This window comes from Haemaphysalis longicornis, unplaced genomic scaffold (genome assembly GCF_048455015.1).
Source record: "Haemaphysalis longicornis isolate Haplotype H1 unplaced genomic scaffold, Haemaphysalis longicornis Haplotype H1 scaffold_435, whole genome shotgun sequence".
In the NCBI taxonomy this organism is placed as follows: domain Eukaryota; kingdom Metazoa; phylum Arthropoda; class Arachnida; order Ixodida; family Ixodidae; genus Haemaphysalis; species Haemaphysalis longicornis.
This window is the reverse complement of record NW_027526374.1, coordinates 3209-74338: the sequence shown is the minus strand read 5'-3', so window position 1 is coordinate 74338 and position 71130 is coordinate 3209. Positions and strand designations below refer to the sequence as shown.

The following is a 71130-nucleotide window of genomic DNA, read 5'->3' as shown; positions in this document are numbered from 1 at the left end:
CCTGATGGCGAGGTGACGTTGAGAGAGTAGTTTAGCTATTTTCTCAAGCTTGCTTATTAAAACAATATCAGTACAAAACATCTAATCGCAATGTAAGTTCAAGCCTAATGGCGTCACGTGTTGTTGTTTGGCTTGGTTTCAGAATGCGAGCTCTGGGGAAAACTGGACGCAGACTTTTATGGAAGAAAGACCGTTTTAAGAGAAAACAAAATGAAATGCTACAGTGTATTTTCTGACAAGTGTCAACGACGTGGATATAGCAGTTACGAAAGCCAATGTCAATAAAAATAACGAAAAATTATTAGCCCGTTTCTGCTATTTTTTTCAGACCGTTGTATATCAGCCTGCTCAGGTCCACTGCAGGACGGAGGTAACGGAGGCCTCCGACCTCAGCTGCTCCTGTCCTGCACTGCTCGATTATGCAATTTACCCCCGAATTTCTATATTTCATCTCTCCATCGGCTTAATGGCCTTCCCCATCTTCTGCACCCATCTCTTGGTATCCACTCTGCTACCTTAATTGCCCACCGGTTGTCGGTTCGCCTCACTACATGGTCAGCCCAAGTCTATTTCTTTTTTATTTTTGTAGTAAGATATCTTCTTTTCTGGTTCGTTCTCTGGTCCAGGTATACCTTGTTTCTTGTCCCTGAGTGTTATTTCAAACATTATCCGTTCCATGGCCCGTTGAGCCAACCAAAGTTTGCTTTCAAGTTGTTTAGTAAGGCGCCAAGTTTCAGCTCCGTATGTTATCACCGGCAGTATGCAGTGGTTGTAGATTTTTCTTTTGAATGACAAAGGTAGCTTACTTTTCATTATTTGGGAGTGCTTGCTGAGTGCTCACTAACCCATAACCTATACTGCGCCGGATTTCTCTCTCGTGGTTGGGGTCAGCCCTAACCATCTGTCCGAGGTAGTTGTATCCTTTTACTTCTTCAGCGTTTCGTTTCCTGAGCTGAAGCGGACGTTTTTGGCATGCTTATTTCTCACTACTTTAGATTTACTCATATTTATTTTTAGACCGACGGCCGTGCTTTCGGATTGTACACAGTTACTCAAGCATTGTTTGCATGTGTTCTGCACTCTCACTCAGGAAAACTATGTCGTCCGCAAACCTCAGATGTATGTTTTCTCAGTCGAGCTTTCTAAATACCCCCTACAGACATGTGAATAGTTTTGGCGATATGGTATCTCACATGTCTTACTCCCTTTCGGATCGGGAATTTATCGCTTTGCCTGTGGAGGGTTATCCTCTCCGTGCATTTATTTCTTCTAGAATTCTTATGAAGGTTTTCTTTATTCCTTGGTCTTTTAGCGCTTCTATCACACCTGCGGTGAGTACGGAGTCAAACGCCTTCTCATAGTCTAAAACTGCCACGGAAAGGGGTTAAGTGTATTCTGCGGATTTCTATGTCACTTGATTCACAACATGGATCTGATCCATGGTTGAGAACCCTTTCCGAAACCCAGCCTGCTCTCTGGGCTGTTGGAAATGGAGGCTGTCACCAATGCGGCAAACTAAAATTTCAGTAAAAAGCCTGTGCACAACCGAGAGTCGGCTGATGGGTCTGTAATTCTTGAGGTCCTTGGGGTCTCCCTTCTTATGAATCAAAACAATGTTGGTGTTTTCCCAGGCTATGGGCACTTTTGAGTCTTCAAGAATTCCGAAAATAGTACAGCAAGCTTTTCCAGTACATTACATCCTCCCTCCTTTAAAAGATCCACGGTTATGCCATCGTCACCTACAGCTTTTTTTCCATTTTCATGCCTTTGAGAGCCTTTCAACTTCTCTTCAGTTGCTAATGGGACATCGCAAGTTGAGCTTGTACTCTCAGTAGTTTCCTTTGATCTAACGTCGCTGACATACAACCTGTTGTAAAATCGTTCTGCTACCTTTACTATCGCGTCCATGTTGTGCGTTATGTTACCCTGCTTGTCTTGGAGCGCGTACAGCCTGTCTTTTTCGATGACTAGCTTTCTCTATAGTTGCTTTCAAGCCTCCCATTGCAGCGTTTCCTCGATCACTGCCGTGTTATATATATATGCACGAATGTCGTTTGTTTCACTTCTGTTAACTAGTTTCGACCGCTCGGCTAATTCAATCTGATCCCTCTCATCTAGAAACGTGAATTTGTTTTGAAGGGTTATTTTAAACTCCTTCGATCTGGCTCTGACTGACTCCATGCGAAGTTTCTTAGTTTTTACGAGTTTCCTCCTCTCTAATGAGATTCAGCCTTAGCTTGCATCTAACCATCCTGTGATAGCTGCTGCGAATCTTACTTAGCCCTTCTACGTCCTGCACAATACCTGGGTTGTCACTTAAAGGGGCCCTGAAAGGCGTTTTGAGCACACTAAATGAAGTAGCGCAATCGTTAGATTGGGTCGTCGAGGTCATCTGGGCCAAGTATTACTCTTTTACGCGCAGCGGAAAGCTCACACTTTTGTTGCAAAGTTTGTCGCTTTTTTCTCACCCTTTCCTTCGTGTTTTTGGACGCCGCCATCTTCACATGTCTACATCATCGATTCCCAGATGTTCGTCATGAGCTAGACATCCTGCCATTGGGCGGCTTTTTCACGCACTTCCGGCAAAGAGATGAGTCGTCTGCTCAGCGTCGGCTCGCCGGCTGATCTGCCAGCGGAGTGTCGGAGTGCTTGGACATTTTACGACAAACGAAACAAGTGTAAACAAACGCTATCCCGTTAGTATTGAATGCAACACGGCCATAACACGACATGGATATTATCTTACCTGAGTACGTTCCATAAAGAAAGCGTTGAAGCCCCGTGGCACTTCTTTCCTGCAATCGCAGAGAACGCCCTGGGCCGAATGCCCGGGTTTGACGGACACATTTTATTCCACTTCAAAACAATCCAGAGATGCGTTTCGAACGAACACAACGTCACAACAGGCGTTGCAAGTCTGAACCGCGATTGACAGACGATAGGTTGCCTCCTCCTGCCCGTCGTAAATTCGGCACTCACCTCGCGCGCGGTTTGCGGGGACGAACAGCAAGTCACTTAACTCTGGCGCGCAAGCCGAGATGGCTTTTAGCCACGCACACTGCACATACCCCATGCGAGGTTGAGTCGTACGGCGCTCGATAAGCGACATGCAGCGCCCCTAGCGGCCAACGCCTCTGGGTAGTACAAAAGCAGACGACCCTCGCCGCCCTCCATGTGTTTTCAATTACAAGCCAGAGTGAAAGTTGGTTGTGGCGCTTTGTGGCGAGTTTAAATGACTGCATATTGTATGAAATAGCCCTTAAAGTAGTTGCAGAGGCTAAACAAAATAATATCCGCTAAAAGAAGCCGATTTGTCGGCTTTCTTTTAGCGAGCTTTCGCGATGGTCGCAACGTGGGACAGTATCGCCAGGTCGGGTGGTTTAACTGTTTCACGACAGTTACAGTTTTTTCTTCTTGCGTGCGGTCGACAAAGGAAAGTTCACGAGTAGCATAAACACGGACTCGCTGCTCATCCTATATCCTGAGGTAACTGCAAAAGGTTGCTTCAGCGGGAGCATGCAAGCGAACGTAAGAATTGCGCAGCCGACTCAGCTGACACTGCTGGCCTGGCACCGCCTTTGAAACGAGTGGAAATTTTGTTTCGTATTTTCGCAAACTAAATGATTCTTGCGTAACGTTTTACGCCGCATGATTTACGAACGGGAGGGTACATGTATACTAGCGAGTAGGTGGGGCAATAGCGCCAAATAAACAAATTAAGCGCTATTAAAGGACGCAAAACATGCACCAAATCACACGCCCGCTGCCTGAAGAGATGTGTACTTCTATAACACCACATAACACAGCATAACATAACACAGCCGCATACACGGCGCGGGGCCCCGAATATTTACGTACGACCATCACTGACTGTGTTGGTTTTCTAGTGCAGGGGTCGTCGAATCTGAACGCCGACACGCCAGTTTTGACTTCAAATGGAGTTAGACAGCGAGGCAAGAACAGAGAATTGGCGTCCTCCAGTTGAATTGCACCCCCATATTCACACTTCGCCAGATTATTGTCGAATATTATTAGAAATTCGCTGAATTTTTTCTCTTTGCATTCAAAGCCCCCCTCCTCTCCCCCCCCCCCTTCCGATTTGCCGTCCAGCCCTCCACCGTGTGTCGGCTGCATGGAACTCGGCCGTTGCTGACCCTCATTCTAGGCGATTAAGTGCGAACTGGGAATGTATACTGCAAGAGCGTAATTAAGTAAAGCGAGAGCAAACAAGGAAAGCGAGCGGCCTCTTAGTTCGCCCGACCACTTTGTTTTACGGCCACTAATTTCGGAATCGCAAAACAGATTTCACGCTTCTGACGGTCGCGGCAATTTGTCACTGAGACACGCAACAAAACGGCAAGCTAACGCTGCACCGTGTATTCGTAACGGCGACGCAAACGAGCACTGTTTAATGAAAGTGCACGCATAGTGTGCAGGTACGCAAAAGAGCGGCGCACCGCAGCAGGCGAGCCTGCGGTCCGCCGGACTCGCTGGCTTTTTAAAGCGCGATCATCACCGATTGCGTCACTCTTCTTGGCTGTTTTTGAGAAGTCTCTGTCACCTAGACGATTAGTTTAAACTAGAAATTTCACTTAAAATTTCACTTCGTACGACCATCGATCGGTGAACCTGCGAGTAGCAGACGCCGTCACGGTCCCGGCCCTTTCGTCGGCGCTGTAAACGTGTTAAGCGCTGCAACGCTTTTTCCCCTGATGCCAAGTTGATCGCTGAAATAGATCGGACGCGTCGGGGATGAACTGGTGACCACGTCGCAAAATAATCGGGAGCGTCGAGCTCATTTTGCTTCTGTCAACACGGGGTCCTATGGGACCCGCGCAGCTTTGTACTACCCGGAAGTACTGCCCGGAAGCCGCTTGCGCAGCGCCCCCTGGGCAGCGCAGGAGGCCTATCCACCCGCAGAAGCACAACGTCGCATTTCATCGCGAAACAAAGGCGTCCACAACACACACACCATCGCCTCCTGTAATGCCAAACGCATCTCACACTTCCCAATGGGAGTGAGTGGTACGCCTGCAGTGCCCACATGTCGCGAGGTGGGGCCCCGAGCTGGACCGGGATCACGCAACCGTAACTGACTTTTGGGGCGGTTTGCGCCTTGTTGCCAAGGCAACCGATGTTTGAGATTGTCAAAGAAATGGCGCTCGCTCCATCACTAGAAAGCTCAGAGCCGCGCCGGAGCATGTTTTGCCAACGTTGCCGCTCTCCACCACGCGTCGCCCCAAGCTTAACTGGTCACATGATTGAACCGTTTTGTGCACGGGTTCTGTATCGGTTTAAAATGTCTTTTTCACATGCCGCCGGCAGGAATTACCACCACCGCAAAATAAGACCCGGCACCAGCGGGGCCACATCTGATACGGCGCTTTTTGGATAAACAGTGCGCGGTGCATGAAAGAGAACGAGCACACGATCCTCCCCGTGCGGCTGCGAGTTCCCCGCCGATAAAAAGTCACGTGCTGCCCTGCAGCAACGCACACCGCGAAAGGGCAAGGCCAGGCCGCCGCACAAATGCGGCCAGATTTTAAGTGTGAATACACTTTATAAGCGACCCCAAACCATCCACCGCCGGCGGCGGCGTCGGCGTCCGCAGTGCTCCTCTATAAAGAAACAGCATCCGGCGCCAGGTTTCGATCCGCGGACTTTGCGGCCGCAGCGCGACGCTCTACCGATCAAGCCACGGACGCGACGGTGATATCAGTGTTGACGCGCCTTATATCTTTAACGCATTCAAACTACGTCGTCAGCGGCGTGCGTTGGCGACTCAGCGGCGTTATAGCGGCTTGATAACTGCGTGGTGTACACGTGATACTACAAACCCGATGGAAGAGATGGAAGAGAAGGCGGCGAGGCGGTGGGCTGCGGGGGCCGAGCGCAAGCGCCGCAAGCGGGCCGACAACCGTGCATTCGCACTTTCACATTCTCCCCCTCGGGGAAATGCGGGGGAATTTTTTCGTTCGCTTTTCCAGCCTTGAGCGGAGTGCGGGATTCATGGTGTCAACAAAGCTTGCCCGTGGGCCCTATTCTCGACTGCACAAATTGCCGGCATTTCGCCCATGTTTTTTTGCGTAAGAACGACGTAAGCAATCAGTGACGTGCTGCACCTATAGCTATGACGACATGCAGTGTAATTTGACGAGTCACTCATAAAGATCGCTACCAAGGTATCAAATATTGTGCAAGAAAGATATAAAAACACTTGGCATGTACTATAAAAATTAAGACGGTAGCTGAGGCTGACAAGAAAAACACATTTCTGGAGGTCAAATTTGGCGCCAACACCACAAGGCGATCGAGTAACGTTGATCCAAAAGCGAGCGAAAGGCGGATGTCGAGCTAAAGAACATCACACAATTTTTTTACCGTATCTATTTATTTCTTTCAATCGCTTTTATTAACATAGCTGGGCTCTCTGCTTCAATGCAAGCTTTGTTGCGTTATCACCTTCCCTGCCGCCACCGCCGCCACGCCATCGTCTGCTGCTATGTTACAAGTTTATGGCGTGATCACAGAAAAAGACGGCCGCGACCATCGCTTCTATGACACATAAGAGCAGCGAAGCGCTACGCCTGATAACCGCGGAGCGCACCGATGTCACCGATTAACTCATTCGTCAAGCACGACTGCAAGCAGCGCTGTAATGAACTAAATAGTCACTTTTCATTGTTATTTTTCTCTTGAGCTCGATCATGTGACCCAACAGCTTACTAGGACGAGTATGGACAAATGCCATGCATTGGGTTCTCTTTGTCATGGAGAAGCTTGTACTGCCCTCTTATGTTGCGGTTGCTCCGAACAAATAATTTTTATTTCATTGCCAAACATAAAAGCAAAATACTGCATGTTATTTGTATGTTCCATGATCTCTGACTTAGAAGCAGTTGAAACTATAATTTGTTTCGGTAGGAAACATGCTTTAAACAGCGCGCATGCGAAACTGCGCCTGCTGCAAATTGCCGCACCTTTCGCGGCGCCGTAAGCCGTGGCAAACTCTATGGCCGGGGCAATATTTTGCCCTATTTTGCTTGTATTTTGCGACAAAAACAGCCGCCATTTTCAAGCTGTTACGTAGCATTACGTCACTTTTACGCAGCCTGAAGTTGCCAATGCATGACGTGATCGTTCCGCCAACTGTTTAAATTACGTCACACCTTCTCAGCCAATCACAGAGGGGGTGTGTATTACAAGCAGTATTGTTGTTGAATAGCAAAGACAGGCTTACGTTGTCATGTCCGCTGCATTTAGTCTGGTTTTTCATTGCCGGCCAAGAATTATGCGCCTTTAGTAACGAGAAATAAGGCAAACTTTAGAACTGGTGTCCGTAAACGACATGAAACGTCAAAATGACGACAGCACACATAACCGCGTTGTCAACCGGAAGCACGTGACCAAAATTGAAAGCCAATCAGAAAAGACTTCCGGAAAATTGCCTGTATTGCCGGCAATTTGTGCAGTCGAGAATAGGGCCCCGTAGCAGACGGCAGTATGCGGAGCGCCATAGCGGAAGTACGTCACCGCTGAAGCGCGCAGCATCATGGGAGAGAAGGCTCTCGCGCCGTCAACAGCGAAAGGAGGATGAAACGCGGCGCGACGATAATGCGCGGTTTTTTATTTACGATTTCTCAGCTAATACTCATCGCTTTAACAAAGTTCTTGCGGGAGGAGATTGCTAATACATTGTCTTATTTGGTTACATGTACATCCATGCATCGGCGAAAGGTATTTCAGGACCCCTTTAGTCCAGCGACAGTGGCCTCCCTGAGGAAAGCAAGGGCCCGGGGGCGTATTCCCAAACCATATCCCATAGGGGCCCAGGCCGACCACACCCCCCCAAGCAGCGACGCAGCACCGTGACGTCACTTCCCCTATGTACGCGACTTCATGCGACGTGCATTTTCTCCCCCTTCCGTTTCGGCTGCTTTGCGGGCGGCCGATGGTTTCGCTCCGTGCGCGGGGCTGGCCTGCGGCGCTGGGGAAGCAGACGCACATGTGGTAGAAGTTAACCTTTTGTACCTGAGCCCCTGAGCTCTCCGCGCTCTTCTTGCGCGCCTGCAAGTTGACGCTGACCTCCCATCATGTTCTTAGATAAGCGCTCGGCTCGGTGCTCTCAGTGCGCGCACTCGGATGGAGGCTTTCACGTACATGTGGCTATTATATACGTTTCTGAAAGCAAACACTCTCAATAAACTGAAAACAAAAATTTGTTTTGTTCATTTGTGATCGCGCTGCTTCGCGGCGGCCGATGGTTTCGCTCCGACCGCGAGCCTGGCGTACGCGCTGAGAAGCTGAAGCTCGCTCTCCGCGCTCCCTCGCGCGCCTACAGTCGCTCGTCTCCCATGCTGTTCGCTCGGCGCGTCGCTCAAAGTGCGTGCGCGGGTGGATGCTTTTGCACGTACATGTAGTTATTGTTTACGTTCCGGAAAGCAAGCACTCCCATTAAAGTGAAGACAAAAATGTTCTTTTTTTGTTGTTTTGGGTGGTCCTTTGGACTTCGTACCGAAGCGCAAAACGTTTGCTCTCATTCGGTCGAAAGCACACGTGTACGTCGGTCCCTCGTCCGCTGAAAACATCAGCGAGCGTGTTATTCGCCATACTCGTCTGTGCCTCGAACTCGCGCAGAACTACCCATCACAAGGTCCGTTCTCATAATTGTGTGCGCCACGCGCGTCCCCTACGCATTCACGCGATTGTCGCGCAGCTAATAACTTCTGCTTCATGGATGAGCACGAGTAGCCGCTCGAGGTCGTCAGAGATAACCTCGCACCAACAAATAATGAGTCTGTGTTCCGCGCGAACCTGCCTGACGAAGCAGCAGTCAACGCCTTCATGGACACGTAGAGCGGGTGCACCAACACTACCTGGATTGTCCAAAAGGTCCAGAAACGGGGCGTAAAGTATGTTTTTCGATATGGAGCGTTGTAGTACGTGAAGCGGCGTTTTGCAACTTGTGTTGTACTATTTATATTTTTGTGCTTGCTAATTCTTGTGTACACATTTGTAAACTTTTTTTGCGTGCGTGTCGCTTACACTTGAGGCGCGAACTGTGACGCAATGCACTCGCATTAAATGGCCAGACACCACAGAAATCCATATGTGGTAGCTAAAAAATGTGTCGCAGGAAACGGACACAAACTGCTCATCTATCCCCATAAGTAGATCTCGAAAACTGACATTTTTTTGCCGCTATTTGAACTCTTACATTACTACCTCAAAAATAGTGCACCCAGGAGATTACTGTTTTTTTTCTCTTATTTTATCTCTGCTGCGGCTACCGTGACCTCAAGCTAACGCGAAGCTGATCATTAGTCTCATCGAAAAGAATATACGTATCTGAGTGAGTGAAACACTTTACTAAACGAGAGGCCATGGGGCCTGGGGGGAGTAAGGATGAGGGGAAAAGGGGAAGGTCAAAGCTCGCGCAATGAACACAGTTGCAGTCTTGGGGTCCTAATCGCAAAATGACCGCATTAAATTCAGTCAGTGGCACCAAAATGCACAGTTCACACTGAAATGTACACTTCACACTGTAGACAATGCGGCTCACACTGAAAACAGTGCACGCTGCGGACAGTTCACATTGCAGACAGAACGGGGAAGTCGACCAGTCCGTTACACCAATTTGTAGAGTCCGTTTTCAAGGGCGTACCGTACTTACCCGATTCTAGCGCGCACCTTTTTTCCGCAAAAATAGGTCGAAAAATCGCATGCGCGTTAGAATCGGATACGAAACCGAAACTGCCGAAACAGCTGAAATATCGGTCCACCCATCACTATCGCCATCTCAAGATGGCGCCAAAGCTTTGACTTTGAGCAACAATTTTTCGGATGTAGGCGCCTAGGCTTTTCTTTCGGCGTCCACACAAATAGTCAAATTATTTCAATTGCGTGCTTGATAACAGCAATGGCGCGCAGCGGCAACGAAGGTGCGCCGCTTCCGCGGCTTACGAGCGGCTCCCACGCGTTCACAACGAGCGGTTGGCTGAAGCGTATGCCTCTGGAGAAGCTCGCGGGATGGGCATGCGAGGCGTGGGCCATGATCCCATCGAACATGGTTGAACGTTCGTTCAGAAGTGTGGCATCGCGAACGCGCTTGACGGCACCAATGACGAGATGTTGCGGTCAGCGGAAGGCGTCAAGGAGCTCTCGGAGAGCGACGAGGAGTGAGATGAGTGAGATTACTTCGGGGAATAAATTGCCCGTTTCTCTCGCATTCGTTTTTCTTGCTCACAAGGTTCCTTGCGCGTTACGAACGGAGGTGCAAGTTTTTTCGGTTTTTTGCCTGGAAAATCGGGTGCGCGTTAGAATCGGGAGCGTGTTAGAATCGGGTAATTACGGTACTCGGTGATTGCTACTAGTGTGGTGGGATCGTCACGGACCCGACTAACATGTTCCTGTTCAGTCGCAGGGGCGGGATCCTAGAGTTAAAAGCTGGTGAGGATTACGGCCGAATAATGGACAAAGCCAAATTAAGTGGTAAAGATTTGGTGTGCCTTCACGACTACAGGGGAGGGCATCGGCGCAATTCGGATCCTGCTGGAGCTGTCCATTTATAAATAACGGATCTTATACAGCAAAATCTGTGTGTGCATGAAGCACAAATTGTTAAAAATAACTAATCGACATTGGCAACAGTGTGAGTGGTAGCACGCATGATTACTGATATCAAACTGCGCCCTGATAGCTTCAGTGCAGGAACTGTGGTCAATAGCCCTGTACAGAAGACATATATCAAATTCTTCGAGTACTTCAGAAGCTGTACAATCCAACTATTACTTAGACTTTGGTTTGTCTAAATTTTCGGTATTGTTTCCCTAAATTGTTATGACCAGCAGTGCAAATTATGCAGCATTCATGACCGATTGTAAAACGTGTACGTTTATGCTAGTGTCTTTCTTATCAACGTATCACCCTTGCAAGAACGATTCACATCTTCCATTGCTGTTAACAAAATGTCAATGTTTTCCTTAGTGGCACTGTTCCTGATAAAGAATTAATGCAATGAAGTTAATGTTAACGAAATTTAATGTAATAGTGCTTATGAAAGTGCCAAAATGTAGCAATTCGGGTGTAGGAAAAAATGGTTCCGGAAAAAATGGTCGCGGAAAATATAGTTCCGGAAAAAATGGTTCCAAAGCCAAGGTAGGAAAAAATGGTCCCGGAAAAATTGGTCCCGGAAAAAATGGTCCCAAAGCCAAGGTAGAGAGAGAGAGAGAGAGAGAGAGAGAGAGAGAGAAACATTTATTGCACTAATGAGCAGGATGTTCTTAGGGCCTACACCCAGTATCCTTAATCCAAGATGCCTTGGAGCTGGCCGGCCGTCCGGGCGCGTTCCACCAGTCGGCGCTGGTCCGAGAGCTCGGAGCTGGTCAGCTGCTCCACCCACTGGTCATAGGCTCATAGGTAGGGTTGGGAGTTGGGGTTACAGTGGGGCCCGTTGGCACTCCCTACCGCATGGTATAGTGTGCCAGCAACAAGGCAGGAGTTACAGGTGGCAGAGTATTGGGTGGGGTACATTAGGTTTAGTAGGGTATTATGGGCATGCGAATTGGTTTGTAGGCGCCGGAAAGTGGTTTCTTCGTCTCGTGTTAATTGTGAATGGTCCCAGAAAAATCGGTCCCGATGCCAACGCAGGAAAATGTAGTCTTGTTCGAGTAACGCCGGCTCTTGGAATAATGACCGTTTGTTTTACCAAACTTCAGGTTGTGTTCTTTTCATTGCCTCTCTCACATTTATTTTCTAATTTGCCGTTACACTAGCTTAACCGACAGATATTTACATTGACGTCTCAACCACATGCGGCATGCATAAATCTCAGCACATCTGTATATTTCAAATTCGCACGTTGTGAGGCAAAGAAAAATGATGCTAAAAAAAGTTGATCGTGCACGAGCTGGGAAGTTTAAGACGGAACCGCGCGCCAGGACATGGCGCAAGCCGAGGAGCGTGAGCCCGAGATAGCGCGCCATGAAAGGAAAACAGCTGTACGGGAGAAGTGTTGGAGGAGGGCTCTAATAGGTGACCGGTAAAAAGCGCAAAGGCTCATGGGTGCATTGTTTTCTCCCGCGGAGAGCCGCCACTTCCGGTTCGGGAGCTCTCCTGGCCTCCCGTACGCCGTCGGCTTTCACGCGCGTGTGTGCTTGTTTATCTGTTTCCGCCGAAAAAAAAAAAACCGCTCATACATTGGGAATTCCATAAACAACGATTGACCCTACTAGAGGTTTATCTGACAGGTAAGCACCCTGTGACAAGTAAACAACACGCACACACGCGCCTGACAGCCGCCGGCACACGCAGGCGTACGGGAGGGCAGGATAGATCTCGAACCGGAAGTGGCGGTAGCAGCGCGCGCCGGGAAAGTGAAAGACAGTGCCAAAAGAGGGTAAACCGGTGCCGCGCGGCCTCGACAGGTGAAGGTACCGAAAGGGAAAATAGGGTGCTCCTGGTGATGTTTAGTTAAAACGAGCGTTGGAGGGGGCCGCCCAGGGGGCTGGTCAAATGTGGACGGGCGCGGCCGTAAATTTCAACATAAAATTCGAGACATATCAACAAAAAATACGATGCTTTCGCCTTCACATTTTAACTTTTTTCTCACGCTCTTTGTTGCTGTTTGTTGCTTTTGAAAGTATTTTTTTGTTCATGCTTTGGCTTTCAATATTGCATATCTTAAATTTATTTACATTACTACAACCATTCACGCTATACATCCTGGGCACAGTTTCTGATACATACTTTTATATGAATTTTTGGCAGCCTTGGGAAAGTCAGAGGGAAAGGTCAAGAAACACGAGGCAGTTATCTCTGAAAAAAAAGTACAATGTATTTACAGTAGGAAGTCATTTACAATTTGAAGTAATGTAGGAAATTACTTTATTATGCTCGGCACTTAAAAGCGAATGGTGTGGCTCACACCGCGAAGGAATTGTTCCATCGTTTTCGTTCCTTGGGTGTACCCGGCGCACAAAGCCTGCAGTCGGCGCTGCATCTGAACCTGGGATGACGCTGTGCGCGTCTTCGGCGGGGCTCCCACGGCCTCTTGTGCAATTTTCGCAGCTACTGATGACAACTCGCTGCGCAGAACTTCTATGGCCTTCCAGACACTGGGATGACTGTGTCCAACTAAACTACTAAATCGGCGGTTCAACGCCTCCCAGTCGTCGTTTGTGCGGTGGCTGTCCTCCACTGTTGCTTCGTGAACGTTCCACTCATCACAGGGAAACCTCGGAGGCAACCGCCGCAGGTGGAGTCCTCAGTCAGGTCTTGTAAGGCGCCGAAAGCTCCCGCTGACGTAAGTGGAATCAAAGTACTCGGTGAGATCACCGGCAACGCTTGGCATCAAAGCACTAAGAAGTGGCATGCCATCTTCGACATCATCCACCGGCAAGAACGCAAGTGCATTCAACAGGCCGACAAAGGTCCGGGACGAATCATATTCCATGTAGGAGCTCACCAAGCCGAGTTCTTGAACCTTGCGCCACGTGCTTTGGCAGAGGTGAAAAAAGCATGCCTTCGTCTGCGCGTCCTCACCAAGTACTGTCCTTACGGCGTCCATTGCACCTTTCTCAAAATCGGTTATGACCACATCAGGTGCAGGGTGCAATCCCAGGGATGCACACTCCGAAATAATGGCAGTGAGGAGCTCCTCGTAAGCCTCTTGAGTATTTCGTGTCTTGAACGCGTACGCCACAGACACGATTCCTTCCCCCAGAGGAACGAGAATTATACGTATAGCTGCAGAAATCCTTTGGGGGCCTGATCAAAGTTCCCATCCATGAACCAGATGGCACTTTCACTCAGCAGCCTTAGGCAAGGCACGGTTGCAAAAATTAACAACCTCGGGTCGCTGTCAGGTCCGTTGTCGTGGATAAGGAACTTTTCTGGAGCAATGCCCCCCGTCAAGGTCCATGGACCTACCATCTGAAGGTCGCGGAGGGAGCTTGGCGTTGGCGGGTGGGAAATGCACCGCTGCTGCCGAATCGCTTTCTTCATGCTGTCCTCACTCTTGAGCATCACCTTCTCCTCCGCAGTCAACTGCTGCGTTGCCTGGGACACGACTTTTGCAGGGTTTTCGCTGGAAATGAGAGCAGTTGTCTTCATACGTAAACTTGCTTTCGCAACGTTAATGGAGGAAGTACTAGGTGGGTGATCATGATCTGAGCTCATTGTGACGTCTTCTATGTGCGTTCAACGGTGATCACTGACCCTTTGCAGCCTTTAGCACGCTTCACGCAGCGCCACCGGAACCCAGCTGCTACTTCCCTGTGCCGGGTATACACATAAATCCTTCGAAGAATAGCTTGCGCTGGTCCTTGTTCGAAGTGATGACCTCCATCCTGAAACATAGAGCAGAACCAAATCTATAATAATTTGTTAGGCGAGTTGTTGTGTCTAGCGGGTAATTGAAAAGTGGCATCGTGTCTGCTTGCTACACCGCAAATGTATCCTATAGACGGTCGTCATCTGCCGTCCCTGCCGCGTAGCACCCTCTCATCTCTCTTCCTCCGATTCCTCATGCTCTTCCCTCTTTTTTCGCGGATGCTGCCAAATGGGCAGGGTAGGAATCGCGCAAAAACTGCGGGATTAGAAAAATTGGGCGAAGACAAGACTCTGGATTACGTGACCACGAACGCTAGGGCAGTGTACATGTAAATATGTACAAGTTGCATAGTTTTGATTTCGTCGGATCATAACTGTAAAATTTTCTATTTGTTCTATTTTTTTCTATTTCTATATTTTTCTATTTCTCTCGTGTCGTTGTTATTTCAAATTCTTTTCGACCAATTCGTTACTCCCGCCAATTCCACATTTTTGCTAGAAAGCAGGGCGTGCCATGGTCCTCGCTTTAAGGGGTACTCGGAAATGAATGCTATACATATTTATAAAACATGTTTTAATGCTATCATTGAACACAAGAACAATTCCCAATGAAGAAAGAAAACAACACAACGACAAAAAAGGTAGGTCAAAATGTATAGGGGTCGTTTTGCATGTGCGATTAGTTTAGTGAAGTGGCCAGTTACATAATGTAAATGACGTGATAATGAAAGCACCAATACCACTATTTCGATAAAACGGACGCAGGTGGTTCGATAAGACGGCATTCTTTAAAGGTATCCAGGAACCGGGCCGTGAAGACGGGTACCCGTGAAGACGAAATGCAATTTAGTTTAAATTTAACAGAGCTACCCTTTGGTAACTCATTCAGCTCCACTCCAGTCCCGAAAGTAGTTTTCTATGCCAAAAAAAAAAAAAAAAACGCAAGGAATATAGACAAGCTTTCCAACTTCACGCTACACTTCAGCATTGCCGGGAAAATGAACACTAAAAACAAGGTATCAGTGTTTATTTTACGTTAGCACTCCGATCAAGGGAAACTCGAAGCCCCGCTACAGTCGCCTGGTCATGCTAATTGGTGACGGCCACCAATCCCACAAACATTTTGTGGCATTATAAAGAGCCGGCGAGAAAGTTCCCAGTTAGTCAGCGCTGCTTCATCTATTTAATTCTTCAAAAATACGTAGCATTCTTCGTTCAGCACCCCCACACCCTCAACCACGTAACGCCTTGCGTTTGCCCAAAATTGCATACTTGGCAGAGTTAACAAATGCCGTGGTCATACTAGCGAAAATGGGGCGATATAAACAGTTGGCTGAATCTGAAAAAAAAAAAAAAAAAAAACTACGATTGAACAAACACAAAGGGAATATTGGGCTGTCAGAAGCCCTAGGATTTAAAGGTATCACAGAGGAAGTTAACTTCAAGGCTGTCGAGGGGACGAAAAGAAGATTAGAATGCTGGTGGACGAAAAGCAGAGAGGGGAATATTGCCTAGGACAGTTACCACTTGTAACAGAAAAAAAAAAGTATTTTGTGCCTAATAAGCTTTTTGTGCCTGCCCTAAGCAGCGCTAGCATTGAACCAAAAGTGTAAAACATAGGTATATTAGTCTTTTTTGGTAAGATGACATGTCATCACCCCGATACAAAGGGGAAACCAATAGAAATCATCATCATCATCAATAAAATACTGATATCATAATATGAATCATATATCTTCCCAATAAATAATCCCGAAAAATAATGGAAAAATAAAAAATAAGATCTTCCGGAAAAAATTCAGAACTGAAGGACTGGAAGATGAATGAAAGGATCGTGAAAATAGGCCAACGTAGTAACACCGTGCATTTGTACAGAAATACATAAACGGCGAAGTCAACGTATTTAATTGATCTAGTAGTGTAAGTTTAGTACGTCGTTTTTAAGATGAAAGAAAAGGGATCTTTAAAGCAGTAAAATTACGCGGGGTAGTTAGCTGCTTTTTAGGCAGTTTTGGCATAGCCAAATCTGATTAAAAACATAATGAAAACATGCGGCGTAAGAATGCTGTGCATTAGTAGACGCTTCTCTGAATTTCTACATTATTTTTTTTTTCAGTTGCATTAAAATTGGTGTCATTTTTATCGGGACAAGACAGTCTGGTTCAAACTTGTGTTTTGTCTGCCTTATTCTTTTGAATTTGACATTATCTTGCAATAGCTACACATGGCTTTGAGGCGCACCGCGGTGGACGGCTGCAACATAACTTAGGCGAAGTCGTGGGTTTTGAAATATGCGACAAATGTCGTGCGCAGTCTCGCTTCCCATTCCGTGGTAAAAATACAGCCCCTTAAGTAGGAATCCCAACTATGACCTCGAGTCGATGAGTATCTAGACAAAGAAGTCAATCCGAAATTAGATACATTTGTGATCGGCATCAGACAAAATTATGAATTCTCCTAAAGTCCAGTAATGATTTTTCTGGGGTCTTATGGACATTGTCGTCCTGACTAATTATTAACGAATGAAGTGAAAAAGGCCCTGAAGCCAACTCTTCGTCTTTAAAATAATTTGCGGAAACATATATTTTATCAGCTTTCATGTAAGTCTAAAGACAGTTCAGAAAGCTTTTCATAAAATTGGCATAAAAGGAAAGCAATGATAACGTAATTACTTACCGTTTGAAAGCTGCTGATCCGAAGTAGAGCCTCGTTTCGCTGGTCAAAAAGGGCAAAGGAAAGCGCTCCGCCACCGGCACCTTCAAATAACCGCTACTAAGAATAATAGCCCCAATTAAAGCAGATATTAACAAATAAAACGTTTATACGTAGTTGAAAGACTGCAAAGGCACGCGCGCAGAGCTTCAAAATGAAGGTTGCGAATGGTCAGGGATTTACGACTGCTTTATTTATATTGTTGCATGCGGGGGTCTTGCAAACCTCTACGGCCGTTGAAGGGCAGGGGAGAGGGGGGGGAGGGGTGCCCGTTTTAACGTCCGTTCACGCGCAGAGTTGCCCCTGCTTTGAAATTACCCACTTTCGAAAGCACCGCATGGGCTGCACCCTTTCCTCTTTTCCCGCAAAAGTCAGCTTCTTACAGGCTAGGGACTGGGGGCCCCGCCACTTCGTGGCGAATGGCCCTGCGCTGGCAAATAAGTAGAAGAAATGGGTTTTTGGGTGGGGGGACTTGTTTTGGTGCCGCGCGAAAAAAAAAAAAGCAATAAACAAGCTATACATTTTCTGGCTATTGTCGCGCAAGGCCACGGGGGGAAGGCGAGGGGACGGCCTGAGGGGGAACGCACCCGCTCGCGCCGTAGCAGAGTGCGCGCAGTCAGTGACAAGCTGACGCACGGGCACACTTGAAAATAGGAGAGCACGGCTTTCCGACTGGACTGAAGCAAGGTCTCGAAGCGTCTATCCGTGCATTGTCCATCTCCCCGAGGAGTCGATGGCGGCGTCGGCGAGGGAAAGGTTAGGCCCCTCCGCGGGGAAGACTAATTGGCGCGCTGTCGGGAGGCACCGTCACACACGAACACAACATTCCTTCCCCCCTTAGAAGAGCGCCTGGTAGCGGTCAGGGGGGGGGGGTCGCTGCCGTGTGGATTTGCGTAGGTCGACGGCCTGGGGGTGCGACGAAGACGGGAGCTGGCCGTCTACACATGTGGTTGTCGGCGTCGCAGCGGCCCTTTCCATAGTGAGATGCCAGGCCCTGTTGACGGGTGGTGACGCATAACTTCCTTCAGAAGGGGCTTGTTTGCTTGAAGACGGCCTCAGCTGGCGGAGCCGATTGAGGTGCCGCCGAGTTGTCGGAGACCTCGACGAGCCACGACCGCAGGCCAATCCGTTTTTTCACGGTCGCTGGTACCCATCCGGCTTGTGTTGAAACTGGCGGGCGAGCACGCGTTCTCCCTTTTGTATCCCCCAGCTGCGCGGTGGGTCAGGGGCATCCTGTGCCGCCTTTGAAGATGGCTGTGGTCGAACGGCCTTGAGAGGATTTCTCATTTCCCGCGAAAACATTAGCCTCGCAGGGGTCTGGCCTGTGGTATTTTGCACTGTTGTGTGCTGCTTCAAAAGGAAGCGGGCCAAGCGTCGCTGTAGTGACCCTGTCTCGTCCTTGCGAAGTCCCCTCTTCCACGTAGCGTAGCGTTCGGCTTGGCCGTTTGTTGCTGGGTGGTACGGGGCGGATGTCACAGCTGTGATGCTTTTTTCTTGGTAGAATTGCCTGATCTCTGCCGAAACAAATGCCGTGCCGTTGTCTGATACGTTGCAAACAACGCACGCAGGGTGTCGATGACTGCCGTGCTGCGTCGGCTCAATCACCTCCTGCTGCTCGAGCTTGCGAAGCTCTTCGTCGTACGCCGACTGCATGGCAAAGGGTACTGGCCTGGCTTTGAGAAATTTGGGGCTGGCGTCCTGGTGGAGCTCTAGGTTGATGAGAGGTCCGTTGTGACCGGGAATATCCTTAGCGAAGACCGTTTCGTACTTCTTTTGAAGTCGCTCCAACAAATCCTGTCGCTAGGGGGATCCGGACAGTTTATCGAACGCCGTTTTATCGAACGCCGTTTTATCGCAGTCGTTTTATCGAACGCCGTTTTATCGAACGCCGTTTTATCGACGGACGTTTTATCGAAGCCGTTTTATCGAAAGTGTTTTTCTCGGCCTTTTCGAGTAACAGAATTTACAGTACGTTTTTTTAATTTCCTCCTCGCTATGTAATTTGCAAATCTTGTCTCCACAGCAGGCCTATTTAAAAACATTTACAGTCTGTCGTCTAGTTGACTTTTATTTCCTGCGTGTTTTTTTTTGTTTGTTTTTGTGATGCGCGAAATATGTCACCAGAATTTTTTGCTGTGTTCATTGCGCAACTGGTACTGCGATAACGAATCTCCTTGTGTCTCTATCCCCTCTGATCCGAAGCATATCACGGCATTGTGGCGTATTGATTAAAATGCCTCGATATGCTTCGTACGTTTTTGTATAAACCGCTTTTGTGTGGACACATAATCTAATTATTTCGCCGCGTATGTTGTACATAAGTAAGGCACTTCTTGGCGCTTGAGGGTCCAATGTCAAAAACCTAACTGGAACGCTAGCAAAAGTCCCTCCCGATTTCTGCATTCCTAATTCTTAATGGGATCTGAGTTCAGTTGCTAAGGGGTTACCAAGCCTTGTACTACTGTACTCGTTGCCTTGCATGAACTAACGAGAAAAACGTTAGGTACAAAATTGCCACCGTACTGCAGGTTGGTTCGTTTTCATCTCCCTCTGGTTGCACCCCAGCATGTCTGCTGGGGTGCATGATCTTGCCTTTTTATCAGAAGGCATAAAAACAGTAAGATCAAAATAGTAAACACCGAAAATGGAGAAATCATGAAGGTCTACTCAAAATACAGCGTCGTGACCCGATTACCTCTAAATAAAAATGGAAAAATTAAAAAATGAGAACGAGAAAGACTATGGCCCGTGCGATTACCTGAACAAGGCACACAAAAAACCAACAAAATGCGCTGCCTGGTCGGGCGTGTTCCTCCAAGGCCACCACGAAAACGTAAGGTTGGTGAATCAAAAGAGGGGCTAAGAGTGTTGACGCAAAAGTAGAAAATTATACGAAATCCTGTATTTTTTTTTATTTGAGCATGATTAACAAAAACGTAAATTGTGATGGGATGGGCAATTGTCCAGCTGTACTAGCTTACGAGTTTCCCTAGTGCGAGATGACCTCTGACGACTTGTCCTACTTGACGAGTTCACCTATGACGAGTTGGCTGTGACAGGTTCCCTTGTGACGATTCTCCTAGACTCCACCACCTCTGTTGGGGTCTCACTATCACTGTCGGAACCCCCCTGTTCCAGTCACATAGCACTAATCTTTCAGAAGTTCTTGGCCCAACATTTCTCCAGATGCAAACAATGTGACCCCAAGGTCCGAGTAGGAGTCGCGGGTAAACCACGTGACTAGAACAATTGTGGGGTACAAGACTCTGGATCACGTAATGATGAACCATGGCGCAAGGGATATATTTTTCAACACTAACCTACACACGCCGATACACATCTAAGGAATATTGCGCACGGGATTCGGGTTGGTACTATAGGGGCAAATTCTCTAATATAAACAAGGGGGTCATACATGCTTGAGTGAAATCAATAAAGACTCCAAAAATAAAAATAATTTAATAAAACAAAGGTTATCGAAAACACTGTAAAGGCGCGTCAACATATATAGATAGGTTTTTTATGTAATGCACGGCAGAGACAATGTAGGAGGAAGGTTACTGCAGGTTAGGTTAATGCGATGGCCAGTTAAACAAAATAAACCCCGAAAATTACAATGCAAGCCGCAAAACCGCACTTTCGATAAAACGGACGTAGGTGGTTCGATAAAACGGCATTCGATAAAACGGTGTTCGATAAAACGGGCATTTTTTCGATAAAACGGCGTTCGATAAAACGGCGTTCGATAAACTGTCTGGGAACCGTCGCTAGGGGATATTGTCCTCGGTAGCCTGGTTGATACCTCCGATCGTTATCCCAAGAGCGTCGAACCAATTTCGGCCCAAGAGGCTACATCCGGCCCCTCGCACAATAAGTAGTGGTAGCTGGCAGGTTGTGCCGTTGAAGCAAACGCGTTGGCACTTTCCTAGTGGCAAGGCCTGCCCTGACCACGTTCTCAGGTGCGTGTCGTCGTCGAGCAAGATGGATGCATGCTGCTGCCAAGTCTGGTGATACGTCTGTTCGGTAATGAGCATACATGCTGCTCCGGAATGTTAAAGAATGCCTGGGACAGTCCGTGCACCGAAATGTCCGCACAGAGACGTCTTGCACCGAAACGTCTGTGCAAAGTACGTGCACCGTAATATCCAAGCACCGAAATGTCCTCAACTAGATGTCCAGATGCAATTATAACGATTGCAGGTTGAATTTTCGCGAAACCTGCATTATTCTGGATGTGCAGGCCGTGATACAGTTTGCCATTTTCCGCCATTTTTTTATATTTTTCTTATTTTATAGTTTTTTCAAAATTTCGTTCGACCAAGTATATCCATTTACGCTATTATAACGATTACATGTGAACCTGTCGCGAAATCTGCATTATTGTGGAAATGCTGCGCGGTATACCGTTTGCCATTTTCCGTAATTTTGTAACACTCTTTTTGTAATCCACACGAACTAAAAAAACAATCAGTTATTCGAAATTGTCTCCCGATTACTCGGATTAAAATTTTTAATCGATGCTAAGCCCTGCCATCCACCCATTCATCCATCCATCCATCGTCCACCGATCCATCCACCAAACCGTCCGTCCGTCCGTCCGTCCATTCTGTCTACCCAGTTTCCTTTGCTAGATATTATCTTCCAGAGGCGTTCACTTCTGGCCCATATATGAATATTAAAGTATCCCCTCTCTTCCTCAATCCTTTAGCTGAAACCCAAAGGGACAAAATCACAACCGCAACAAAGTTCACATCTGGCTAACTTGAAGGGAAACATGCCGGCCAGAGCATGGGACAGATTGTCTCTGGGACCATTTTTTCCGGGACCATTTTTTCCGTTTCCGAGACACTCATGCAGCTGTAATATTTCGCAAGGACAGGACAGTTTGTAAATGTAGTCATGGTTAATTGGCTGCCTTTCTTGTAATCCTTACTTGAAGCACCGAATCGTGTTTTTAGGTGTAGAGCACCCAACTCAATTGTATACCCTTCTGTGTGTTGCAGATGTTGCAGAACGGCCTTTCAATGAGAGTGTTTGCTTTCCGGAACGTATATAATAGCCACATGTACGTGAAAGCGTCCATCCGCGCGCGCGCACTTAGAGCACCGAGCCGAGCGCTTATGTAGGAACACGATGGGAGGTCAGCGTCAAATTGCAGGCGCGCAAGAAGAGCGCGGAGAGCTCAGGGGCTCAGGTACAAAAGGTTAACTTCTACCACATGTGCGTCTGCTTCCCCAGCGCCGCAGGCCAGCCCCGCGCACGGAGCGAAACCATCGGCCGCCCGCAAAGCAGCCGAAACGAGGGAGGGGGGGGGGGGGGGGGGGGGGGGAAGAAGGGGAAGAAAAAATGCACGCCGCATGAAGTCGCGCACATAGAGGAAGTGACGTCACGGTGCTGCGTCGCTGCTTGGGGGGGTGTGTGGTCGGCCTGGGCCCCTACGGGATATGGTTTGGGAATATGCCCCCCGGTAACCCGGTGGTGGTAGCCGGATAAAGGACCGATAGATGCTCTTTCCTGGGTACTTGAAATTTCATGCGTAATAAGTCCGAAGGCAACAGCACGAGTGACGGGTAGGCATGCCGATTGTTGCGCTCCTCTAACTGTTCCTACTGGCCAGATTATACGCCAAGGATACGACATGGCGCATTGGAATTTTGGTGTTTCTTGGCGTGCCGCGTGGTACTAGCGTTGTGAAACAAGGGCGTGAGTGCATGCATAGGTGATTTGAGAGACGTTGTCTATCTTGTCTAACCTTGCATCTCATTTCTTTTGTTTTTCGCTATCTCGGTCCGGTGAATATATTTACCATTTTGCTGAAATAGTTGTTACAGATATCAGTGGAGTTTTGCAAAATCAAATACTCGCGCCTTATTGTGCACAGCTAGATGAAGCGTAGAGTTACTGAATGGAAAGGACGTGTGGCGCCATCTGTGCCAAGCAAAACAAAGTAAACGCGTACGCCGACGTACACGCCCAGTGTTAAAGCATGCGCTGTAAACAACCAGGGCACAAAACACTGCATTTATCGGCCCAGCGCTTTGCACGAACTGCGACAATGCTGCGGCCCAGCGACTCAAGGACGCACGCCTTATTTTTCGTCGCTTTTCAGAAAACGCGGAAACAGTGATTTATGGCGAAACTATTTTCGAGTAACTGCCGCCGCGCGGAGCAACACAAAATGGCGTACGCCGCTGTGCACCGCCAAAGTAGATTGCGCTGCTCGCGTCGTCGGTGTCCGTGTTGCTCGTAATGCGGTGTTTTCTCGGTTCGAATAACCGTTGCCTTGTGTCGTGACGCGATGCGCCTACACTGACGCTACCATGAAGAAGATCTTCCTGAAGCCCGTCGAAGGCGGCCAAAAGACGGTCGAACTCAAAATCGGCAAAACCGTCATCGGCCGGGGACCCCTACTCGAAGTAAGCCGTCGATTGCTTCTTCCAAGCGCCTGTTTGTGGTGAACTTTCTTGCAGGTTGCACGCTCTTGCATCGCAACCAAACCTTCGAACGGGCATATCGCTACTTCCTCGATTGCATGCAGCGTAAAACGTACGGGAGTATCGCCAGTGAAGCGCCCGAAGTCCATTACGCGGCGTCCCCAAAATTTTCATTTTACTTTTTTTTTTTTACGTTCTTCCTTCACGGCAACAGTGTGGCGGGTGACTGACCGGCCAGGCTGGGCCGAAATAACGCTGCTTGAAACGAACGATCGGTATAAGGCGCCACGGCCCGCAGAATGCAGAAGTTTTGCCGGACCCGCCCGCGAATTTTGGCTATCGCCGAAGCCTCGGAGCGCTGGGATAAGATACATTGAACGCGCATGGCATTTCAAGGCTCCTACGGCTGTGTTCTTGACCCCCGCCGATACGGACGCTTTTCGAGCAGAACGTATTCCGTGCACGCAGGTCCAAGTTACCGGCTAGCCGCCCGCCAAAGTTCTGGGATGGGGTAATAAAACGAAACGGGGAATAATAACGGCTCGTACGCGATGAAAGCCGCGTCAACTTTTTTCACTCGCGCGTACGGCATCGCGGGAAACTATCGTAAAAGCACGCGTGATTGATCGCTCCATGCCGGCGTGTGAAAGTAAACACTCTTTTCATATTTAAAATAACATCGCCTGCTGAGTGCTTATCTCTGTTCTTGTTTTATTTGTACAGTGCAGCGACAAAAAGGTGTCCAGGAATCATGCCGTCTTGGAAGTCACATCAGAAGGAGAAGTCCTTCTTACACCCGTAAGCATTTTGTGGACAACTTCAAACATGGGGGCACCTAAAACTTGGAGCTGTGCCAAGCTTGACTCATTGTTTGTTATTCAGATTGTCTGTTGTTGTCACACTAATTTCCTGAAGTTTTAGAATCCAACGTCGTTTCAGAAAACGGTGTTTGGAACTCGTGGTGGTAGAAAACAGCTTGTGTGCTTGTGGATGTTTCAAGCTTTATTGAAAAAAATTCTCCCCTATAACTTCGATTATGAGTTGAAATTGAAAAGTATGAGTGGTTTTGGTTGAACTACTACTACTAGGAGTGTCATATTAGCACTTGCATAATGCAGTGATAACAATCTTGTTGAAATGGGCACTGGTCACACATATGAGTCATGAATAAACCGCAAAATGAGCCACCTATATTTTTCGTCTCACCTATAGAATTTGTGTAATTTGTATGACAAAAACCTTGTGTGCTTCAAGCAGAAAGTTCATTTCAGATATTTCTTCCATTCAATAAATATGTACAAATTTCAGCAAGGTGGCCGGAAAATTACTGCGATATCAGGCAAACTTCATGGGAAGAGTTTGTCACTAGCTAGTGCACTGAATGATTTGGGCTGTTTTAACAAATGCGGTAGATATAAGTTTTACTATTCTAAACAATTTGTAGCACTAAAATAGTTACGTTAAACAAAATATCGGATGTTATGTGGCCTGCAACCGTTATTTGTACAAAAGAGACAGAGGCACATATTGAACATTTGTCATTTGCTCTCTTCCTGTAGTTTTGTGGGTTTTTGCTTTGTATAGCATTGGGAAAAAGAAATACACATTAGTTGGTCCGTAAATCATGATAGGTTATGGTGAAAGGCGTCTTTTTTTTTTCTTTTTTGCTCTTGCCAATGACCCAAAGGGCAGTCGCGAGCGGAATGTGCGCACGTGTCCGCACCTGGCAGGCGTGAGAGGTGATAAGACCTGACATTTGACGTGTCCTCGCGTAATTTATCACTAGTACATTTTTCTGTGTACAGTCTATCTTATGCGTGCTTTTAGATAGAGAGGTCACAACTTATGAAGTAACAGGACAGAATGGGTAATTACGATTGTTCGGCATGTTTGTTTGTGGGCCTATGTAAGCTACCTATGCAGCAGATAAATGCGGTTGCGTATTGCTTACAAGTTAAACATGCCAGCAATCTGGTAAATTTCACCGTGGGAAATTGCCGGCGTTTCGTCATCGGCAAATCGGTTGGGAAGAAGGCGCATGGGGAACACTTTTGAATGCAACTTTTGAGTGTTAAAATTGCATGTAAGTCTACTGCAAAAACGTATGATATGACCTATGCACGGTATTCTTTAATTTGGTGAGGTCATACTGAGAAGCAAGTTTTATAAAGTTGTGCTTGCAAATGCTTAGCATGTAATGTTATGTTAAAAGTGATGTATCTAATTTTGTGTTAAAATTAGGAACTGCCAACATATCCATCATGTAATTTATTTATTTATTTAATTAGTTACTTTCAGGTACAAGGGCATTATATAGGAGGGTGGTTGCAAGGCACATAATATAAATACAATAAAGCAGACATCTAGTTATAGAAACAAGATAAATTCACTTTATTATACAATATTGGCTAGAACACCATGACAAAGAGTTATCATTGATTGGTACCGTTTATGCAAAAAAGCTAATTCCAGTCTAAGAACAAGGGAATATAAATGAATGAGCATAACTTACGGACTTTGTCCATATAAATACGGAAAAAGTAAGGAGTCGAAGTCTGTGACAAGCTTCTATTACACGCTGACATCATTGCAAATGGTGTAATTGCCAGAACTGCACCAACTGTTTTTGCAAAAGTTGTTAAAGTTTAAGTATGCACTCCAGGGGCTGAGACTTTGTCAACAAGTTTGTGCAGTCAGATGACTTTTTACCGTTCTATCGCCTATGTCAAGTGGCTGGTCGTTTATACCGGAGGGTTCCAAACGTTCCTTCGTTTCCAACTTAGTTCTATTCATTTCTGCATTCAATGCTATCGCATTTTGCCGGGCCACTTGGCGATTCACAACTAGGGTTTGGGATTTTTGCAGCCCTAACCATTAGGTTGGTCCAGAAAGCAATACATTATACCTGTGCCAAACACACACGAAAAATGACATTAAGTGACAAAATGACATTAAGGCCTTAAGATACTGAATGACAATAATTGGGCGGGTCATGCTACACGCGAAAATGCAAAGGCATTAAATATGTCAGGCATCATGGTGGTAATGACCAAAAAAAGAAATGCACTCATTTTAGAAGTTTTTAACATAGATAAAAACGTCATACGAGGGTTAAAAATGCTTTTTGTGAAAGAAAACATTATAAGGAATAGTGTTTTCTAAAAAATGGTGTGAGCCGTTTCTAAAAGTGTCTTCAGCAGCTGCCATCGCCTGCCAGCGGTAGCCAAATCCAAAAAATTTAACACGACGAGTAACACGGTGTTCTGCCTTTTGCCGCTGTTTTAGTGAACTCCGTCTTCTTCAGAACTTCGCCACCAAGAGTGCACAAAAAATCGTCTTATGTCGAAGTTCAGCTACGTTTCCGCATCAACATTCTGGTGCTGATATTTTCGTTTGTTTCATTTGGTGCTCATCACGTTCGAGAGTAGGCATATTTAAGCCATTCGGGAAGGTGAATGAGTTGTGCGGAACTCCTTAAACCAAAAGTGACATTAGAGCGAATGGCACTAAATTTTTGCATGTAGCAACGAATTATTGGCATTAAAATGTAAGGCATTAAGCACCTAATGTCTTTTTTGTCTGCGTGTGGCATGTGTATAACACTGTTTCCAACTCAGCCAGAATGTCGCTATTGAATCAGTGAGTGAAAAATCAGCATTTTGCATTGCTAAGCAGTGCTGAGTCACTGCATTGGTGGAGGCCCTGAATGGTGCTTGGTGTTTTGTTCTGCGGCATGTTACAGGTTGTGCTCTAGACTTCGACTAAATGAACAAGCTATTGCATTGTTCAAACAGCGCAATGCAGCCACAGATAACAGATGTATAGATTCGCGTCACTCGCTTTTTAATGAAATGCTGCCCTTAAAGGGAATCTCTAATTTGGGACCATGTCAGTTATTCCAACTTATTTTCGCTTAGTCCCGATGTGCTAAAAATTTAGGTTTATGTGATGCCCTATACACAGGAAGTGTTGCCACAGCCTGCATCGCCATATGTATGAAGACAGTCATTTAAGGAAAATGCCACCTACAGACTTCTTGTGTGGTTTTTGTTGTGGGGGAGGGGAGAATTGCACTGGGACTGGCAAAAAAAAAAACATGGGGTGGTGCTTACACACTTCAAACTTTACTTCAGGTGACTATCAGTCACAGTTCGTAATTATTAGTCACAGAGCCTGGGAAAATTAGTGCAAGATGCATAATAGGTGAGCAGTACGTGAACAGCATTGAAGAGAACCTTGTGCGGTGTCCTTACTGTCTTGTGTTTGTCTTGTTTTTGTGCTTTTTACCTTCCTTTAATCCACACAAGCAGACTGGCAGGTCTGTTGACCAGCGCCAAAATATCCCTCATTGAGGCCATTGAAGCAGAGGTACAACAAAAGTGGGAGCCTCTTCTTGCCTTGCCGTCATGTCCCTTCTCTTCCACCGCACCTTCCAGACCCACGTCAACCCGTGCTTCTACCAGGCGCAAAACAAGGGCCCCTCCAAAGTCCTCAAGAAGGACAAGCAGCTGCTGCTGCACTCGGGCGACTCCATATCGCTGCTGCCGACCAGCTACAAGTACATCGTGGAAGTAGTCAATGCGTCAACCTCATCACCCATGTATGTCGTCGCGATGTCCACTCTGTTAATCGACCAATCAAGTTGCAATGCACCAACTATCCGAGCAGTGTAGTCAATTAAAGTACAAAAACTGGGTTGTTTTAAATTTTAAAAAAGTACACGTTTTTTGCCTCAATGTCTCGTTAAGGTGCTGGGAAGAGAAAATACAAGTTTATTATATTAAAAGGACGGCTTTGTCCTGATAATAACCAGATATCAGGAAAACATGGAGCAGGGGTGACTGTCTATCTTGTTTGTGCAATTGGCTACCGCCAACCAAAGCCGCTGTATTTTGTTGTATTTTGTAGAAGTTGTAGAAGTAGAAGTAGCCGCTGTAGAAGTTGTATTTTGTCTTCGTGCCCCTTTTAAAGGACTGGCCGCGACCTACCGCGGTGGTTTGGGTGCTGTGCTACTGTGCACAAAGTCCAATTGAGGGCCACTTTTCTGAAAAAGGGGTAGAAACAAGCAAAAAAAAAGTGCCCGTGTGTTGATTTTATTTGCGTGTCAAAGCTCTCCAGGAGGTGTAATTGAATCTGTAGTCTTTCGCTACTGCACGCCTCGTAGCCTGTGTGAGCTTCGGTATGTAAATCCCTAAATTTCAAGTTTTCTTTTTGAAAGTACAGTTCGTGTAGTTACGCCACACTTCATGTTACTTGATAGTAGAAGGGCGAGGGAGTGCAGTTTTCTAACTAATATTTCACGAAAGTCGATTGATTGTAGGGTTTAACGCGCCAACGCTACGCAGGCGATGAGGCGCGCCGTAGTGGCGGGCTTTTGACTGATTTTGACCACCTGGGGATCTTTAACATGCACCGAAATCTCGCACACATGGGCGTTTTTGCTTTTCGCCTCCATCAGAAAAGCAGCCGCCGCGGCCGGGAATCGAACCCATGACCTCGTGCTCAGCAGCGCAACGCCTTAGCCACTGAGCCACCGCGGCGGGTGTTTCATGAAAGTCACATTTCGTTGTGCCTGAGAGGGATCTATCCTGGGAAGCATGCGATATATGGCTGGGAATGGAAAAGGGAGAAGGGGCTAGTCTGTGTGTCAACTCTGGGAACCTTTCTTCTGTGTTTTGGGGACTTGCAGCTCATTTTATGTAATTTGATCATCTGTAGCATTTTTTTTCTTCAATTTCCTCAATTAGTGGTCTAGGACTGAACTAATGAACTTATTCTGTGACTACACCCAAGTTCAGCCAGTGGGAATAAGCAAAATAGCGAAGTGTCTCCAATTTGGGGCCGTTGGAGATTGTAGTAAACCTTGTGCAGCCTGATTTCTTTAGCTGTCGTGGTGGCTTCGTTACTATGCTAACAGGTTCGGAGCCAGCTTGTATCATTGATATCAAAGGGACTATGAAGACAATGTACCACATTGTTCAGCTTGAAACTACCACCCTTTGATAACTCACTCAGCTGCATTCCAGCCGCAAAAGATGCTTTTTTAACTGAAAATCACAAAAAATATTGGAAACTTTCAAGCTCCTCGCCACAGTGACATAAAACGGAGAGAAGGGACATAGTATGCACCTGCATACTGTAAAACACGGTTGTCCATGTGTGAACTCTATGTTAGCGTGCAGGTAATACCGCTAAACAAAACTAGAGGACCCCTACAATTGCCCAGTTGTGTTTTTTGGCTGTGGCTTTGGTCTGCGCCTGCCAATCGTGCAAACCAGATTCTGTGATGTCATAAGGTTTAAGCAAAAATGTGGCTGTTGAAACAGCACTATGCCATGTGTTTTAATGGAGATCTCCATTATTTTCTTGCAGTTTGCGATGAAATCAGGTGCATTGTTATTCGGACGAAGCAGTCTTTAAATCAACCAAACTTACATTAAGTCTTCGTGGCCTCTTTAAAAGCTCATCGCATAAATCTTAGACATCATTTGTGCGTACTTCGTAGTTGTGTTGGGACCAACTTCTCTGATGGGGTTACATTACCAATGCCTTTTTCTTGTCTTCATTCTTTACTGGTCCTCTCATGCTGTCTTTTTAAACTGCTTTGCACAGGTTCACTCTCCTTGAGAACTGTAAGGTAGCCTGTACTTTTTTTCCCCCTTCACTTTCTTCGTCAAGGGTGTGGTTGCTTTAAAATCACTCGATTGTTGTACACGCGATGTCCAAATTGCAGATCCCAGGACCTGAAAGCGGCCAGGTCAGCAGCTGATGCCGACAACAAGGACAGCATCGGTGAGAACTGCGCATTGTTGCTTTTGATTCTCGTGCAGTCGATCTAGCGAGCATCCCCTGATGGCAAGAGTGTTGTCATGGGGTGTTACAACACATGACACAATGCATTTCATAGTTGTCTTTTCGTTGTTTTTGGTATACTCGGTGACAACTTAAGAACGGCACCGGAAGTTGCCGCTGTGCCTTATCACCGTAGCCAGATGTTTCTCCACGCGGCGCAAGTAGGGCGTTACTGGGAATATTTTGAACGTGGCGTGAGCCGTTCCCGTGATTTTTTGGACTTAATATGCTTATAAACGACTCCAGTGACGACAAACAAGCTGTGTGAGACAAGGCAGACGATATCACACATTCATAGCAGACCCCCTTTCAAAATGCGCGTGCACTGACGTCACGAGTCCGGCGCTTTGGTGGAGTGATACACTACATGAGGTGGTGCCGTTCTTGAGTTGTAACCGAGTATAGTGTTAGCATCTGCAGTAAAAATGCTTTGGTAAGGATACACTTAGCGGTTTTAATGGTTGTAGACAGCCACTTTGTCACGGGCTGGGCTCAATTGAAATCATTGTCGTAATTAAAAAAAAATTACTCCGACTACAGTTTAGCGTCATTCCAATGAAGAAAACAGCCATTTTCATGTGCTCTGCACCTAAACTGTCGTAGAATTGGTACTGGAGGAAAAAGGTGAATGCCAAACTTTAGAGGATGCCGCGTACAAGTGTGATGTCACCTTGCTAGTTTGTGACGCAGCTACAAAAGTCATCTGGCACTCTCTCTTTTTAAGCCTTATGCTTCAGCTTCATAACTTTAGGCTGCATGCTTTGAGCTTTGAGCCTCGGAGACCATTCTTACCTAAATAGTGATATGTGGGATTGCTTGAGTTAAAACAACGTATCCCCATTGCAGATAGGAGTTTGTCTAATACTGATAGAGTTTCCCAGCATAAACAAAGGTTTTTTTTTTTTTTTCCCTTTCTCGTTCTTGAACCATTATTCAACTCCTGAGGTGTTCTGGTAGGAATGTTCAGCCCCTGCGGCGTGGGGTTGGGCAGTTGCATCAGTTCCATTCTTGTTGTGGGGCTGGTTGTCTTCTTTTAGGTTACAAGAACTCTGCAAAGTTATGAGCAAAGTATTATTTAGAGGCTAGGAGCTGAAGTAGGGCTTGGTCTCATTGCTTGCCCCCCCCCCCGCTCCTATGCTGAAGTTTGTTCATTCGATGAATTTGCACACTTTGTGTTGCCGACAAAAGAGAACAAGTCCATTTTGATACAGAAACCGGGCCGGCAGCTTCATGTTTAAACACACTGCTGAAAGTTTGCCGTGTGGATTGGCTTGGATTCGTTACTGCGTTTTCTAGGTTGGGCTTGCATGTACTGCTACAGCTGCTCACGCTGCTCACTTAAGGGAAAGCTGCACTTGTTATCATAGAATATGATGCATGCCTGGCTCCAGGCAAAAGTTTGGCCATGTGTGTGTGTACTTCGCGATGCATGGTCATAATCATCATCATCATCATTTTGGCTCGGTGCTCTCTAACCAAAACGTAACCGGCTCGTCACTAGAGTGGGGTTGAAACAGGGCGGTTCAATGCATTCATGTGAGACAGACGAATAAACAAGTAGATAAGTAGAACAGATGAATATGTGAGTAGAGTAATGAGCCGTTAGAGCTCTTGAGAAGTGGAGTCATCAGTGGTGTGCCATTAAGGAGCAGGTTTAGGACCCTTGTGTGCACACTGGCATGTGCATGAATCGTCCTGACAGCTGTCGTTGCTTTTCGTTTTCCTCCCAGTTTGTTCAAGGAGAGGGATTAGAGTGGCCGACCGTTTTTATTTCCGGACTGGCTGGATATTTCGGTCTTTCCTGATGAATCGTCAGTTGGCCCATAGGAGTAATTTTTTTTTTACTTCTCTTTTATTTGAACTATTTTTCGTTTTCCTTCAGGTTCGGAAAATCAATCGGCTACTGTAACCATAAATTTCTCGTTGTTCTGAACACCGCTTGTTGTTGCTGCGCGGATCTTGCAGCAGAAAAGCCGGCCACTGCGGTGATCCCCTCGGAAGAGGCCAAGAAGAATGGCAGCGCAGAGGAGGAGGAGGAGCACACTGCCAGGTCGGAGGCGGCCGCCAAGACGGAGAACGGGGACCGTGGCAGCTCCAAGGAGGCCAGTCCTGAGGCAGTCTCCAAGGCGGCACCACCTGTGAGGAAGGGCGGCGGGGGAGGCTCCGCGAAGGCGAGCGATGGCGCCACCAAGGAGGCATCTGCGAAAGGTGGGAGAACACTACCGCGCTGGCTCCTGGACAGCGCAGCCAAGACGTCGGCCGACGGCAAGGCTAAGGCCGCCTCGGGTGGTCCACTGAAGGGCAAGCAGCAATCTGGTGCTGGTGAGTTTGTGCACTTTGAAGGGCACTTTGAAGGGGTGGAGTGCATTGGGCAGGCATTCTCGGATAATGAATGGCAGCCTACCATTGTCACTGAAGAAGAAAGTGTATGACAGCTGCATCTTGCCAGTGCTCACCGAGGGGGCAGAAACTTGGAGGCACACTAAGAGGGTTCGACTTGAATTGAGGACGACTCAGCGAGCAGTGGAAGGGAAGACGATTGGGGTAAAATTAAGCGACAGGAAGATAGCGGAGTGGGTCAGGGAGCAAACGCGGGTTAAGGACATATCAGTAGAAATTAAGAAGAAATGGACGTGGGCGGGGCATGTGATCCGAAGGCGAGATAATCGTTGGTCATTAAGGGTAACAGAGTGGATCCCTGGAGAAGGCAAGCGTTGCAGGGGGCGGCAGAATGTTACGTAGGTTGATCAGATCAAGAAGTTTGCGTGGATATATTGGTCGCAGTAAGCGAGGGAGAGGGCTAATTGGAGATCTATTTGAGAGGCCTTTGCCCTGCGGTGGGCGTAGACGGGCTGGTGATGATGATGATGGAGGGCAGAAAGGGCTGCTGTCTCTCCCCTCTCTGTCTTTCTCTCTGTCTATCTCTATCTCTCACTCCACCTCTCAAGCACCCTCTCTACCCCCTTCTGTCCCCTTTCTCCTCTCCCAACATCCCCTTCTTTTCTCCCTCACTCTCTCTTCCTCCCCCTCTCTATTTCCCTTTTCCTATGCTCTCTTTATGTGTTTGAAAGAGCTAGCTTGTGGTCACCCGTCCAGCTCTATTCCACAGATGAAAGGCGTTTTTCAACCTAAACAACACAAGACATATTCAAAAGCGTTAAAATTTCTGTTACGATCTTTTGATGTCATTGATACCTCGTCGACAGTGGCTGGGGATTCGCCACTGCTTCACGTTTTCGTTAAAGGGACAGACATGCGATTTTTGTCGAGTATATTTTCTCTATCCCAAATGAAAGGACATCACTTATCGCACCTTAACACGAAATTGCGACCGTTTGCAGTTTGGGCTTGAAAGGTGACAACCAGAAAAAAACGGTTTTCTGGTTCCCACCTTCCAAGCCCAAACTTTAAACGGTCGTAACTTCTGCTACAAACCAGATAGAATGATACCGTTAGTCGTATTGCACTCCTTGATTTGTGCACAGTTCACTGGTACCTCGTTCAGCTGCATCACTCCTGCAGTTCTTTTGAAAAAGCTGTCACAAAACCTAATATAAAAATACAAATACACTTGAATTTAGTTGTTTTATGCAAAAACAAATTTTATATCTACAGTCATAATGAAAGACTACAGAAAGACTACACCCAATTTTCATCATCGCGACTGTAATTATAAGCATTTTTGATCAGACTCCTGTACCCGCTTAATGCCTTCGTTATTTATGTGAAGTTTGTGAAGAGATTGGCACCCTTGTTATTGTACAAAGTAGTCCTTTTAATGAACGAAACTTGTATTTTGTCTTTATGGCCCGTTGAGCCATCAGTGCAGAGTGAGTCTGAGAGAGTATGTTTCTTCCAAAGCAGGCAGCCGTGGGAAGGGCAAGGAGTCGGAGGCCAAGGGCCGGAACAGCAGGCAGGCCAAGGCGTCCGAGAGCGAGGGCGAGGACGCGCCTGAGGAGGAGTCTGCGGAAGAGGAAGAGGAGGAGGAAGAGTCTGAGGAGGAGGAGTACACGCCCAAGAAGAAGAAGAAGAAGGAAGAAGAGGTGCGGCGTCCCTCGACGGCTCGAGACAGGAAGGCAAGCCGGTCGTCGCGGCAGAACCGGGGCCTCCTGCAGAAGATCTCCCTTGGTGAGTCGCGGATTCCTAAACTGTGTACCGCATTCTCCCGGTTATAAGCTGCTTTCCCCACTTTAGTGAAGTGCGAGCATCAAGAAAGTTGGAAATTTAGGGTGGTCGTGGTTGATACCTAAGTATGCGAACCCTTCTACTTCTGTGAAGGGGAAGACCAATGAATCTTCATTGGTAAATAACTATAATCAGTTATACAGGGTGGCTTACCATATCGAGCAAGCACGCATACATGTAGCTTCCTTAGAAATAATTCTATATTAATTCTCATTTGACAAAACAAGAGTTACAGCACTTTTCTGTAAATGTACTCCCTTCGTATGGCCATTTATTGATGCATATGGGAATACTGTAATGTTTACAAGTTTGCTGGGAACCAACTAATTAAGACAAGCACATGAAACTCGGGGTAATGATAGTCGTCTTAGTGCCCAATTACAGTATGAATTTTTTCGAGATACCAATATTGGTAGTTTTACTAGATACCTACATTAAAATGTTTTCAATATACCTGTACTAGAGCTACAGAGCATTTTACAGTATGTCTCGAGCGAACGTGTGCGATTCTTTGTTGTGCGACCCGATAGATACGCAGTTTTGGTCAAGACGCAGTGCAAAACAGCTTCAGTGTATAAAGTAGGCGCTTACGAGGAATTACGGCAGTTGTGAGAGCTATTTGGGGTAGTGGGTGCGACTGGCGAGAGCTGATTCTAATTTACGTGTTTCATATGAAACCATCTCGAAAATCCAAGGGAGTCAGCTGGGGTTGCGGCTGGTTCACAGTAGCCATGAAAACCTGTTTGCTACAACCATTTGTTATGATTTATCTCGTTCTGTTTCTCTGTTGATATTTCTGGGATCACAGCCTGTTCAATTGTAGGCTCACTTTATTTGTTTGACGGCCGTTTCCGGGGCCATTGCCACTTCAGTAAGCTCAAATTAACAGGGAGAAATGGACTTTAGCACTGAACATGTGATGCGGAGAACTGACAACCGGATAAACTGATAAACTGACAACCTGATAAACTGACGAACTGATAAGGATACCGAGAGACAGGACTTAAACAGAACGACCGTAAACTTGATGGAGGGATGAAATCGGAAAATTAGGAGACGAACAGACTGAGCCATCGCAAAACAGGAACAGTGGAGGGAACATGGAGAGAGGGAGGACTTTGTCCTACAGTGGACTCGAGCAGGCTGATCATGTATTGCAGCAAAATGAGTAGGTGAGTCTTTCGTCGGTTTGTACTGTACCGCTTCAACACGAGGGCTGATTGACGATGATGGGGATGATTGCGATTGAAATGCGCAGACGACTTTGTGGCGAGCGACGACGACGAGTGGGACAACAGCTCGGACGAGTGGAAGCCCAAGAAGCGGCGGAAACAGACGGACGACTCGGGCAGCGACTGGGAGGAGGAGAACCGGCGGACCAAGAAGGCGACGGTGCGCTACGCCCCGTCGGAGGACAGCGACTCCGCCAGCGACTGGGAGCGCTCCAACCGCAAAAAGAAGGTGAGGGGTGCGCCTTGACCCTTTGTGGTCCGTTGGCGGGCCCTGCCCGAAGGCGTAACAAGGCTGGAGTAGCAGTCCATTGTTGGGTTCCACTTGACTAGGGTGTTGAAAGTTCGCAGTTTTTCTCACTGCGATGCGCCCACATTCTTTGTATGTATACATGATGCGCCATCTCATGAGCGATAGGTGAACTTTGTTAAAGTTTACTTCTTTTTGCGCTAGGGTGAAGCGCAATGTTGAGCATGGGCTTTCTGGATTCCAGAGCGTTCTCACATGCGCGCTGTTTGCTGAGAGGCATTGCCGCTTTCTTATCGCGTGCGTTCTACGGTGGTGCACTTAGCGAAAACGATGATTTCAGTGAGGAAGAGAATTGCACGCCTCCGTCCGTTAGTGATGACAGTGGTTCGACAGAGCGAGTGACGAAGACCACAACGGCGGGGGAGACAGCACCGTGCGGACCATTACTATGTGAGCTACGCATTTTGTCGAAAGGCAATGATTAGGTGGCGAAAGGCTTTCTTTGAGCTGAATGGCATTGGTCTTCGTTTTTCTTTTTGGTATGGCTATGGCTTTAGCTCTGTGAAGTGCTTGATAAAACCCTGCAAATACTTAAACTGCCTTTTCCTGCTCAACCCGGTCATAGTATGTGTCAATTATGACGATGACATCTGACCGGCTCTTCATTAATGTTGACTGTATTCAGAGAAGGCTCCCACCCATAAAGTCAAATTGAAAACACAGGTATTCTGTTCGTTTGATCGGGAGTTAGTTTTAAGTAAGCAGAAGTGCTTGTATGCGTCCCCCATAGGTTCGGCTAAGCCGAGGTTGTCTGAGTAGGAGTACACCGTAATAATGAGGGCAGAGAAGGCTGTGCTGCTTGCAGCTTCTGCTGATGTGGTCAACTTTGTTATGTAATTTCATCTGGTCAGGCTTTATACAAAAAACAATCGAATGGTGGCCATTGACTAAGTTATACAGACAGTGATGTATATTGAAACCCACGCAAGTTCCAAAACGTCAGCACAGTTGTCACCAACCACCACAACTTAGTTTCAAACCGTTACTCGTTGCTTTCGAACTTGCTAGTCAGCAACTACAATTTCATTGCTAGTCAGCAACCACGATTTCATTGTCCAGCTTAATCATCTACGCGGGCATCAGCGTGAACCGCATGGAGCGTTTTCTCCCGCGAAAACGCGCCCCGCAAGCCCCCGGCGCGCTGACGCAGCCGCAGAGACCACCTGCACGATGCGGGTAGCTCCGCCGACCGCTTCTGAACGCTCGCTGAAACGCAACTCGAGGGGCAAACGAGAGCGGCATGCAAAAAAAAAGTGGATAACGTGGGCAAAATTTTCACTGTAAAACATCGTGCGCGCCGCTTACGAAAGCGCTTATCAGATATCCTCTGCGGCGGTAAGCCTAATTGTCTGGCCAGCCGGCATCCCCGAGCGTTTCGAAGCTCCCACCATAGGGTGCCCGTCTCCCCATTGGCGAAACTGGTCAGGCTCCTCCCACTGCCGCATGCAGCACAAGTGACTTCCTAGCTGAGGCAGGCAGAAGCCGCCACCGGCGTGCAATCACGGACGCGGGCGGGAAAAAAAACGTGCGCAAGGCTCATAAAGATTCACAAATGCTTGCTGGAACGATGAAACCCACCAAGCATAAGCGAAATCGAACGAAGGCCAAAGCGGCGGCATGCGGCGGCAGCGGCCCCGCCAGAGGCGATTAGGCTTACCACCACGGTGGATATTTGATGGGCGCTTTCGTAAGCGGTGCGTGTGACGTTGAAATATTTCGCCCACGTTATCCGCGTTTTTTTCTCGCGTGCCCCACTCGTTTGTCCCTCGAGTTGCGTTTCAGCGAGCGGTTAGAAGCGGTCGCTGGAGCTATCCACATCACGCAAGTGGTCTCCGCGGCTGCGTCAGCACGCCTGTGGCTTGCGGTGCGCATTTTGCGTTTTTGCGGGGAGAAAACGTTCCATGCGGTTCACGCTGGCCCGCATGGACGATTAAGTTCCGACAGAAACAGTGCGCCAGCCGTGTATGCATGCCACGCAGTTTGTAGGCAAGGGGCTCACTCACAGACTCCGTGGCTCGCTACATCCGCGGCTTGGATGGCCCGTGATGCCGTTCGCATTTTATTGAGACCCCATTTTGGTGCTTGCGTGCCCCAAAATGTACCTCTACAACTTAAATTTCGTGGCTAGTTCTCCATGAAACTTCGTTACATTGAAATTCCAGAAAATGGGCTTCCACTACTGCGAACGTGGAAGACCATTAAAGCTGTACTGGGGGAGTTCGTTACATCGAGGGTTTCGTTGCATTGAAGTTCGTTACATCGAGGTTTAACTGTAGTAAGTCACCATGCATAACTCTAAATCCCCCAGTACAGCTTTAATGGTCTTCCACGTTCGCAGTAGTGGAAGCACTATAAATATTAAGTGCAGAGCACTTTAGGGGCTCGCCTTGGTGTCGTACCTCGCTCGCTGGACCCAAGGAGAGCCGCATGGCGTTCTCTCATAGCAGCTGTCGTCGCAGCATCCCACAAAGGCTTCAAAAGCCGAGCGGTTTATAGAGTCATAAGCGTTCAAAACTCGTGAACTGCTGGCGCTTGTCACACATCTCCCCGTTGTTTGGCACAAAGAAAACTGCGTACATTTGAGGCAAGATATACGTAACTCACCGGCAGCGCCCGCGTTCGTTTAGTTAGGAACGCTTGTTGGGTTGGTTCTTATGATAGTAAGCGAGAAAAGATGGCAGTGCAACGCCGGCACGTGTGGAGGGAAAAGCAAGCACAAAAAGAACAGAACTCCTGCTGGCACAATTTCAGACGAGGGACGCGCGAGCACTGCGAAGGCGGGAAATTTGAATGGCATTGGGTGGTAGCAGTGAGCGGATAACGATGCTGTACAGCCAAGTGGTAAGGGAACAAACGTGGGTTAAGGACATATTAATAGAACTTAAGAAGAATAAATGGACGTGGGCAGGGCATGTAATGCGAAGGCAAGATAAGTGTTGGTCATTAAGGGCAACAGAGTGGATCCCTAGAGAAGGCAAGCGTTGCAGGGGGCGGCAGAAAGTTAGGTGGGCGGATAAGATCAAGAAGTTTGCGGGGATAAATTGCTCGGAATTAGCGCAGGACCGGGATAATTGGAGAATAATGGGAGAGGCCTTTGCCCTGCAGTGAGCGTAGATAAGATGATGATGATGATGATGACAACCCATTATGGCGGATCACTGCTCTGCACTTCCGACAGCTTTCCCGTTGAGTGGAACGGCTTTAATTTTTTTCTTTTCCCTGCAGCAGCCCGCCACGAGGACACGCAACAGGAGAAAGCGGTCGACCTCGGAGAGCGGCAGCTCGGAAGAGGAGAGCGACCGGGCGCCCGCGCGGAGGCGGGGACAGAGGCGCCAGCCAGCCAAGCGGCCCTCCTGCAAGTACGGCAAGAAGTGCTTCAGGTCAGCCATGAAAACACCCTTCCTTGACACTAACGGAACGTTCACAGAGGTTCGGACACAGGATGATGCCAGATATGTTCACTGGGACTGTATGAGTAGTGATTTTTAAAATGGGACATGCTCCTCGAAACAACTTTTTTTTTTTTTTTTATAATGAAGTTAGGAGGCTGAAATTTTCACAGCTTGTAAAGATTGAGCTCCTCTGGTCAAATAGCTGCTCCGGATGCAATGTTACGCAGCATGACTAGCAGAAAAATGGCTTTTTTGTGCACACATTTTCTTATAGTAAAAATTTTTCCTGAAACTTTTAAAATAGCCTAGGTGGTTCCTTGTGAACTGCAGAGTGCCGAAATATACCTGAAAAAGCCTTATATTCATTTTCCTCACCACGAAAAAAAGAAATGACTGGTAGTGTGCCTTTTCTTGTTCTGTATATTTTTGTTTTATGACGCTCAGAAATATTTACGGACATAAATTGCATATTTAGCAAGGTTTCAGCACTCTACATGTCATAATGAACATCTGTGCACAATTTTGTGATACGACAACTCTAGGGGGGAACAATAGTGTGCACAAACTCAGAAAACGGACAAAAACGGCAAACTGAGAAAAACCAATTGAAAGTTTATTTCTTTGGCAGATTCAGAAATAATTGCTCAAACAACATGAAACTTGGTGGGGATGTAGTCTGAAATGTCCACATTGAGGTAAAACTAGAACGCTCCTGCTGCATAAGTTGCACCCTCACGGTTCTTGCGGGTGGAGTCCTCGGTACGGACCCCTTTCACCAGGCTGCGGCGATGGGACCGAGCCTCAGCAGTCAGCTTGGCAGACATCTGCCTGATCTTCCGCTGGTCACTTGCACTGCTTAGTCTGACCAGTTCTTCTGAAGGAAAGATTCCGAGTTCCTGGAGAACTTGCTCAAAGCTAGTGTGTTGCTGGCTGTCTCCTCACCTTGGAAGGCTCCAAACTTCTTTGATGCGCTCACAAAGCCGATAGCGTCGCTGATAAAATCAGCCCCGCCTGGTTGAGCCGCGCTTGCAGCGCTTGAAGGCCCGTCGCCGTTAGGCCTCGCTGTGCCGATCGTGCCGGCGTTGGTCGTGGTTGTCACAATACTGCGCCGCTTGCGCTTTCCTTTGCACCGGCTTGAAGTCCGGTACTTCCGGCGACGAAAGTCACGCTTTTCCTCACCGTTCATGGTAAAAACAACTCACGATAAGAAAATAGAAAAGGTAGATCTAGTCTCAAGCGAAGTGCGAAGCATTGCAAACATAATGATGCACACGACGTGAGCCAATGGCGGTCCCAATTTCACGTCACGTGATTTAAATACCCAGTGGGAGCTCGCAGAACAAGCAAGAAGTTGACTTTTTTTTTAACGTGGAGATACGAAGCTGGTGAGCAGCTCGATCGAGAGAAGAAGGCTTGATCTACCTCTCTCAAGTGACCGAAATGGCAGTGTGCCACGCTGCCGTGCGGAATAAATCCTCAAACATGGCTGAAATTCGGCTTGATTGCGCGATTTCTTGGGTCACCACGAGTCATTCAGACACATTTTCACTAAGTTCTCCTTCATATTTCATTTTCATTTTTTTAGCCATGAAAGGAGGATAGTCAAAGACGATAATGCAAGGGAAAACTAAAAATCGACATATTTTGAAAAAGTCCTGTTTTTTCGACCCGCGTGTCCCCTTTTAACAGCTGAGCTGGTTAACCCGGATTTTCTTCTTTGCCCCCTCCTGTCCTGTTGCAGAAAAAACCCGCAGCACCTGAAGCAGTTCAGCCACCCCAAGGACTCGGACTACGAAGCCCCTTCAGACGAGGAAGAGGAGGAGGAGGAAGAGGAGGAAAAGACCAAGGACCGCACGGATGGCAGTGATGCCGAGAGCGCCAGCGAGAGCAAGAAGAAGTCGCCCGCCAAGCGGCCCCAGCCGGCGGCCAAAAGACAAGCCAAGCCACAGCCGAGGGAGGAGAGCGAGGAGGACGAAGAAGACGGGAGCGCCGACGAAGAGGACAAGCCCATGTGCCGATACGGGAAAGAGTGCTTCAGGTTCGGCCTCGTTTTTTTGTTTGTCCCTGCTAGCACAGCTGAGGCTTTGTCGCTTGAATGCTGCCAAACTTCCTTGATGCTTCCTTTTTTAATGGCACAGGAAGTTGGAAACTGCGTGTGATTTACGGAAAATGCATTATCCGAATTGATTTTCAACTGCGGAAACTAAGGCAGGACTGTTCTTTCAGGAAAACGTAATTTCAGACCTGTTGGCTGTCTGATTCCAGATACAGTGTAGACCGCTCATAACGTATCTCACGAGAGCTGCAGGGATCCGCACTATAAGCAGCACCGCACTATAAACAAAACATGCGCAAATCCAACCATTCTGCAAGCTACCGTTCAATCATTCTTTGTTTATCACCACTCAAATGAACACCGCTTAAAAATGCAGGTACGGTCTTTATTTTGTCTTTTTTTTCCGCATCAGACGCTGCTGCACAGGCTTACAAACCGCGAGAGCAGCTTTTAACTTGTACTTTGTGTTTACGTTTCGAGATGTGTTTCTCAGCGTCTAGAAGAATGGATGCCGTGGACAGGGCAGACGCCCACTTTATGGCAGCAAGAAAACGTAATAAAAACACAAGCCGGCTTTTTTTTTTCTTTTCTTTTTTTTTTCCCCCTCCCATTTTTGGCTCATGTGAAAATGTCAGTAGAGACGAATAGAAACAACTTACCGTGCGGACGGGGGCTCACTGTCTGCAGAGGTGTGCCAAGACCAAGGGCAGTTGTGGTTACCACGTGAGGGCAAAGGGTGCTCAGTTTTTTAGTGTGCAGCACTTTTGTCGCCACTACTGTGGTTTCAAGGCGGTGATTGGGATGGCAACGGCGTCACAACGGAGCAAGCGAAGACGGAAAGAAAACGGTGAAGGAAAGTGTGGTGAAAGTGTGAGGGGGAGGGCGGCGCGCGCTGCTATGGCATCATCTCTCTCACTGTGTGTGAGAGGGAGGCACACCTCACACTTTTGCCTACCTCATACTTTTGCCGGACGCTACTACGGCGTGCGTGGCTCATTTGAACCACGCGGTATTTGCACGGGAGGTTCAAACACGGTTTGCAACAACGTGCTGTCACGTGTTTGCTAACCACATGATCACTTCCTGAGACACAGCAGATAGGCACCTGCAGTTCGCAGTGCGTGCAAAGGTCGCATTAGGGAGTATACTAATCGTCACTTGCTTTTTTATTTTCTGTGTCTGAGCCTGTAAATTAGAGGAGAGCAGGGAACGCGTGCTGTGTGGGATGGCAGATTTTATCTTTCTTTTTTCTTTTTTGCAACCCTAAAACGGTGCCCTAGCTGCATCGGTCCATCAGCGGACCCGCCAAAAAAACGCAGTGTGAACAGTATTGTGGTTCGAGCAACCGCATTATAAGTGGTATGCCTATGCAATTGAGTTCTATGGAAGGCAAATTGGTGGTCCCAAAAACCCACATTATGTCCGGTGCCGCACTATAAGCAGTTATTTGTTTATTCACAAATACTGCTGTCTCAACGAGAGACATAGCAGGAGTGAAAGAGTTACATGATATACATATAAACGACAGATGCAAGTTATAAAGAGTGTAAAATGTACACACCTACCAAAAATGTTACATAACACATATACACATGACAAACCACATAAAATTCATAATATCATGGAACATGTTCTGGCAACTCTTTCAGAAACAGTTTAACCGGCAAACGTCAGAGGTCGGGCTCTAGTTTGTTCCATTGTTCAATTGTTTGAGGAAAAAAAAACTTAAAAGAATCCAAGTGAGCTCTGAAGGGACATTTTTCAAGGAATCAGTGCGTCTTGTTGTGCGCCGCAAGCAGTCTACGAAAGAAACTGGTGCGGCTAAGCAAGTGGAGCCATATTGTGCATCAAAGCAATCCTGTCACACCCGTGCAGGTTAGATAAGGGCCGAAGTGAATTGCTCAGCATGAAATGTAGGGGAAAGGTTGTGGTTGTAGCAACGGAATATAAACCTAAATGCCTTCTTTTGAACAGATTCAATCTTGGTAACATCAGATTTAAAGTAAGGTGACCATACTACTGAAGCGTACTCAATTACAGGACGGGTGAGGGTTTTGTAAGCAGTTATTTTACAAGGTATATAGAATTTTTGAGAGTGTGTTTTAAGTAGGCAAGCTTTCGGAGTGCCTTCACACAGATGAGGTCGATGTGTTTGTGCCATTTGAGGGCTGGTGTAAGTGACGCCAAGATATTTACACCCGTCGACATTAGTTAATTGTTGTCCTGCGTAATCGTATGTGAAATGACGAGGCTGCTTTTTGTTAGTTAAAGTCATCGCAACCGTCTTGTTAAAATTAATCTCCATTTGCCAGTCACTGCTCCATTTGCAAAACTTGGAAAACACATTATTCAGACACCACTGATCTTGAAAATTTGTGACATTGCAATACAAAATGCAGTCGTCCGCATACCACAAGTAATTTTAACGAGTCCTTAATGTAAATAATAAACAGTAATGGCCCAAGAACCAAACCTTGTGGCACGCCTGATGAAATTTGCACTTGTGATGACCGCCCATTGTTAAATGTAAGAAACTGTGATCTTGAGTGCCAATAATCCTCTAACCATCATAAGAGCAATGTGCTGTTTGGTTTCCAAGGAGTGTTTGTAATTTGGGCACAAGTTTTCTGTGACAGTCCTTGTTGAACTCTTTAGAGTAGTCAATGAAAATCGCATCAATTTGACCTCTGTTAAGTTCTGAAGCAACATCGTGTGTGAACTCAAGTAGCTGTGTGACAGTAGAATATCCTGCACCGGAACCCGTGCTGATGCTGTGTTAGCACACTGTTTTCACTGAGGTACTAAACAATGTGCTTGTGGATAATGTGCTCCAATAGCTTGCAGCTTCTAGATATCAATGAAATTGGCCTGTAATTTGGAATTAATTGGGCTTGTTATAAATGGTGTACACTCTATTGAAGGTTGCTATATGGAGGTTTTACTGTATTGGAACTCCCCTATTTAGAGCATTATGTGGCACTCCAGTATTGCAGGCATTGTGTTATTTAGTTTTTTTTTATTCACTTGTATTCGTAAAAGCACTTGCAGTCCCTAGCTTCATTGTGTGCTGCGAGGTAGTGGGACTTCTTTTGGACTATTTTTAAAAAGTGCAGAAGCAAAACTGTCCAACTCTCTCATTTGTAGAAGGGGTGTTCAGAAAGGCTGAGAAAAAATTCTCTCAAATGTGAACACATTGGGTCCAGTTTGCGAAACGGTAGGCGACAGCTTGTTTATTTAAAAGTGTCACTCAAATTTGCAGTGTGCTTGTGAACCTTGGCTACTGTTTCCAATGAATCCTGAACCTTCCACCCCTAGTGGATGTCCAGCATACCTGCCAGGTTTTCCGAATTTTCCGGGAGACTCCCAAATTTTCATGGTTTTGTTCTATTGTACAACTGAAACAAAAATCTTCCGAAAATGCACCCGTCTTTCGCCAAATCTTTTTCCCAGTCTGGCCACAATGCGCCGGAGGTATACCTGACAATCCAACCCGACACCAATTGGCGTCGTTATCAGTGAAGTGCATAAAAGCATAGTCGGCCATGCGCAGACGGTGAACCTGTTCGTCCCTTTGTTAGTTTACTGTGTATAGAAACGCAGCGCCGCCGCCGCTTTCATTTACGCACGAGCACGGCCGTTCTGGACGGCCGTCTGATGATTTAGCAAGTCTCCAGTGGTGTAGCTTGTTACTGTAGATGAAACAACAAAACAGTTCAGTTCCTGCTGTTTTGTATTGCGCTTGCAGTACTATTTGAATTTTTTTTATTTGAATTTGAATTTATTTCATTTTATGTTACAATAACAATTTGTGCTATACAAGATTTCAGGAGGAGGTCCCACAGTCAGAGACTGTAGGGGGGACCTCCAGGACTTTCTGAAAAGGGCAGCGGCAGCCACGTCGATCATTTATGTGGTGTAGCTTGTTGGTAGTTTAGACGAAGAAACAGTTCATTTCCTGCTATGTTGTAAGTAAATACAAAAAATGTGTGTAAAGGTACCAATTCTGTTGTTGCTACAACCTGCCCCCCTGCGCCCCCCCCCCCACGTTCAAATCTCCCTAATGCCATCCCGGCAAACCTGGCAGGTATGATGTCCAGGCTTGGCTCTCTGGTGGGCTCAAAAGCAAAGCTCGACAATGCGGTCAGTTGTGCATTTCACATTTTTTTCGGCTTTGCAGGAAAAATGCCCAGCACTTGAAAAACTTCAGGCACCCAGCGCCCAGTAAAAAGAAGGAGTCTCCAAAACAGGCGGCCAAGAAAGGTAAAGGGCTTATGTTTTACACGTGTTGTTGTTGTGGAGTTTCAATGGCAGTTCGGGCTTTCGTAGTGCGAGTGTGAGGAATTACTTCTGTGGCGTAAACGGTGCAATTCACAAGGTACCTTTCATTCGGTGCTTATTCAGCTACAGTCGAATCTCGCTACAACGAAATTGACGGGACACGAAAAATTTCGTTGAAAACCGAAATCTGCCCCAACAGACCACGGAAGGGCAAGAAAAATGGCCCCGTATATTTCCGCATCATTGGCACCATAATACAATGTTTAGAAAAAGGAGTGATGCGCAATAACGTTGTGCTTATTCGGATAACAAACATACCAATGGTTATCTGTTTTTTACCTGCATTACAGAGGCGGGGGAGGGGTCAAGAAATGCAGGCTTGGCTAAACGTACTGCTGTGCAACAAGGTGTGTCCACCGAGCTTATTACTTGCAGATAGCTGCTAGGCCATCGGAAGCTACCCTTTCGCTTGTGGCAGGAGCAGGGCGGTTATTTTATCCTCCGACTGGGAATGGCAGCAACTGACCTTGGCAGGCAAGGCAAGCCATGCACGCTTGCATTTAACACTACCGCGCGCTCGCGACTAAGATAGGATGACGGAGGTTCAAGACTTAACACGAAACATTATTTTTGCTTTTGACTTTGAAGAATTGTAGAAGGAAAACTATAAGGGCAGCTGCTCATAATGCATGGTAACATTGCCAGCAGCAGAGCACATTCGCGCGATTTCAAGCTCCAGCTCGGCGAACCGGGCCTGCACCTCGTGTAAAGACGGCCAGCCACATTGTCATCACCAGCAAACAATGGCGTCCACTTTGTTTTTGCTTTGGGTGGCGGTGCGGGCGCTCTTCGCATGTTTTCGGGGGAAATAAGCGTCCTGAATGAATAAAAAGTCACAGATAGCTGGTGTTATGCTTATTCTATTGTAAAAAAATGTTCAAACCCAGCCTCAGTGAGTGAAAATTTCACTGAAGCGAAAGCAAGCCAGACAAATGGTTCGTTGGGGCGAGGAATTTTGTTGCATTTACTTCTATTCCTAACTGACGGGGAATTGGAAATATTTCGTTGCAGTGGAAATTTCGTTGAAGCGGAGATCATTGTAGCGGGGTTTGGCTGTATCACCAGGCCTTCACCTTCAATGCACGTAATCAGGCTAAGGGGCCTTGAGGAATTTTTGGCATTGAGAACATGTGGTTGAATGCCACAGTGGGCTAAGGCACTCAAGCACACTCAGGGTGCCCTGAGTGCACTCCGAGCTACACTAAACGGCCACTGCTCATCTCTGGGGCTCATTGACGGAGCACGCCGCTTGCGCACCGATTCCTTTGAAGGAAAATTGGTCTCCTTCTTTCAATTTCTTCTGTCCTTCAGCAAAGCCGCAGGGCAAGGCCAAAGGGTCGTCAGACGAGGAAGGCGGGGGTCCCTCAGGCGACGAATACGAGTGGAAGGACGATGACGACAGCAACGATGACAAGAGCAGCAAGAAACGCAAGAAAGAGACACCCACCAAGCGGAAACGCGGCGCCGCGGCGTCGTGCGTCGTGGGGGATTCAGACGACTGAGTGCCTCCGCCGCCCGTGGAGCGGGAGCGAAGATGTGCGTGTGTGTGTGAGTGCGCGTGCAAGCCTGTGCGTAGAAGAAGCCTCGTCGTTGTCGTCGCGGATACTCCCTCCAACCGTTCCCTTTTTTTATTTGCTCCTACTCTTCGCATTCCTTTCGTGCAAGATCCCCCTCCCCATGACTGTGTTAGCACATCCCTCCCCCCAGTGGTCCACGCGCTTGATACGTCTCTGTGCAGAATACCTGTATACCAGCTTCACGGCCTGCGTATTCGAACTCATCAACACCCCCCTCGTGCGAGAAGTGGGAAGAAGTGCAGCTTGTGATTGACTGACCCCTCCCCCCCTCCCGGGACCCCGCCTGCCTGCAAAGAAGACAGTAGTGCGCGTAGATAGATGCAAGTTTTTTCAACATCGACTCCCCCCCCCCCACCTTGCCTCCTCATTCCCATCAATTACAAGTGTTCGCGTAGCATCGCTGCATTGTGGGTGATTGTGTATTCCCGTTTAGTTTTGTGCAAAGTTTGGAGTTGTGTTTCTTTTGCAGTTTCTCGGTTTTGTCGGTGTTTTTTTGTAAGAGCACTGCTTGTTTCTTTACTGGCATTCATAGAAACGAGCGCCCCGTGGTGTTCGTTTGAAGTCGCTGCCAGCAGAGGGCGACTTTTGTGAAATTGCATTCCCTGACTATTTGCAGGTGCGTTTAGATGTTTGTGGTACGGTACGACGAGAGAATTTAGGCGCTGGGAACTGAGTCCCTTCGTTGGTGGGTAAGTGCTAATTTGCATTAAGATGGGGAGGTTGAATTAAGAACGTGATGGGAAGACGGCTTTAACTTGCTATCAGGCAACTCGGGCAGATGAAATCCGTTTTGTCTCGCTTAGCTGAACGTTCCCACACCTCTATCTTCCCAGCTTTAAGATCTCTCTGTTGTACATTCTCGGTGCAAAATAGTGAGCGATGCAAAATCTTGGGGAGGGAGCAAATAAGAAAAGGTGAGACGTTAAGTTTGTTCTAGCTTTTCATGTCCAAACTTTGCCCCTCCCCTCTTTTTCTTTTGTACCGTCTAATAGCTAGTATCTGTGAATGGTGCAATTTATTCACACCTTTAAGCAGTTTTCTGTGTCTAGAAGGTGGTTGTGCTTGGCAGAACGCACAAGCTATGCCGTTGACAGATTAACTGGTGCATTACTACACTGCCTTGTTCAACTGTGTCTAATCTATTCCTGATATCAGTGGCACTGGCTTGGCTAGGATTAGGTCAAAGCGAGAAATTGAGCTACCTGATATTGAATTACGTAGCTTTGTCTTGTTGCTGGGTGTATAGATGCGTAGCTTTGTATTGTCACTGGACGTATAATTTTTATAGAATTAACAAGAATCGGCTGCTTTTAAGTTTCACTTTTTTTTTTGTCATGTTCGCCGATCGTTTTTACTTGCAAATAAGCTCAGTGTAGCACTGGGTATTGGAACGTAACTTTTACTTTTATTTAGTAAGTATGCTTGCGTGCGCTCACTGAAGCAAAGATCTTTTTAAGTGCCTTTTTACCATCTCCTTGCGCTTTCATATGTTAAACCTGTGCGTTGAAATCTATACGGTGGCATTTATTATAATTTTCTCTTTTCGTAACATCGTCACTAAATGAATTTTGCCGTTTGTACCATTTTGCTGTGCTTTTATTTCCTGTTGTAGCTTTGTTCTTTTACCACTGGTGGTATGAATGTAAATAATAAATGGCACGACATGGTGGTCAGCTTCTGGAAAAAGCAGAGCTAACACGCTTTATTTATTGTTTTTTCGAACTGTTAGCTTTCTTTTTTTTTCATTTTGGGATGTGGACTTGTGTGGAAGCATTCTTCTGACTAAGTGGCACTGATAGTGGATATTCAATGGCTCGCTAAGCCTTGTTCAGTTTTTATGAGCGAGATTTGGCACCCTACTATTTTGCGTTTTTCTTTTCTCTCTCTCTCTCTCTCTCTCTCTCTCTCTCTCTCTCTCTCTCTCTCTCTCTCTCTCTCTCTCTCTCTCTCTCTCTCTCTCTCTCTCTTATTAGTAGTAATTGGAGATTTCTCGCAACAAAAACAACAAAAGAAAGCGGCCTAGCTTGCTTTCGCACGGGCCAGAAGCTTGGGCTGAATGTAACATTGACAGTAGTGCTATTCCTTGAAAACCGAATGCTGCAAGTTTCGCACGGATGCACTTCACTTGCACAAATTTGCACCAAAGTTGGAGTCGAGAGGCGTGGTACCTACTAGACGTTTTCTTTTTTTAGGGAGAAAATTGCTTGTTTTTGGCTGGTCGAAAGAACACGACTGACACTGGTGTAGTGCTAAAGAATGGCTACTTCTTTCTTCGTAACATTGTTTTGTTAGAGAGCAAGTCACTGCAGTCGAAACGTTGACGAAGGCTGGTGTCAAGGTGTTGAGGTGTTTCATTAACTTCCACACGGCGGTATAGTGGAAACTGTCACCACAGACGCGCAATACGGACGTCTATGCACCTTTGAGAAAAGCAGGTCGAAGTCATGTGGGCTCCAGTATCGTCGTTCAGTATCCACTTTGATTGTTTAAAAACGGCATTGCTTGTGCTGAAAATCAGCTTGGAAGATGTTTCATTGCAATCGGAAGTGTCGCAACAACGAATCGAAGGGATACGAAAACAGCAAGTGTCTCTTTCGGTAAGAAATTTAAAAAGTCCTCCTTCACGCACACAAAGAAAAGCACCTCATAAGTGTAAATCTTGTGCGGAAAACATTTTCTAGCATACTTAGGCTCCTGAAGACCTACTGACTGTTTGCCAGGTTTATCTTCAGGTTATCTTCACGAGGTTATCTTCAAAGTTGCTTGTGTGTTCTTGCGTAGGGTCTGTTTGACTCAATGGGTTCACTGCTGCTCTCGCAAGCCTTGAAAGGAACGCAAATACAAATGATAGTAAGTTTGTGGGTCAAAATTATCGTCAGTGTCGGTGACGTCTCGTGTGCGACTGTGAGGGCAAGTTGCTGGTAATTGTAACCACGATTGGCGCCGGTCGCAGCCAATTTCTCCCCAAAAAGGAGGGTCACGTTACTGCATCTTTGTGTACGCTGCTACAGAGTATAGAGGAGTTTGTACTCTTAGCCTTTTAAAACACATTCCGGTGACTCGCAGGAAGAATCTCGCACTGGGAGTGTTTGCACCAGGAAATATTTTTGGCGCAAAAATCTATCACCTGCAGGCGCAGTTGTTCTCTCGAGGCACGCATATAATGTATACATTTGTGAAAATTGCGTCACTTTATTACACTTTGCTTTTACTGTTGCTGTACATTTCATCCTTATCATGTATCTCCTATCGCGCAGGCATATTTGCATCGCTAAGTCATGGCCATTTCCCTACTGCCGCATTCACAGTCACAATTTTTGTTTCTTTTTCGGCTGAGGGACGCTCTTCCAGAAAAATTGTGAAGAGCAGCCCTCAGTAATTTTTTCACACTCCCTCCCCCCCCCCCCCCCCCACCCCCCTTTTTGCCCCAGTCGACTTTAAACATTGTAGCGCCACCTACACTTGAGATACACGTGTAGTGTCCCTCAGTGGCGGGTGAATAATACGTGGTGATGTGCTTTGTTGTTTTGGCACTGGCGGAGCCTCGATAAACTGCACTGTAAAACATGCAAATCGTAGTTTTCTTTGCTTAGGCAGAATATGTTCAAAACGCTGTGTAGCGCTTATGCAATGTGTGCCCTTATGTGTGCATCTGTGTGTGTGTGTGTGCGCGCGCGTGAAATGCTGCACTTCCCGGGACATTGGTGGTGTTTTGACGTGACTACTACCCACACAACATGCTTCGCAAGAGTAGAGGCAACTGCATCATTGGTCTGGTTGGCGTGCGTCCCTCTTGGATGACACCACGGTACGAAATAAAGATATTTCTGCATCCAAAACGGGCTGATTCTTTTTTTTTTACCGGTACGAGAATTTCGTTTTTATTGCTATTTACGTCGTTTACGCAGTAAATTGGTTTAAAAGTAACGTATAGCGATTCGAGACCGTTAATTAACTTCTGCTATTTAGTTGAAATCGAAACCGAAACCGCCTGTGGCCGTGATCAAATTGCAGGTGCCGCCGCCTAGCGTATCTTCTTTTTTGTCTGTGCATAAAACGTCGTACCTTGCGGAATATTTTGTATAAACGTCTTGCAGCTCTTTGAATTACAAGAGCATATTTTTTCGTCGTCGAAGAAGATCCCGGTTACTTCGCCGAATTCATTCACGTGAAGTCACGTGAGTGTAAATCGACCAATAGGATGCGTTCGCGGTAACCGTTGATTGTTCGGGCTACGCTCGAGCTCGGACGCTAGGCCAGACGGAACCGGCGTTCACGCGCTGGGCTGTGACACGGCCGATTTAACCGAACCGGTCGAAGACAGAGCGTGCGGTGGCTCTTTAGTGTTAACGAGGAAGGCAGCAGCGTACTACCACAGCCGGCCTTCCTGTCTACCGGTATCATGGAGCGCACCGACTACGACGCGACGTGAGTAGGCTACGACGGCGATGCCGAGCTGCGATTGTTTGTTATTGTTTAACGTTGAACGCTTTTCCAAGACCCTGCCGACGCTTCGTTTCAGATTTGGGTGCCCTGTCTGCCTGTGTCCGAGCCAGAACGTGGTTTTCGGCTTGTGTCAGCACTTCATCTGCTCGGCGTGCCTCTACGATCCGGTGGATCACTTGCTGAAACCAACGCTTCGCAGTTGCCCGATCTGCAAGGCCAAGAACGCGTTCCCGGAATATCGGTAATGTTTCTTCACTCTTTTTCACTCTGTCTTCTCGAGGTTTGCTGTTAGTTGTCTGGAGGAAGTAGTGATCGCAAGGTCGGAATGGTTTTTAGGGTCGTTCGATGCCAACGCTGAGACGGCCGGCGTTTGTTTCTCTTGCAGGCCTGACATCCCGGATGTGACCAAGCAGCTCATGACCATCGTCGGTGTGGTGAAGTGCGAGCGCAAGCGGTGCGGCGAGGAGATGTGGAGTTGGGAAGTACCCCAACACGAAAGGTTTGAAACTGTCCTTTTTTTCTTCCATTACAATGAGCAGCGTGTTTCGTGTCAGCAGTGCGAAAGTTGCCTCGGTGAAACCGTGTGCCTCGGTGAAACCGTGTGTTACCTCGATTACCTGTTGTGGTTGTTGACGTTCTGCGGTGTTTGGCTTGCAGCTTGTTGTGTTTCGCGTAGCCTAACATGGTGCGGAAGTTTTGTTGTTGGGCATAGCGTCCTTTGTTACGGGAGGCTGTGTGTTAGGGGGGTTCGATTCAGTGATTCACTGAGCCGATCGGTCATTGAAAATTTTGATTGCAAAATGCTGCGATAGCGATCGACCCAGTTGCCATCTAATCGCGCGTACGAGGAGGTTCAGCTCTTTTTGCATAAGTTTAGCTAACCGCGCGTTTATTATCTCGGGTGAAATCACCCGAGAAGTGGCCTACCCCGGAAATTGCGTGATTTCGGAGATCGAACTGCTATACTCTACTTAAAGGTTTTAGCTTAAGCTGACGTCAAATGTAGAGTCTACATGCGTCACTTCAAATGGAGATGGGTTATACTGTTGATGGACAAGCCACAGCATAATTGGTATTGGCCTCAGCGCTTTGGTAGAATTCCAAACCTTGGTAGCAGAGTGCTAAAGGTGCGCTTAAAGGTTGGAAGATATTTAACCGGAGGAGCTTCGTTAAGAGGGCATCATATTGAGCCATGCATGAATAGGCTCTCTTCATTACCAGTTTGCCTACTAAGCATTTTGACATTTCATTGCTTGGGTTCGGAACACGAGGGGGCAGTGCTTGGGTGCGACTGCGTCTTGAACCTTGCCAGCACTTTGTGTAAAGTTGTTTTACAGCACTGCACATAACGTTGGGCTGTTTTTGACGAATTACCTCCTTTTCGCGGTTGGTTGTCGGACAAAAAAAAATTGTTCAGGCAATGAAAGCTCCAAACTCATGTTGTGCAAACATGTATGCCTTTGAGGGAGCATTTTCTCGCGGTTTTGACTTCACATTGCACTTGTGGTAATGTGACACTTTGTTGAAGGGGGGGGGGGGTTAGTACATAATACTTGTTTTATTTTTAGTTTAATTGTTTGCAGTTCCACATAAAATGTGTGACGCGTGTAGGGTCTATGAACTGGCTGCGCGTGGATAGCGTTGACCAAGTTCACTTCGCGTTAGCTCAGTGCGCTCATTTTGCTCGTTTTTCAAGTTGCCTCAAACGACTGTGTCTGGAGTTACCAAACTTTGCCACCGAGGCCTGCAACGTGTTTTATGTTTTGATGGCGTGCGAGACAGAACGCCGGTGTTTCCGCGCCACCCAGGTCTGCAGCACACTTTTTAGTGGGGTGTGAGAAACAGTGAGGTGCTGTAGCGAACAACATTGGCAACAGTGTCCTTATGTGTTTAACTCGTGACCATCCTCAACCTGAGCTTGAGAGAGTGACCGTTCTCAACCTGAGAAAAGGGTCTGGGTGGAAACGATCGTGAGCTGTGGTATGTGCTTAGAGTTAGGGGCGGCGGCGGCGGCCCGCTGACTTGGACGCGAATAATTCCACTGACCTTGGTGTTTTTTTTTTTTTTTTTTTTTTTTTATGAAGCACAAATTAGAAACGGGACAAGCTTATGGAGCAGTCTAGCGCGACGAAATCGTTGGAAGCCCACAATTACCGAACGAGTAGCCTTGTTCGGTGCGTTCACCTCCAAAGCCCTCATATGAGCTAAGGCTGGGTGCTGAGTTGGGTTCGCTTCACCCATAAAATAAGGCTTGGGGGCCTAAATAGTGAAAATTTAAAGCATTACGTAAAGCCTCAAGCATGTTACGAGGCGCGGGATGAAAGCTTTGATGCCACCCTGACCTCCCCTGCAGTGCCACAGATTCAGCACTGATTGGCCCCATCACTGGTACCTTTCTGAATTCATTGCTACAGTCAAACTGCCTTCTGGTCATGCAGCATGTTTCAAGTTCGGTTGTATTAAGTGTAAACAGTGCAGTCCGCCATTCCGAAGCAAAAGCGTCGCTAGCTACTCCTTTGGACAAGACATTTACAAACCCACGAAACACTCAACAAGAACACCGCCCACACAAATGAACTTGCCCACACCACGGCACATACCACATTTTGCTTGGACAGTGCGATTCAGCTGTCTGTGCTACGGCATGCAACCGTACAAATGGTGTCCGCGGCGCTGCACTGATAGCGTCGCCGTGTGGTTGAGAAGCCAGTGCCTACACCCTATATATGGCAGAGTTGAGACATGTCTCACAAAGAAACGTGGCAGATCCATGGATAGCAACAAGAGAAAAAAAATGCTAAGCCAAGGTGGTGAAACGATGGAATGAAAAGCGTTGCAGACAGTCAGCAACAGACGCGAATTGCCGAATACTGTTTGGGAGTACAGGAAGTAGCTTTGAATGGTGGGGCAGGCCTTCCAGATGCGGAAACAAGGGCTGCTTGCTACGCATTATAGTGACTGTTGCTTGTGACAGAATAGCCTAAAAGTAACTACTTGTTCAATCTCTCTTGCCACTTCAGAAAATTAAGCTCCCTCTTTTTATGGGTAATTCATACATGCTAAGCTTCCTTTGCAAAGCTATGACATTGTGCAAGAAAGTAAAAAAAAAAGTGTTCAGCAACATGCATGCTTTGGAAGCAGAAACAATGTCATATTTTTGTTATTGAAATTATGAGTATTTTCAAATATTCGCGAGAAAAAAAAAAGGTTGAATGTTTCAAATAGTAAAAGTGCGCTTAAAGGGAAGCTGAAGCGCTTTCCATAAAAATTGAGTTAGATTAACAGTTCTATAGTTTCTTGCGCGCTGATTCCGAATATCACATTGAAATTCATCGTACATGAGTCCAAGTGGCATTTATCTTGCAAAAAGCGCGGCCCCGTTTGAAAGACGCGCGCTTTTCGTCTTTTGATTGATTGATTGTGGGGTTTAACGCGCCGACGCAACGCAGGCGATGAGGCGCGCCGTAGTGGAGGGCTCCGGATTAATTTTGACCACCTGGGGATCTTTATCGTGCGCCGAAATCTCGTACACACGGGCGTTTTTGCTTTTCGCCTCCATCAGAAAAGCGGCCGCCGCGGCCGGGAATCGAACCCGCGACCTCGTGCTCAGCAGCGCAACGCCTTAGCCACTGAGCCACCGCGGCGGGTGCTTTTCGTCTTTTGACGCCCCTGATTGGTTGCGCCCGTCATGACGTCAAAGGGGGACACCCTTCGGCCGCGCGGGTTGTCGGAAGCATTGCGAACGATCGCACGGTTGCCTTTGCGGCAATTTAGCTTGCAGTTTAATTTTCGCACATGACTGGAAGTTTGTTCTATAATTTCCCGTGCTGTTGGTTCAATTATCTTGGAGCTTAAATTTGCTTTACACGACAGAGAACCCCAAAGCAGTGACTGTGACGTCGACTAGTGGGTTCCATCAAAATATTTTTGAATTAGGCAACCAGAATAGGGGGATTTTATACCTTATGTTAATACTAGGTACTGCCTGAACTGTTTCTTATTATGCACAAAACCATTTATGCCGAAGATTAATGGGCGTTTTATAAACAATCTACCAGCGAAAAGCACGTACGTGCACTGCGCGAAAAAATAGCGTTCATAAGCTGTAAACGTATATGCGAGACGCATCTTGCCATCTCGTACACGCATAAACCAACAAGCAGACTCTGCTTCTGAATTTCCTTTGTTCGTTGTCGCCCACCCCAGCCCCGTTACTCATCCCCGTACACAGACCTACACGCGCGCGCCATTTCGGCAGCGGCGCTACGGGGCCTCCGCGATTGCTAGCTGCACTTCGATGAGTGGCGTCTTACTGCTTCACATGCATTTATTCTAAAAACACTGCAGCATACTAGTGCTTGCTCAGCATTATTGGCTGTAGTAGGGCTTGATTTTGGCTTGTGCGTTGCGCATTCTGCTACAATATTACGGCCACCTCGTTATAATTAACAGACCAGTCGGACAAGGCAGTTACGTTGTAGTTACGTTACTTTAGGTAACAATCACCAAACGTTTGTGATAATGAATCGTTGACCTGTTTCAGCATTTCTAGATTTAAGCATTTACCGCGCTAGTCGGACAGAGGCCGTATATTTACTCTTCGCTCCTAATTTTTTTAGTATCATCATTATATATATCACCGACTGTCACTGGAGCACACTTGAGGTTCAGTGACAACAAGTGCTTGCCAGGTTATAATATGCAGCCACACGGAATCTTGGGCAAAAAATTAGGCCCCCGCAGTCAACACAAATTATGGCACGGTGGTGGTTCGGAGTGGTGTTTTTTTTAAATTCCAGACAAACATCACTTCGTGACATGTATACTTGCAAAATAAGTAATCTGGTTGTCTTGGTTCTTTTACTTTGTAGGAATACTGTTTGCTCTTAGCCGGGAGAGAACTTCTATCAGGATTGGCCCCTTGTTTTAGTATCGCCAAAAAATTGTTTTTTTGAACACTGTCCTGAGCCCATAGGGAAAGAAAACCGACGCGTTTAACGAAACAAGTATTTCTTGAGCAAATGTGACTTGGTTTCTGGAATGGAACGAAACACTCTAAGGTACAGCAGTATCCCCCATCCTTCCTAAATCTAGAATCTAATGTGAACATTAACGTCCGTCGCATTAAAAAAAAAAAACCGCATTGGAGCGGTTTACAAAGTATTTAACGTAGTGTAGTATATTCTCTGACATCAAGCACAGCCACCTCGGCTGTCGCTTCCGTATGTTATCAAGCATCCCGGCGTGGCATTATTCTGCTTAGGAATACGACATGATAACGTATGCCTCGTTTGGCGTTCGTGCATACTTTTTGAACACGAAAATTGTACAAATGAGTGCTATCAACCACAACAACAACAAGTATCATTCACAAGGAAACACGGCGAAAAGAGCATGGCCGAGGCGGCAGATCTGGCCGGAAGTCCAGGTATGACGTTTTTCAGCCGGTTTTCGCCCGCGCTCTTCGGTCTTCCGGCATCGCGCGGCGAGATGGGGGCGGGGCATCGGGCCACTTTTGTTTGCTCATTGCGCCGCTTCTATTGCATGTATTGCGAAAATATTTCGTACACATGAACTATTCAATGTGTACTTGCTGCTAGGCAACTTTTCTTTTAATTCTAAAACCGCTTCACCTTCCCTTTAAAGTTTAAGGGGGCACACTAATCTTGAGAATATTTTTATTTTTTAACCTATGCTCTTGAGATTTACTAAGTAAACTAAGTAAGTGCACTTTATTATCCTGAGCACAAATATGCAGTCAGTTTTTATCTACGTGGTGCAAGTTTCGAGTTGTCAAACATGTTATGCCACTTTGTTTCGGGTACTTTTTTCGTTAATTAGTTATGCAGTACTCACACTTTTCATCCCTTTGTGCTGTAGGACCAGGGAGTGCAACTATACCACAGCATTAATTTTAGCATTGTTTCTGAAAATGTTGTAAACTTGTTAAATGCCAGGTCGTCAAGCACCAATGTTTTCGCAAAACAAAGAGCATAAAATTTTATGCTAGCGAAAAACAATTTTGTTTTTGTGGTTTTATTGCACTGTTCAGTTCATAAGCTTTCAAATGAAGCAAAAATGATACAAATCTGACCAGCACATCCCGAGATATTGTACCCGCCAGTTGACCTCGTGAGAGAAAAATTGGTTCTAAGTGCAGTTTGGAAACATAGGTGAAAATGGTCCTTTAACTGAATTCAAAGGGCAGCAGCTGTAACATTTTGCAGGTACATTTTTTTGCGGACCTATAGGCTGCATATAAAATTAATACAGGAAAGTGATTTTTTAGGCAAAATTTCAGTCCTCAAGACCAGTGTTCCCCCTTAACTCTTTTGTTACCGCGCCTATTCAAAATCGTTCAATTTGAACGATACTTTTTGACCGCCTTTTCATAGCGTTCCAGGCGTTGCTCGAACAAGTAAAGGTGTTTGGGGTTAGATCAGAAAATGGCCTTTCAAAACCAGTCTTGTTTGTTTTTTTCGTTTTCGCACCAAAAACGTGATTTTATGACACGTGTTTGAATCACCCGTGTGTGGAAAAGGGGCGTGGTCATCACGCATCACTGCTACCAACGAAGAGTGTTTTTTGTTATCAGGGCATGAATGATGAACCAGTAAACGATTTTCTATCGTCAGGTTTGCACTCTGACAGTTATAATCCCAGAAATCGGCTGCAAATGTCAAGCAGTGCCTGTTTGCAAAGCTACTTCATGATTTTAGGCAGTTTTATTGCCTTTGCACACATTGTTCTAAGTTGTGTGGTAGTTCTACTTACCCCAGAACCATTCGCGAACAGTTTACAACAGTTTCGGTTTCGTTTCTGCATCGCAAAATTTATATTTAGTTACCCGACTTAAGGCTACCTGCCGTGGCGCTTTGAGCGTCCGCGGCTGATCCTCGAACAAAACATGCTGTTCCTGATTTAACTCAACCCTATCCCGATTTCTGCGATAAGAACTTCAGATGCAAGTCAAAAGATCACACCCAGTCGCCAGATATTTGTTCCAACGAGGACAGTGCTTCAAACCGGCCTTACACACTGCCAGCTCTTCGCCTTCCAGTTTCATTTTCATACGGGGGTATCTCCAGGGGTCTAGTGTTGCTGCTTAGTTGAACTGTCTATTCGGATGAAGTCTCCGATAATTTTTTGTACTGTTTCATTTCAAAAATGTTAGGTGGCGCTGCAATGGAGATGGCTTATTGTGCTTATCTTTTTTATCGCGCAACAGCTACTTGGCCAAAGTTTGCGGGGCACAATTCTAGCGTATCGCACCTCATTCCTGCGAGCAAGGCTAAAATTGGGAGTCAGAAGATGATAATAAAGCTCAACTTTATGTTTTGAGAGATAACTGACCGTGAACGTCAACAAGCATCAAACACGGAGTTCCGTTTCCAACTTCATGCATGTTTTTCCGCATCGCGTGCTTGTCACAAATATTGTGCTGGCTGTAAATGCAGTCAGTCAGTGACAAGATGTTTTTACGTTATGTGGGAGCAAAGTTGCGCCTCCGATAATGTGAAACCGCCGGATTTCTCCCATCGAACCACCCGAAATTGCACATTTTGAATTGGAGGTTGGGCTTCACCGCATGACATGAGCACCAGCCGTGCTAACATTTTTTTTTATAACTGAAAACCTGTTCCGCGCACGTCGACATTTTTTCTCGGGCGTGTTTTTGAGATGTTTCCCTAAAAAATGTATATTCTAATTTTTTTCTACCGGTGGTTTGTTATACACAACTCCTTTTTATCATTTTTTTTCGACATTTTGACAAAAATTTTGATTTTGACATTTTTTGGCAACTATGATATATGAAAACATTTTAAAAACTGGTGTTATGGGAAAAATAATCTGCATTTTGCGTTCCTGTAATTAGTTACCTAACCAATTTCTTTAGCAAAAAAAAAATGTTTTCTTGGGCCCCTAAAAATCGGTCAATTTTCCCGTGGTAACGAAAGAGTTAATCCAGTAGCAAATAACTGTTCACAAATTATTTAAATTGAAACACTCTACCAGAAACCTGAAACTAAGTTCACCACACAGGTGGATAGTTGTGTTGCCTCTGGCGATTTTTCCTGCTGCTTTATGATGTAGCTGCGAAATTGAATAGCGGAGCTACGGTACCAACAGATTGTTTGCCACCATGAGACCTGCCGTTTCGAAAGCAAGGCGTACTGTTCTTGACAGAACATGAACTCCTTTGAGCATTTGCAAGATCACGCAGGTGAAACATGAAATTGTGAAAATGGAACGTGTAAAGGGCATCCCTCGTAGCGATAAATCAAACGTGCAACTGAATAAATTGAGAGCAGCATTTTAAAACTGCCGTTAGAGCTGTCAATTTACCTGTCATCTTGAAAAAATTTGCCGAGGAGTTTTTGGGCTCTATAGGTGGAAGAACTGTTTGTACAGGTTGCACCAATCACCTGTGCAATTTGTGACGTTCACAAAAGCATGGCAGACAGCGCTGCGACATCTCGTTTGCCGTTCTTTCTGCATTTTCTGCGTTATTTATAAACAGTTGCCAAGAGCAAATGCACGCGGATGGCACATCTAAATCGTGGCCACTGTAATCCACCAATATGGGCAGACCTGCTTTTCTGTCATGGCGTTTGGGCCACAATTTCGCTGTGTGGGCTCCAGCAGCTTTATCTCTTTATAGAAACTTTGGGTACGTAATGTCACGCAAGAAATTAATCTTTCACCTGTCCGTGAACAAACAAGATGTCAATGATAACCATGAAATAGGTGGAAATCAATATTGATAAGATCACACGGGGAAAACTAGCGTGGCTTTTGTTGTGATGGTTGGCGCGGCCTCTAATAAGAGCGTTGCCCCTTGCAGGACGTGCCGTGGCCTGTCGAGGCGGGCCCAGAAGAAAGCTGCTGCGGCCACTTCCCCTGATGGCACGAGCGGCCATCCGGAGGAGACGCGCCGGAGCAAGCGCAAGCGGATCAAGAGCGATGGCCGCGGGCCGGCCCACTGAGCGGACCCCTCCCCCTCATCCCCCTCCCCCCAAGCGAGAAGACCACACCACTGCCACGCGTGAGTTGGGTCAGACTTGAGTTAGATTGGGGTGTCTAACGCACCAAGGCCACACCTTGGCTATGGAGTGCACCGTAGCGGAGGGCTCCGCCGGATCAATGGGGCACATCAGTCTTTGATCAAAGTGTTTATTTTTACAGTTACGGTGGTAAAAGTTGGAGGACGTTTGTAGTTTTACATTTCTAATTGTAGGCATAAAATTTGTTTTTGTGTAAAGTGACTATGGACAAATTTATTCGGATCTTTATATTTGATTTTTCAACAGCTTTCATTAAAAAAAAACTGCCGGAGAGATGCAGGTGAACAAGGTACCAGTGAACTGTGCACACACCAAGGAGTGCAGTGAGACTATAACAGTATCACTCCATCTGGTCTGTAGCAGAAGTTACGACCGTTCGAAGTTTGGGCTTGGAAGGCAAAACTGGTTCTTCTGGTTCCCACCTTCCAAGCCCAAACTTTAAATGGTCGAAACTTCTGCTACAGACTAGGTGGAATGATACTGTTATAGTCTTATTGCACTCCTTGGTGTGAGCACAGTTCACTGGTACCTTGTTCACCTGCATCTCCCTGGCAGTTTTTGGATGCAAAGCATCTCTTAGTCAACCCTCCGCCCGTGTCCGGCGTCTGCACCTCTCCTCCTCTCCACACTACCTGTGCGCTAGCGCGCGCTGCTCCTCCTCTCCACACCACCTGTTCACTACACACTGCTCCTCCCCTCCCCTCTCCACACCAGCTGTCCAATCATTCGCATGCGCGCTGCTCCTCTCCACTCCCTCTGCTCTGCAAATAAACCCGGTCCGTGCTCCGCTCAGTTGCTTCTTCGGTACTTCGCCGTCCGATGACTACAAATGGACGCGAACGATTCCGTCAGCGAACTGGCTGGCACACCTTCAACTAGCGCCAGCCAGCACACTGTCAGAACCGCGAGCACCTCCGAAAACAAGGCTGCACAGAGGAGAGCTCGCGACGCCGAACGTAAACGGCAGCATCGAGCAGCGGATTCCTCGCTTCGAGAGCGAGAAGCCGCTTTGAAACGGCAGCGGCGAGTAGCTGATCCAGATGGCGTTCGGCAATGTGACAACGCTTCGAAACGCCAGCGTCGAACAGCAAATTCCTCGCTTCGAGAACGAGAAGCCGCAAAATGTTCCCCACTACTCGATAAATAAAGAAGACATTTAATACGCTACTACACGTGTCTTTACTCTAACAACCAATTAACACGCTACTACTCCACGGCTTTGCATCCCCTCAGGGTTCCCCACGTGGGAAGATGGTGTAATTTTTTTTTTTTACGAAAGCTGTCAAGGAATCAAATATAAAAGTCCAAATAAACTTGGATGTAGTCGTTTTACAGAAAAACAATTTTATATATCGACAATCAGAATGAGAATCTACAGGCGTACTCCAATTTTAATCATCGTAACTGTAAAAATAAACCTTTTTGATCAAAGACCCATGTGCCCCCCTAACGCACCAACGCCTCCCCTGGACTATGAAGCATACCAAAGTCGAAGGCTCCTCCGGATTAATTTCCACCACCTGGGAATCCTTGACGTGCGCTGAAATCTCTATGCACTGCCATTTTCGCTTTTCGCCTGTTTCTGAAAAGCAGCCCCTGCAGCCGTGATTGAACCTGCGTTCTTGGGCTGCCCTTGCAAAATGGAGGGGAGTTGGAGGACTTGACATTTTTGAAAGCAGAACTGTTTAAAGGAGCACTGACGCGAAAATTTTGTTACTTTTATTGCTTTTATCGATGCTTAATGGCCTGGCGAAGCTGAAACAGCACTTCAAATACTTCAGCGCGCGATAGTTAATTACATTGAACGGCCTGAAAATCGTTTGTTTCAAATTCCTGCGCTTTCATCCCGAACAGCGCATATGACAGACTCCCGGCATGACCTCACCGCTTTGTGCGGACGTCACCGGTGCCCGCTTGAGAAGGTGTTGCGCCCGCTCGCCGCTCGTGGGGCCACGTGCATGAAGTGACGTCACAAATTTTTGACGAGCGCTGTCGCGTCACTTCTTTTGGCTCTCACGGGGTGATGTCACGCTGATGTCCATTTGCTGAGTGCCACTCCGCGCGCTGCTCAGTCGGCGTGATAAATGAGATCCAATTGAACTATGTTCTTCGCGTCGCAGGCCGCTCATATTTCACCCATGGTATTCTGTTGAGTGAAGGAAGCGAACTGTGCAATAATATTAACGCTGAAAATTGGTGTCAGTGCTCCTTTAAGCTTGAGTTCCACCGCTGCCTGGCGTCACCCAAAACGATAGCACAGAAAAGTGGAGAGGAGGAAAATGCGAAGGCCACGAGGTGTGAGGGAAGCTGGCGAGGAGGCTAGGAGCTGACGAGCAGGCGTGGGGAGTAGTGTGTGCCTCAAGAAAAGAACGCTTCCCATGGTTGAAGTTGAACCTGGCTCCCTCGTGTTATGAAACCGTCGGCTATCCGATTGCGCTATCATTGCATTCGGGGCACTCAGCATTTTCCTTTGGGTTCGTAGCACGGACATTGGCCTTATACTTCGGCTGAGTTGAAGAGGACTTTGGCATTCGACTTTCGCAGTTTGGATTTCGGACTTTACGAGGGCGGATTGGGGAGTGTGATTTGACTCGGTTTGCGTGGAGAAAGTGTTTGCTTCTTCACCATTTTCCTCTTAAGAAAGGGAAAGATAGTGCGAAGACCACCTGCTTTGCTGTTTTCTCAGTCTTCGCATCTCAGTGGCAAAGGTTGGAGGAGGATTTTTCACTGCAATGCTGTCTCGCACTAGGTCCTGACGAAAATTGCCTGTGTTTGCCAGTCGCGGCGACAAATCATTGCGCACGCTCGCTCCAGATGTAGCTTAGAATGCTCCGTAGCTCTAACTAATGCAGGTAACTTGGAGAAAAAATCGCACTGGAATTGGTCGCTACAACAACTCTGATTACGCGAAGCTTCATTTACGTGTCCTAGTTAGCCAGTTCACAGCGAAGATGTAAGCATTACAAAATCCCCGTTTGCTGTCAGTACATAGCTGCCACGAAGGCTGACAAAAGTGACTAGTTCTGGTTTTGTAGGAACTATTCTGAAACATCATATGAGAATTAAGGGTTAATTCTAGAGAAGTTATGTGTACATATCTTCATTCGATCAACTCTGCAAGGGCTCCAAGTTTATTTTTATCATTAAATGTCATTATATCATTGGCCATAGGTACTTTGGTGGGATTGTTATTAATTTTCTGGGGTTTCTGAGAAGCCGCCTTTTAACTTAGAATTTGAGCTGACAGATAGTTTTGCGCAAAGCTTGGGATATAATGAGGCAATGGCGGGGTTTAGTGCAACATTTGCACTGAAGAAGGGAAAGCATTGAAAAGTGCCAATCTGTGTTTTAAGTGGTGTACGCGGCAAAGACGACGAGGCCACAATTACCGCATTTACTCGAATCCAAGCTGCTCTCTAATTCAAATGCACACCCGATTTTCGAAACTGCACAAAGGAAAAGTGTAGCGGCTTTATTACTATTTTTTTTTTTACTAGCCAAGCCATTTATAGCTGCAAGAACTTGATTTATTATCGTGCCAGGATGGCTCTCATTAGCCTCAGATCACGGCATTCTGCATGGCGAACCATGCATAGAGGCCACCCCTACAAGCTCACGTTGCCTTTAAAGGGCTGGTGAAAAGCTTTTTAAAAAAATTTTGTTTGGGGCATTACATTATGAATTTCCTGACGCTGAATTGAAAAACATGTTTATTTTATGTGTAAATACACCCAAACCATATTTTTTCGGAAGTGCCGGCTCTGCGGGGACCGCTCGGCCTGAAGATCTCATTCGTTCCCGTTCAGATACGGGCTAGAAGGTCCTCTGGTGAATGGAGGGCTCACACGATCTTTCCTTAGCATAGGAGAGCCTGAGGGAAGTATAAAAGCAACATGTTCGCCCGCGGCGACCTTTAGAAAGGGGTTCACCCCCGACGACTCATGGCCGACTTGTTTCTCGGGTGCAGGAAAGTTGCGCAGATATTGGTTCGCCGCTTTCGCTACCAGCGCTAGTCAGAATTCCTAGCACAATTTTTCAACCTACCATCATCCCCATTCTCGAATGTGAAACTTTGTTTTTACATTTGGACAGGCGGAAACAAGCTCTGTGCAGCGGCCAGCGATGCGCACAGGCAGCGCGGCCGCCGCCGGTCGCCGCGTCGCGCAGAGGTGCTGGGCCGGGTCGCTGCTCGGCTGGTCAGCGAAACGTGGCATTGCTGCACATACGCATGTTTTAGAATAGGCGAGCCGAACGTTAGTCGCCCCCCAAAAGGTAGAGGAACCCAAGCGCAGCACGCCGGTCCCCGACGAGCTTTAGAACGCCTTCCCCAACACCTCCAGCCGGCTCAGGTTGCACGGACATCGCCTGATGTTGGGAACTTTAGGCTTAACACCAAAAGAGATAGTTGGTCGCCGCTATCTCTACAATTGCGAATGACTATCCTTAACACAGTTTTTCACCACGCTATCATCCCCTTTCTCGCATGTGGAACCTTATTCCCACGTTGATAGTCGTTCTAGCGATCGGTGCTATGCTCATTCTTGCGCGTAGGTAACGCCATCCATCGGCCTTTCGCCGCATCTCGTGCTCAGGCAGGTTCGTTTGTTGCCATCGACGAGCCTCCGCAACCGGTCGGCACTCCGCATCGCGATACAAATTCGATCACCTCTTTCGAAATCACCTTGGATGACAATCCCTAGCACAATTTTTCACCACACTATCATCCTCTCTTGCACGTTTACCTTGCTTTTTGCGACGGCCTTGATTCTGGATGGCAGCAAATGGCGGACGCAGCCGCGGCATGTGTGGTGCGAGCCATTTCGTGCGCCGTACGGGCATGTACGACTGGCGAGTGTGCGGAGCGCTTCCGCGCACAGAAAACGCTTCATGCGTTCAGCTTGCTTGATTTCTTCTTAAAATCTAGCTATTCAGCTAAGCTGTCGTCACAGCCAACAACGTTGATCGGGAAAACGGAAGCCCAGGGCGTTTCCCAGGGCACAAATTTTCTAATTCCCTTATAATAATGGATCAGGAACTTGGGGTACCTTCGTATTTGTTTGAGCCCGTCGCTTCACGTACGAAGCACAGAGCACCCGACGACACGGCCGGCCCCGCGACTACTCATGAAGGCAATGTACCGTATAATGCGGAATATAGGTCGAGGCAGAATATAGGTCGACCCCCTTACCTTGTAGCCGAAAAATGCAAAAAAAAAAATAATAAGATACCAACCATTGTTTTATTGAGACTATAACTTGTTTCGTCTCAGATTACTCATTTAAAACTGTCTGAAGTATCGTCGGACGACTGCTTCTGGCTCGCTGTCGCCCACACAGCAGGTCGTCCTCAGTGCAGTCCAGGGAATTGCTTATGCAGCACTTCTTAAACACTCGAAGACCATGTCATCGTAAAGCGAGCGCAAAGCATGGGACACTCGTGTGCAGACCGTAGCGACAGCCAGTTTGTGCAGGCAGTGAGCAAACATCTTGGGGTATCCATTCGTAGAGACATCGCACGACGCTAGCGGACAAAATTTGCCCCTTTGTACAGCAGCACAGGTGCACAGAGCAGCGCCCATGAAACGACGTCTTCCGAGCGTTGCATACTACCGAGAGCTGCCCCTTCAGCTAACGCCGCTACCAACACTTCTTTTGGCGATACCGAACTGGTACAAGGCGGACGCACCATTGGCCTTGGAAAGCCCCCAACTTTTCTTTTAAATGCTGCTGTGAACTGGCACCAAGTGCCTAAACTCATTTTAAGCAAAAAGAAAACAGCACACACACATTCGCCGACAGCGAGAGAAGCAACAAAACAAAGATGGTGTCGCGTCCGATTGATGGTGATGGCGATGGTGCCTTTGGGGTTTGGATGGGCTGGATGGGCTACCTGGTCGCCAGATGACAACTGTCAGTGACTGCAATATAGGTCGAGGGGTGACTTTTCGGCAAATTTTTCTGTAAAAAATCGCGACCTATATTCCGCATTATACGGTAGTAGCCACGGGCGCTCGGGTAGGAAATCTCTGGTATCTAGGAGTTGCTTTAGGGAATCGCGCAGTAGCATTACGGTTAAAAATCGACGCGGAAGCAACTCTATACAACATGATTAATAAAGTGCAGATTACACGCCTGCTTAATTCGGAACTTCGCCCAGACAACTCGGTACACAGCGAAGCGGCGGCGCACGTCGCTGGCCGTCTTCCGAATATGACGCTACTTCCGGTCGCTGCCGCACAATTTCTCGCTCCTCCGGCGATGCGGTGGGCGGGGTGTAGGGTCAACTTTAACGACGAATACCGCTCTCCCCAAGCTAAAAATGACGAAAAAAACTTCACAGGCATAAACTGACCAATGTAATAATTGTAAAAAGTAGAGTTTTGCCCGGTTTTAAAAGCACTTCAGTAGCCCTTTGAAGGGGAACACGGGTCTTAAAACAATTTCTTTTAATTTTCAAGTAAACTTTGTGAAACTTGTCAGTCTTGTTTTTTTTTTTTTTTTTTTTTTCCCACTGATTTCAAATATGCCACAATTTTTTCAGTCGGCGAATTAGTTCCTGAGATAATTAGCCATTTTTGGAGGAACAACAGACAAAGCAGTGTTAGCCATAAAAGTGTAATCTTTATATTTTCCAATACTATCAACCCTGGTGAATGCAATAAGAGAATCGGTTTTTCGGCGCACCGTTCGAAACTAATTTTGCAGCTCATTGGCCCTTGGTGGCACCAGTGGCAAGGAAGCATTTCGAACCTTTGTTTCAAACACCGAATTTAAAGAGCTGTAAAATTAGTTCCAAGTGATGCATCGATAAACCGTTTCGATTACTGCATCCACCGGGGTGAGTAATATTGGAAAACACAGAGAACAGTTTTATGACCAACGGTCGCTCTCGCCTGCGGATGACAACAGAACACACATGACGGGAAAGCTGCAGAAAGTGTCGCAATGATCCCTCAAGGTCGATTTCAGACGCATGGAAGCGGGTCGAAGTTGATGTTATAGACAAGTTCTTAACGAAATGTTAGATTACACACCACTTTGACGTAACTGGAGACGACCTGCGGCGCGATTCTGAATCCCTCCTCCACTGCGGCCTCCAGTGTAGGAGGTCCTTGAAATTGATTTTCCCATGTGTAAGCATTGCGGAATCCTCCCTTTAGCCGATTGGAGGGAGTAAATGGAGGGGAGGAGGGAATCAGAATATAGCCCTTAGAGCAGTAGCCCAACCCTTGTGGCTCTTTCTAGTGGTTGTACCCGCCGCGGTGGCTCAGTGGCTGAGGCGTTGCGCTGCTGAGCGCGAGGCGCAGGTTCGATTTTCGGCCACGGCGGCCGCTTTTCTGGTGGAGGCGGAAAGCGAAAATGCCCGTGTGTACGAGATTTCGGCGCATGGTAAAGATCCCCAGGTGGTCACAATTAATCCGGAGCCCTCTACTATGGGGCGCCTCATCACCTGTGTTGTGTCGGCACGTTAAACCCTACAATCAATCAATCTTTCTAGTGGTTGTGAGTGACTGAGTATCAGACATAAGCAGAGGGTTCACTGCCCGTGCCTTTTTTTAATGTGTGCTGTATAAAACATCCCTTGCACCTGCCTCATCTAGGTGCCGTTGAGAAAAGTTTGTGTGTGTGTGTGTGAAGGAGGGGGGGGGGGGGGGGGGTTATATTTTTCAAATCTAAGCACCCTCTTTACTTTGGGCATCACGATTGTGGAAAAAAGCGAGTGCTTGGAACAAAGTAAATGCGGTACTAGTCTAGCTTTGTACTCGACACCAAAACAACCTTTTTTTTCTGGACATTGTGTAATGTGGCCAGGTAATTCTGAATGCTTACTGTTTGCGTCAGGGTCCCAGAATGATTACAGTAATTATAACTTGTTTGCGCCCTAATCGCAATAATATTCTAATATAAATATATGCATGCGGATAAAATCAGCAAAGTAGCTTCTTTGCTTGTACCTGCCACGGTGGCTCATTGGCTAAGGTGTTGTGCTGCCAAGCCAAAAGTCGTGGGCTTGATTCCCGGCTGCGGTGGCATCATAGAGGCGGAAAGCAAAAACATTCGACATGGGTTTGAGATTTTCGCGCTCGTTGAAGATCCTCACGTGCTCAAAATATAATCCAGATCCCTCCACTACGGCACACATCGGCATATTAAGCCTCACAATCAATCAACCCTCTTAGCTCGGTTTATGCCATAGGAAAAGCTTACGAAGCCTTTTAAATTAACTTCCTTTTTTTTTTTTTTTTTTTTTGTTTGAGCTACATAGTTATTTGAAGCTTTTTTGATGAATTGCAAATTGCAGTTTTCTATTGTAGGGTTTTTGTATCTGGAGTGAATACACCGCAAATAATAGTTTAAATGTCTAGTCTTCCTTTTTTTTGTTGCATGTGTGTGCAGATTTTAGAAGTAAGCTACACATCGTGATAGGACTAAGGATGGAGCCCTGTGGCTCGTAGGGGGAACTAAGCCACCCAGTCTCAGCTTCTAGTTTAAGGGGCCATAGAGACAAGTTACCACTTTGCCCACTTTAGGAGTGGCCTTTGGTCATTTAAACTCAGCTTCATTCCAGCCACAAAAAGTGTTATCTAACAAAGAAAAAAAATGCAACAATATCGAAAAACTTTCAGATTTCGTGTTTCAGTGATGTAATGTGGGCAGTAGCGATGTGTAACAGCGCGAAAGAATGACGAGGGACACCGAGAAGACGTTCACAAGACGGGCGCTGACTCGCAACTAGTATTTTATTGGAAAGAAGCACAAATATGTAGCCGACACGTACAATCTGATGAGGGGAAAACAAACAAAATTTGAAACATGAGATAAAACCAGGCAAAAGTACGTGAACCACTCACATAGCTATGTGGCATCCAAAAACGTCTTTCACTTCTCGTAGAGCGTCAGAGTTGGCTGTATTTTTCCCCATTATTGTTGATATAAGCTTCCGCAACTTCTGTCAGCTGGTCCTTGCGGATGAACATAACGTTGCGATCATCCAAACAGTGCGTGCAGCCACATGCTTGGCAGTGCGCTGATAGGTGGGAGGATGTGTTCCTTGTTAAATTATTAGCGTCAGAGTTGGCTGGCTTACGTATTTTTCCCCATTATTGTTGATATAAGCTTGCGCAACTTCTGTCAGCTGGTCCTTGCGGATGAACATAACGTTGCGATCATCCAAACAGTGCGTGCAGCCACATGCTCGGCAGTGCGCTGATAGGTGGGAGGATGTGTTCCTCGTTAAATTATTCAAATGTTCCCGTAGGCACATGTTGGCGCATCAACCTGATTGGCCAATGTGTATTTTTCCGTAATCGATGGGCAAGTAGTAGACACATGCAAATTTCTCACTGTGGTTGATACTGCAGCCTGTTTTTGATTTCCACAGCTTGTGATCTACATTCCTTTGTATGGCTGGGTGGTCCCGAGTAAGCCTGAGGGGGGCTGAGAAGGCGACACTCACCCCGTATCTCCCTGCTACATTCTTTATGCCATGTTATACACGGTGCATGTAGGGAATGACTGTTGTTCTCTCCTTTTTATCTTGTTCTTGCTTATGGTCTTGCTTATGCTATGTTCTTGCTCTGCATTTGATGAAAAGTGACTTAAGCCCACTTTTCTTTTTCTCCTACTTTCAGGCCTTCCAGAAGTGATGATCTGCTCGACGAGCAAGGCCCAAAAAGTCCAGAACAAGTTTTTTTTACTTTTTCTCTAAGTCTCCAATATCATCTGTACAAAAAAAAAATTCATGGCAGGGAAATAAATTTTTACTTCTGTGTGCATGCACGCGTAAATTCGCGCTTCATCCTCAAGCACATCTGTACAAAACTCATGTCAGGGAAATAAATTTTACTTTTTTGTGTGCTTGCTTGTGTGAATTCGTATTACGAGACTTAAACGCTCGGCTGCCTATGCCGGTGCACAAAATTGGACATGTTGAGCCCGCGAACGACTGTCCTGCTTAGGGGGTGCTTGCTTCCACACACACCACGGTAGTCGTCGTATGCCATATCGAAGAGAGCGATGTCAGTCGAAAAATTTGTCTGCAAAAGAAGCAGCAGAGGTTTCTGTCAAAAGGGTGCATATTGCGATGCACATGGACTTCACTTTTGGGTAGTAAATTTAACTACCACACAAAATATTTCCTAGCACCTGCAGGACAGTACCGAAACAGTACTCTGGCAAGGAGTTCTTAAAGGATGCCTCTTGC

At 46.8% G+C, this 71130-nt stretch overlaps 2 protein-coding genes across 4 annotated transcripts; both read left to right on the top strand.

Moving 5' to 3' along the window:
• Nucleotides 1-23026: 23026 nt before the first annotated feature.
• Nucleotides 23027-51255, top strand: LOC144137677 (uncharacterized). 3 transcript variants are annotated; one of them, XM_077669617.1, is made up of 11 exons: nucleotides 23027-23459; nucleotides 24201-24275; nucleotides 27914-28077; nucleotides 30211-30269; nucleotides 32295-32651; nucleotides 34191-34457; nucleotides 35773-35975; nucleotides 39282-39433; nucleotides 41187-41483; nucleotides 45679-45761; nucleotides 47151-51255. In XM_077669617.1, the coding sequence occupies exons 1-11, from the start codon at nucleotides 23364-23366 to the stop codon at nucleotides 47339-47341; spliced, it is 1944 nt and encodes a 647-aa protein (XP_077525743.1). In that variant the 5' UTR covers nucleotides 23027-23363; the 3' UTR covers nucleotides 47342-51255. The 3 variants fall into 3 exon arrangements, with proteins under 3 accessions (XP_077525743.1, XP_077525742.1, XP_077525741.1); XM_077669616.1 differs by having other exon boundaries at nucleotides 23028-23459; nucleotides 34194-34457; nucleotides 39279-39433; XM_077669615.1 differs by having other exon boundaries at nucleotides 23028-23459; nucleotides 39279-39433.
• Nucleotides 51256-51487: 232 nt separating this feature from the next.
• On the top strand, nucleotides 51488-70784 carry LOC144137676 (uncharacterized). Its single transcript, XM_077669614.1, has 5 exons — nucleotides 51488-51844; nucleotides 51939-52103; nucleotides 52248-52361; nucleotides 60708-60908; nucleotides 70559-70784. Exons 1-4 carry the CDS (start codon nucleotides 51819-51821, stop codon nucleotides 60847-60849), a joined length of 447 nt encoding a protein of 148 aa, XP_077525740.1. The 5' UTR covers nucleotides 51488-51818; the 3' UTR covers nucleotides 60850-60908; nucleotides 70559-70784.
• Nucleotides 70785-71130: the final 346 nt, after the last annotated feature.

Bases quoted from the DNA above. Each gene is read 5' to 3' on its own strand.
- LOC144137677 (XM_077669615.1), top strand. From the start codon at position 23,364: ATGAAGAAGATCTTCCTGAAGCCCGTCGAAGGCGGCCAAAAGACGGTC. The intron at 28,078-30,210 runs GTATGTCGTCGC...TCCAAATTGCAG, and splicing joins GCGTCAACCTCATCACCCAT to ATCCCAGGACCTGAAAGCGG. The intron at 32,652-34,190 runs GTGAGTTTGTGC...TTTCTTCCAAAG, and splicing joins CAAGCAGCAATCTGGTGCTG to CAGGCAGCCGTGGGAAGGGC.
- LOC144137676 (XM_077669614.1), top strand. From the start codon at position 51,819: ATGGAGCGCACCGACTACGACGCGAC. The intron at 51,845-51,938 runs GTGAGTAGGCTA...GCTTCGTTTCAG, and splicing joins CGCACCGACTACGACGCGAC to ATTTGGGTGCCCTGTCTGCC. The intron at 52,104-52,247 runs GTAATGTTTCTT...TTTCTCTTGCAG, and splicing joins AACGCGTTCCCGGAATATCG to GCCTGACATCCCGGATGTGA.